At 57.2% G+C, this 68,035-nt stretch overlaps 2 protein-coding genes across 2 annotated transcripts; one reads left to right on the plus strand and one right to left on the minus strand.

Moving 5' to 3' along the window:
* Positions 1 to 7,070: 7,070 nt before the first annotated feature.
* Positions 7,071 to 19,696, plus strand: LOC137458490 (zinc finger protein 850-like; the record flags this gene model as incomplete). The annotated part of the gene is made up of 4 exons (XM_068169971.1): positions 7,071 to 7,380; positions 7,633 to 7,947; positions 17,355 to 17,398; positions 18,462 to 19,696. Coding segments are annotated over 4 exons (1,807 nt in total), but the record flags the coding sequence as incomplete, so codon positions are not given.
* Positions 19,697 to 30,094: 10,398 nt separating this feature from the next.
* On the minus strand, positions 30,095 to 59,942 carry LOC137458487 (hydrocephalus-inducing protein-like). The gene is made up of 23 exons (XM_068169968.1): positions 59,823 to 59,942; positions 56,910 to 57,026; positions 55,327 to 55,461; positions 54,118 to 54,317; positions 52,633 to 52,757; positions 51,747 to 51,948; positions 50,254 to 50,413; positions 48,715 to 48,814; positions 46,855 to 46,973; positions 45,983 to 46,206; positions 45,789 to 45,856; positions 44,434 to 44,669; positions 43,721 to 43,821; positions 42,843 to 42,978; positions 41,938 to 42,102; positions 41,114 to 41,266; positions 39,538 to 39,776; positions 38,030 to 38,285; positions 37,271 to 37,414; positions 36,238 to 36,381; positions 35,018 to 35,242; positions 31,694 to 31,879; positions 30,095 to 30,358 (listed from the first exon to the last, which is right to left on the minus strand). Exons 1-23 carry the CDS (start codon positions 59,940 to 59,942, stop codon positions 30,095 to 30,097), a joined length of 3,819 nt encoding a protein of 1,272 aa, XP_068026069.1.
* Between the last annotated feature and the right edge of the window lie 8,093 nt (positions 59,943 to 68,035).

Genomic DNA, 68,035 nt, shown 5'->3' on the forward strand with positions numbered 1-68,035 from the left:
TTGGAGCTGTCTGATCTTTGGGGTCCCTACCAGCCCAAAGCATTCTCTGGCTGCTTGAATTTGGACACTTAGCAGAAGTGCAATGAAGGGAACTTGAAATAAGCAAAGTTGTGAAACTGGCTCTGATCCTGGGGGCTGGGTGTGAGCTTGGAAAGGGATTCTGACCTTAGTTGCTGGCTCTGGGCTTGGGGTGTGGTTCTTGACCTCAGGGCCTGTCTCTGAGGTCAGGGGTTGGTTCTTGAGCTTGGGAAGTGGTGCTGACCTTGCTTGCTTGCTCTTGAGCTTGTGGGGGCTGGCTCTGGAGCTTGCTTCTGACCTTTGTTGTTGGTACTGGAGCTTGGGGGCTGGTTCCTGAGGTTGGAAAGTGGTTCTGACCTTAATTGCTGGCTTGGGAGCTGTTTCTTGAGCTTGCAGAGTCCCCTTTTGCAGAGGGACCTCGACAGACTGGACAGATGGGCAGAGTCCAATGGGATGGCATTCAACAAGTCCAAGTGCCGAGTGCTGCACTTTGGTTACGGCAATCCCATGCAGAGCTACAGGCTGGGGTTGGAGTGGCTGAGAGCTGCCAAACAGAGAGAGACCTGGGTGTGCTGGTCGATAGCCACCTGAATATGAGGCAGCAGTGTGCCCAGGTGGCCAAGAGGGCCAATAGCATCCTGGCCTGCATTAGGAATAGTGTGGCCAGCAGGAGCAGGGAAGTCATTGTGCCCCTGTACTCTGCTTTGGTTAGGCCACACCTTGAGTCCTGTGTCCAGTTCTGGGCCCCTCAGTTTAAGAAGGACATTGAGACACTTGAACATGTCCAGAGAAGGGCAACAAGGCTGGGGAGAGGCCTTGAACACAAGCCCTATGAGGAGAGGCTGAGGGAGCTGGGAGTGTTTAGCCTGGAGAAGAGGAGGCTCAGGGGTGACCTCATTGCCCTCTACAACTACCTGAAGGGTGGTTGTGGCCGGGAAGGGGTTGGTCTCTTCTCCCAGGCAAGCAGCACCAGAACAAGGGGACACAGTCTCAAGCTGTGCCAGAGGAGGTTTAGACTCGAGGTGAGGAGGAAGTTCTTCACCGAGCGAGTCATTCATCATTGGAAAGTGCTGCCCAGGGAGGTGGTTGAGTCACCGTCCCTGGAGGCGTTCAAGGGGAGATTGGACGTGGCACTTGGTGCCATGGTCTAGTCATGGGTCTGTGTTGATAGGTTGGACTCGATGATCCTCGAGGTCCTTTCCAACCTAAGTTCTACTGTGATACTGTGATTGGGGGTCTGGGTGTGAGCTTAGGAAGTGGTTCTGATGTTAGTTGCTGGTTCTGGAGCTTGGGGGTTGGTTCTTGAACCTGGGGGCTGGCTGTGAGCTTGGGAAGTGGTGCTGATTTTATTTTCTGGCTCTTGAGCTTGGGGTCTGGTTGTGAGCTTGGAAAGGGGTTTTGAGCTTAGTTGTTGGCTCTGGGCTTGGGGTGTGGTTCTTGACCTCAGGGCCTGTCTCTGAGGTCAGGGACTGGTTCTTGAGCTTGGGGGCTGGTTGTGAGCTTAGGGGCTGGCTCTGAGCTTGGGAAGTGGTTCTGATCTTAGCTGCTGCTTCTTGAGCTTGGAAAGTGGTTCTGACCTTACTGGCTGACTCTTGAGCTTGTGGGGGCTGGCTCTGGAGCTTGGCTCTGACTTTTGTTGCTGGTACTGGAGCTTGGGGGCTAGTTCCTGAGGTTGGAAAGTGGTTCTGACCTTAATTGCTGGCTTGGGAGCTGTTTCTTGAGCTTGGGGTCTGGGTGTGAGCTTGGAAAGGGGTTCTGACCTTAGTTGCTGGCTCTGGGCTTGGGGTGTGGTTCCTGACCTCAGGGCCTGTCTCTGAGGTCAGGGACTGGTTCTTGAGCTTGGTAAGTGATTCTGACCTTAGTTGCTGGCTTGGGAGTCGAGTCTGCACTTTTGATCTAGGTTCTGGACCTTAGTGGCTGTCTCTTGAGCTTGGGGGCTGGCTCTTGAGCTTGGAATGTGGTTCTGTCCTTATTTGCTTATTATTGTGGTTATTATTGTGGTTCTGACCTTATTTGGAGACTTGATGAGGTACTTGGTGCCATGGGTTAGTTGTTTGGGTGGGTTGGATTGGTTGATGGGTTGGACGTGATGATCTTGAAGGTCTCTTCCAACCTGGTTTGGTTTGGTTTGCTGGCTTGTGAGCTTGGGGCCTGGGTGTGAGCTCTGGAGGTGGCTCTCAGCTTGGGAAGTGGTTCTGATCTTAGCTGCTGGTTCTTGAGCTTGGGGCCTGGATGTGAACTTAGGAGCTGGCTCTGAGCCTGGGGGCTGGTTTTGCATTTCTGATCTGGATTGTTGTGCTTGGGAGCTGACTCTGACCTTAGTTGCTGGTTCTTGAGCTTAGGGGCTGGGTGTGAGCTTGGCCCCTGCCTTGAATTTAAAATGTGAGAGTTCAGGCAGTTGGAAGTTGAAGCTGAGCTGCTTTGCACTGCAGTGCTTCAGAGTTTGTGGTGCTCCAAAGGCAGATCTCAAAGAGCTGCTGCAAGAGTTGAGCTGAAGTGGCACAGTGCCCTGCAGAGGCAAAAGCTTTTCCCTGCCAGTCAGCCATTGGAATCCTCTCCCCAGGGCAGTGGTGGATTGCCCTGCAGGGCAGAGTTGGAAGGCTCAGCTTGGCAGGGGGCTGGGCCAGCTCCTTTCCAGGCCAGTGTCAGCTGGCAAGGTTGGAGCAGCTGAGCCTTGGGATCCCTTGCAGCCTGGCATTGTGTGGCAGCAGAGCTGTGCTGCTGGTTTTGAGGGCACTTGGAAAGCTTCTGGAGCATTTGTGCCGAGTGTGCAAGACATCCCTGAGCCTAGCAACTCCCTCAGCTCTCTTCAGAATGAACTCTGCAGAGCTGGAAGAGCTTTCCAGGAATTTGGCAGAGGTTTGGAGGAGTTGGGAAGGGATTTTGGTTCTCCTCCTCCTTGTCCTCTTCCTTGTCCTCCTCTGCCTCATCTTTTTCCTGCTCTCCCTGGAGGCTGCCCTTAGCCTCCTAGAATCCTAGAGTGGTTTGGGTTGGCAGGGAGCAGCAAAGGTGATGCAGTCCAAGCCCCTCTGCAGTCATCAGGGACATCCTGCACTAGCTCAGGTTGCCCAGAGCCCTGTCCAGCCTGACCTTGAACCTCTGCAGGGCTGGGACCTCAAGCCCCTCCCTGGGCAACCTGTTGCAGTGTTCCAGCAGCCTCCTGGTGCAGAACTTGTTCCTCACCTCCAATCTCAATCTGCTCTGCTCTAGTTTGCAAAGCCTGCAGGGACAGGACCAGAGGCAATGGCTTCAAAGAGTCCCTCTGCAGCCTTCTTGTAGTCCCCTTCAGGTACCAGAAGGTCACTCTTAGGTCTCCATAGAGTCTTCTCCTCTCCAGGCTGATCACCCCCAGCTCCCTCAGCCTGTCCTGGTAGCAGAGCTGCTCCAAGCCCCTGATCATTTTTGTGTCCCTCCTCTGGACCCTCTCCATCAGGTCCATGTCCTTCCTGTGTTGAGGGCTCCAGAGCTGGCTGCAGTGCTGCAGGTGAAGTCTCAGCAGGGCAGAGCCAAGTGCCAGGATGGCCTCTGTCCATCTGTGGCCCTGCTGCTTTTGGTGCAGCCCAGGCTGCCCTTGGCCTTGTGGGCTGCAGGCTCCCCCTGTCTGTTCCTGTCCAGCTTCTTGTCCAGCAGCACCCCCCAGTGGTTTTCTGCAGGGCTGCTTCCTATCCCCTCCTCCCCCAGCCTGTCCTGATTGTGAGGATTGTGCCAGGCCCGGGGCAGGACCCTGCCCTTGCTCTTGTTGAAGCTCAGGAGGTTGCCCTGGGCCCCCTCTGCAGCTTGTCCCCTTGAGCTCCTCCACCTTGTTCTGCAGGGTATTGCCTTAGGTTTCAGGAGGCAGAGAGGCTCTCTCTGAGCCTTGTGAAAGGAGTTGATGCGAAGCTGTGGCCAGAGGGTTGGATAGAATTGGGCAGTTTCCATGGCTGTGCTGTTCAGAGCTGCATCCTACAGTGCAAAGCATCCAATCCACAACAATCCATAGTGTGCCTGGGCCACGGGACTCAAGGAACCTCCCTAGGCCAAAGCTTCCTCCAGAGCTCCACCAAAGCAGGCCAGAACCCCAGGCCCCAAATGCCTTCCCCCTCCCCCATGCCTCTCTGCCCCTCCTGCCCCCATACCCAAGAGATGCAGTTACAGCTTCTGGTAGGCAGCTCCCAGGTGAGCCAGGCCTCTGCAGGCCGCAGTTGGCAGCATTGCCAAGGCCTCAAAGCTCCTCTGCAGAGAGAGATGCCAGAAGATGTTCCTGGGAGCAGAGAGGAAGGGCAAAGGAGGTTGGAGATCCTGTGCTGTTCCTTTGTAGAGAGTGGGTGCAGGCCTTGTGGGGATGAAATGAGATAGATGACACTTTGTGGTGTCCCTCTGGACTCTGCTGTCCCTTCTGGAGGTCTCTACTGTCTGGTGTAAGACATCCCAGTGCCTTCCACCCACCACAGGTATTCTCCTCCATGTTCTCATCCAGGGACTTCTGTTGGAACCTACTGGCTGTAAAGATCAGCCCTGGTGATGTTGTGGGACCCTTGGGACTCTGAGGGGGCAGCAAGTGAGCGGAGCTGGAGCACTGGATGGAGAGATGGAGGGTGAAGGCTGCAGGGGGTGGGAGGGCTTAGTTCAGCAGCTGTGTGGCTCTGCCTGGCTCCTACCTCCAATGGTGCTGGCAGCAGCTGACCCCAGAAGCTGAAAGGCCCTAACCCTTCCTGGCTGAGGACAGTCCCCTGACCCCTCCTGACATCCAGCACAGCCCAAGCAGGCACTCAGGGCTCCTAGCCACACAGCCCAGCCATAGCCCATGGCAGGAGTCACCTGAGGTCTCACTTCCTCTCTGTCCCCCTTCCTCTCCTCACATCCTGCCTGAGGTGTCTGCAGGGTCCCTCCCCAGCCCTCATCTGTAACCCCCCCTTGGCTTGGTGCTGTTCTTTCAGCCCTCCAGCTGATCCCAGCCTTTAGTCTCAGGCCCCTTCCATTCTTGTGCTGCTGCTTCCAGCCCAGTTCCTTAGATTCTTCCTCAGCCACAGCATTTCCCACTCCACCCTTCCAGCTGCAGTGGCAGTGGAGGTGGGGGACACAGGGCCATGGGACAGCCAAGGCAGTAGGGACATGGATGGGCTGGGAATGAGGGAAGGGCCTGGGTGTGTTCAGGCAGGAATTAGGCCTTGTCCCCCCAAAAAGGGGAGAGGATCCAGGGCCCAGGTGGCAAATGTGTGTGCAGGGAATGGCAGAATCTGGCAGCATTTGAGGAGGTGAAAGGAGTGAATTGTGCTGCAGCTCTGGCTGTGTCAGCTGGGAGATGAACAGCAGCCCATGAGCACTGTGCCCTCCCATCCAACCTCATTTTCTCTTGGGGATGTGGAGTGGCAGCTCCAGGGAACTGCAAAGAGCAAGCTGAGAGAAATGGTCAGGGAGAGAAGGAAGCCAAACCCTTTCCAGTGAGTCTCTTCAGGCTGCAGGCGTGTGAAGGGTGCTGGAGGTGTGAGGTTTGGGCAGGAGCCAGAGACTCCTCCAGCATCCCAGTGAGGGCTGAAGAGGTTTAGCAAGAAGCTGCCCAAGTCCCTTCCCCCTTTGCTGTACCTCCAGAGATCATGAAGGTCCCTTTGTGTGTGTCCTGAGGGCTGCTGTGATCTGCTCTTGGGGAGTGGCCAGCAGAGAGGTGTGTGCAGGGCAGAGCTGAGCACAGAGTGGGGGTGTTGGGGGCAGGGCCAGGGACAAGAGCTGTGGCCAGAGCATGATCTGCTGTCAAATGCAGCTGCAGGCAGCAGAGGCCTGGGCAGCCAATGGGAGAAAGCTTTAGGCAAGGCCTGGGAGAGGCTGTGTGGAGGCAGCTGTGTTGTGGTGCTGGCCTGCAGCTGTGTGCTGGGGGCTGTGTGCTGGGCAAGGAGCTGAGTCTGCACTTGTTGAGGCCTCCCATCTTGAGCAGCCCTGGCTGTGTGCTGTGGCTGTGCTGCTGGTCTTGGGAGCTGCCCCCAGCAAGGCTGAGCTGTGCTGCCTGGTCCTGGGCAGTGCTGAGCCATCCATTGCAGGTCAGTCCTCTCTGAGCCCTTTGCTTCTCTGTGGCAGGAGTTGTGTCCCTCTCTCTCCATCATCCCTGCCTCTGTGTGGTGTGGAAAAGCAGAGTTTGCAGATCTGCCCCTTGGAGCAGCCCAAGAGGTAAGAAACCCAGAGTGGGGCAACAGCAGGACCCCAGCCCCCAGAATCCTAGAGTCCCGGGGCACCTCCCAGCCTCTTCCGCCTCCTCCTGCCCACCACATTTCACCCCTCCAGGGGTTCTGAGGCACATCAGGTGTTGGAATTTGGAAACTCCCCAGGCTTGTGGGGGTCAGTTGTGTGGCAGGAGGTGATGGGGGTTCGGATGTGGTGGGTGGTGGGAGAAGGTTGAAGGTGGTTTGGTCTTCATTGGTCAATGCTGCTGCCTCCATTGCCTGAGCCAGGAGAGATTGGGCCAGGATCCCCCCTGCCAATGCCACCAGGCTCGAGGAGAGTGGGACCACTTGTAAGCCCCAGGGAACCTCAGGGCACTGATCACAGGAACCTGGGGTCTCAGTACAGGTATTAAAGGTCTGAACCCACACTGTGGCAGAAACTGAAGGTTTGAGGTCCCCTCTGCATTCTCTCCTCTAGCTGGGTGTTGGGAGTCAGGGAGTGTCATGACCCAGGCAGGATCTGAGGGTTTGAGGTCCTGGGCTCAGGTGCTTCCATCTTCCCTATTGCAGAGCTGTGACCCCTTCCTGCCACAGCATGGCCTCACAGAAGGACCCAGACAAGAGCTGGGAGGAGAAGCAGCACCCAGAGATCAAGTTAGAGAAGCCAATGTGCAGTCCCAAGGTAGAGGAGGATGAGGAGGAAAAAGAGGACAAGATGGAGGATGATGCTGAGAATGACAGCTATGAAGAGGAGGATAATGAGGATGATGAAGGTGACCAGGATGAGGGGGAGGAATGTATGGAGGAGGATGAAGCCAGAGCAGGTCCCTCAGTGTCACCCAAAGAGCTGAATCAGTGCCCTGAGTGTGGGCAGAGCTTCCCAGGTGGCTCAGAGCTAGTGAAGCACCACTGCCCGCAGCCTGGCACCCGGCCCTTCGTTTGTGGTGACTGTGGCAAGAGGTTCCGCTGGAACTCCGAGCTCATCCAGCACCGCCGCACCCACAGTGGAGAGAAACCTTTCACCTGTGCTGACTGCGGACAGAGCTTCACCCAGCGCGGCAATCTCACTCGGCACCGCCGCACCCACACTGGAGAGAAACCGTTCGTCTGTGTGGCCTGTGGTCAGAGCTTCACCCAGAGCAGTCATCTCACCCATCGCCGCCACACCCACACTGGAGAGAAACCGTTCACCTGTGCTGACTGTGGTCAGCGCTTCACCCAGCGCTATAGTCTCACCCAGCACTGCCTCACCCACACTGGAGAGAAGCCCTTCGCTTGTGTCGACTGTGGCAAGCGCTTCAGGCAGATCTCTCATCTTATGCAACACTACCTCACCCACAGCAGTGAGAAGGCCTTTACCTGCAGGGACTGTGGCAAGAACTTCAAACGCAGCTCCACTCTCACCATCCATCGCCGCATCCACACTGGAGAGCATCTCTTCCCCTGTGCTGAGTGCAGCTAGAGCTTTACCACGAGTACTGCATTAATCCAGCACCAACTCATCCATAATGGTGAGAAACCTTACAGCTGTACCGACTGCAGCAAGAGCTTCACCCAGAACGTACACCTCACAGAGCACCGTCGTGTGCACACTGGCGAAAAGTCTTTCAGCTGTGCTGAGTGCGGCCAGGCCTTCAGCCGTAGGAGCTCTCTCATTTACCACCACCGCACCCACACTGGTGAGAAACCTTTCACCTGTGCTGACTGCGGCAAGAGCTTCACCGAGAAGCGATCCCTCAGCAAGCACCGCTGCACCCACACCAGAGAGCAGCCTGCACTGGAGAGGAGGCATAAATCCACCTAGAATCTGTTGGGTAATTGCGGCCCCTCTGAGAGGGCCTGTCGAGCACCAAAATCATCCCTTTTTCTTTTGCACTTCTCAGGGACTGGGGACACCAGCAGCAACCAACACCTCCTGCCCTTCGGAACACCAATTATTGCTAATGAGAACAATTACAGTGCTGAGTCAGCACAGCTGGAGCTCCCAGTGGAGGTGGGCAGGGCTTTGCCAGGGTCTGTCTGGTTCTTCCCCAATGCTTTGTGTCTCCCTGGGGTAAAAAATCCTATGTCCATTGACCAATTGTCTCAATAAAACCCAAAAGTTACCCAAATCCTGTCTGTTTGCTTTTATTTCAGATATCCCTGCCTCAATGCCTGAATATTGGGGGCATTTGCTCCCAAGGGATGGGGTGGAGCTGTGTGCCCAGTTCAGGGAGGGGACAATGAGGCTCTCAGAGGAGTCTTGAGGGGCATCTCAGAGACATTCTTCAGGGGTTTTCAGGTGATCTTAGGTGTTTGGGATTTGGATGGTCCTAGGAGTGACTTTTGGAATCTTTGGAAGGTGTGGGGGAAGCTGATGGAGATCTTTGGAAGAACTCAGAAAGCTTCTGTTGGCTTTTCACTCTGGGGCTGGAACAGGTTGAAGAGCTGAGAAGAGGTTAAGCTGTCTGTTCCCTCCCAAAACAGAAGTGAGGGAAAAATACACACATGAATCAAAAAACCCTCTGGGCTGGGATAAGGACTTGTGATAAGCTCAAAAGAGTTGAATCCAAATGAGATCCCATAATGCACACTGACCTGAGGCTGTTTGCAGAAAGAAACACAGCAGTAAGCAGCAGCAGCCAGGAGTTAAACCCCTTCAGCCCTCCCCCTCAGCAAAGAGCCAGCACCTGAGAGCCAGAACCCAACAGCAGCAACCAGAACAGGAAGTCTCCCATGTTGCCATCTGAACTTCAAGCCCTGTAGTACTTTGCTCCAGCCAGCACTGTCCCTGTGAAGGTGGCATGAGGCAGGATGGTGTGGAGTAATGGCAGCAAATTTTCAAGTTAACCTTTGACATTCCCAAGCCCTCATTCTGTGCCACCTGCACCATGCCCAGCAGCAATCAGCAGCACACCTCAGGCACTGTCCATTCTCACTCCACAGGAGGTCTCTTTGCAGTACCCAGAGGGCTGCTCACTGCAGGTGCTTTGCAGCTCCACTCTGTTCCAGCACTGTCTGGATCAGTCCATGCCCAGTCCAAATGCTGCAAATGCTGGGGCTGTGTTTCCACCCCTGGGGCAATCGAGTCCAGTGACTCCTTCCATGCCTCCAAGTGAAAGCAAACTGTGGCTTGCATCCCAGTACTCAGCTTCCAACACATCCAGGTGTGGGGATCCTCCTGCCACACCAGAAACACAGGAGGGTTCCACCCCTTGTGGTTTGATGGTGTCAGAGCACTCTGGGCACCTGTATCTACTAAAGCTTTATCCTCTCATGGCTTCAACTTGCCAGGCCATTGGTTCTGTGTGATCCAACAAACCAATTTGTCTCTCCCCTCCATGTGGTTGGAGGCAGAGCCCCTATAAGTGCTGGGTGCTGCTCTTTGGCCACAACAACCCCATGCAGTGCTACAGGCTGGGGTCAGAGTGGCTGGAGATCAGCCAGACAGAAAGCTACCTTGATGGTACTGGTTGATAGTAGGCTGAACATGAGCCAGCAGTGTGCCCACGTGGCCAAGCAGGCAAATGGCATCTTGGCCTGTATCAGGAACAGTGTGGCCAGCAGGAGCAGGGAGGTCATTCTGCTCCAGCACACATGTTAAAATATAGTTTTGTTATTTTGACCTCTTCTTTGCCTTAATGACACACATGCCAGTAGAGAATGACCAGTTGAGATGTGACACATGTGCCTGCTGATAGACTGGAGAACTTTACTGCACTTTGGCCACAGCAACCCCATGCAGAGCTACAGGCTGGGGTCAGAGTGGCTGGAGAGCTCCAAAACAGAGAGGGACCTGAGGGTGCTGATTGACAGCTGCCTGAACATGAGCCAGCAGTGTGCCCAGGTGGCCAGGAGGGCCAATGGCATCCTGGCCTGCATCGGGAATAGTGTGGCCAGCAGGAGCAGGGAAGTCATTGTGCCCTTGTACTCAGCACTGGTTAGGCCACACCGTGAGTCCTGTGTCCAGTTCTGGGCCCCTCAGTTTAAGAAAGATGTTGATATGCTGGAAGGTGTCCAGAGAAGGGCAACAAAGCTGGGGAGGGATTTGGAGTACAAGCCCTATGAGGAGAGGCTGAGGGAGCTGGGATTGCTTAGCCTGGAGAAGAGGAGGCTCAGGGGAGACCTCATCGCTGTCTACAACTACCAGAAGGGAGGTGGTAGATAGGTGGGGGCTGGTCTCTTCTCCCAGGCAACCATAACCAGAACAAGAGGACACAGTCTCAAGCTGCACCAGGGGAGCTTTAGACTGGATGTTAGGAAGAAGTTCTTCATAGAGAGATGCAGAGTTATCCAAACAGTCCTACGTGACTGCCTTGGTGGTCTGTTTTGGTTTGTTCTGTTTTGGAATGGCCTCCTTGGGGGATGTCTGTTCCTCACAGATGAAACTTGTATCCACCTGGGGGAAGAATTGGAATTATCTCTCTGTGCCAATTGGGATAGGGAATCCTTCAGATCCTTCATGCAACTCTCAGTTTTTCCAGAGTCTCAATGGCTGAAACCAAAGAACCACGTGTCATGCTCTCCTCCAGTTGTCTCATTTGATCACTGAATTGGCCAACCGTAGGAGGAGCTCCACCATAATTCCCTGACACAATTCTGCTTGCCAGAATGTTTGCATAATTAGAAGGAGCAAGCTTGATGAGCTTTTTAGCAAGACCAGTACCCACAGGAATGTCATCAGGATTCAGAGTTTCATGTTCACCATAGAGTAGCTCTCTAACAGCAAATTCTCTCAGACACTTAATTCCCTCATCTATGGAAGTCCAGGGTTTAGGATTCCATGGGAGATCATCTCGGGAAGGGTATCTCAGGGCAACTGCCATTAAAAGGCGTATCCACAGATTAACCTTACCAAGAGCCTTGCCCAGATGTCTATCTATGCCATTATCCCTCGAGAGAGTTCCTAGCTGAACTGCTGATTTTTTGGGGGTAAAAAGAGCCAATTTGGTGCCAAAATGGCCTCAAGTTGGCCTTTATTGTCCAAAAAAGGACAATTTGTGGCTAAAAAGGGACAATAAAGGCCAGCTTGCGGCCAGAAAAGACCAATTTTGGTCAAAAAAGGACGAATAAGGGCAAATTTGTGTCCCAAAGGGGCCAATTTATGGCCAAAAAGAGCCAACAGGGGGCTAAAAAGGGACAATAAAGGCCAATTTGGGACCAAAAAAGGGCAATAAAGGCCAACTTGGGGCCAAAAAGAGCCAATTTGGGGCCCAAAAGGGACAATAAAGGCCACAATAAAGGGACACTTTTGGGGGCCTAGGGGACACTCTGGGGCCTGTTAGAGGTGGATGAGAGCCACTGGAGGTGTTTGGGGCATGGGGAAGGCCAACTCGGGTGGTCGCCCTCTGGTGGCCACTCCTGGTGGTGGCCATGAAGGAGGGGTTGGGGATGGGGAGGCAGAAGTGAGGGGGGGCAGAGGTGGAGGGGAGGCGGGGGGGGGGGCAGCAGATGTGGGAGGGGCTGAAGTGCAGGGGGCATAGGTGAGGGGGGAGAGAGGTTAGGAGGGGGGGCAAAGGTGGGGGGGCAGAGGTGAGGAGGGGGAAAGGTGAAGGGGGAGGGCAGAGGTGACAGGAGAGATGGGGAAGGTAGGGGGTGGGGTGGGGGCTCGGGAGGGCTGAGGGCACACACCTGCAGGGGGTGTTGGGGTTGCTGGGGTCCCAGGCCCCGCTCTGGGCTGGGGTTCTGCTGCCGTTGTGCAGCAGAGTCTGGGAGTCTGGGAGCTGCAGTGCAGAGTATGGCTGCCTGTGAACACACACCATGGGCACCTCGTGGGCACCTCAGAGGCAACCAAGGGGCATCCAAGGGCTACCAACCCCCCCCCCCCCCGAGATCCACCGAAGCCCTGAGATGTCTCCAAGCCCCTTTAGAGACCTCCAGCCCCCCCGAGATGCCTCCAACCCCCCCAAGATGGCTCCAGCCCCCCCCCCAACACTTGTCCAAGCCTCAAGAGAAGCCTCCAAAGGACCAAGTCTGGACTCCCAACCCCCCCAGCCCCGCAGGGCCGCACCGAGTGGGGGCTGTCGATGACCTTGTTGATGCTCTGGACGTGGATGTTGTTCTGCACCAAGTCGAGGGCCATGGCAAAGCAGTTGTCCTTCTTCCTGCTCACAGCCTGGTGTCTCACTGCCACCACCTTCCCATACATGTTCAGCACCTGCAGGGGGCGCCACAGCCCCTGCTGAGCGCCAGGATCATGATCCTGGGGGGAGCAGGGAGGGGGAAGGGAGAGGGTTGGTGACAGCCAAAAGGGTTGGGGGGAGGAGGAGGAAGAGGTTGGGGGGAGGAGGAGAAAGAGGTTGGGGGGAGGAGGAGAAAGAGGTTGGGGACATGGGGAAGGCCAACTCGGGTGGTAGGACCCCATGGAGACGTCGCCTTGAGGGGCTCTGGGGCCACCCCTGACTTGATCTGCAGGGCCTGGGGGGGCAGGAGGGGACCTTGGGGACCCTTGGAGACCTCGTGACCGTGTCAGTGAACTGGTAGCTGATGGACTTCCACATCAGGGCAATGGCTGTGGCTCGCTCCTCCCCCATCTGGGGACACAGAGGGACAGGGTGGGGACAGGAAGGGGACAGGAAGGGACCTTGGGGGACAGAAATGGCAATTTATGGCCAAAAAGAGGCAATTTGGGGGTAGGAAGGGGCAAGGAAGGGACATCTGGGGAGAGAAATGGCAATTTAGAGTCCAAAACCGGTGATCTGGGGTCAAAAGGGACAAATTTGCTGCCAAAAAAGGCCAATTTGGGGCCAGAAAGGGCCAATAAAAAGCAAATTGGGGCCAAAAAGGGACAACAAAAGCCAATTTGGGGGCAGAAAAGACAAATTTGGGGCAAAAAAGGGACAATAAAGGCATATTTCAGGCCCAAAAGAGCCAATTTGGGGTAAAACAAGAGCCAATAAAGGCCAATGTGGGGCCAAAAAGAGCAAATTGGGGGCTCCAAAGGGAAAATAAAGGCCAGCTTGGGGCCAGAAAAGACCAATAAGGGCAAATTTGGGTCCCAAAGGGGCCAATTTAGGGCCAAAAGGAGCCAACAGGAGGCTAAAAAGGGACAATAAAGGCCAATTTGGGGCCAAAAAGGGACAATAAAGGCCAATTTGGGCCAGAAAAGGCCAATTTGGGGCCAAAAACGGACAATAAAGGCCAATTTGGGGCCAGAAAAGGCCAATTTATGGCCAAAAAGAGGCAATTTGGGGCCAAAAAGGGATTGTATTTTCGGGCTCTTGAGCTTGGGGTCTGGATGTGAACTTGGAAAGGGGTTCTGACCTTAGTTGCTCACTCTGGGCTTGGGGTGTAGTTCTTGATCTCAGGGCCTGTCTGTGAGGTCAGGGGCTGGTTCCTGAGCTTGGGAAGTGATTCTGACTTAAGTTGCTGGCTTGGGAGCTGAGTCTGCACTTTTGATCTAGGTTCTGGACCTTAGTGGCTGGCTCTTGAGCTTGGAATGTGTTTCTGACCTTATTTACTGGCTTGTGAGCTTGGGGCCTGGGTGTGAGCTCTGGAGGTGGCTCTGAGCTTGGGAAGTGTTCTGACCTTAATTGCTGGTTCTTGAGCTCAGGGGCTGGCTCTGAGCTTGGGAAGTGGTTCTGATCTTAGCTGCTGGTGCTGGGCTTGGGGCCTGGATGTGAACTTAGGAGCTGGCTCTGAGCCTGGGGGCTGGTTCTGCATTTCTGATCTGGATTCTTGTGCTTGGGAGCTGACTCTGACCTTAGTTGCTGGTTCTTGAGCTTGGGGGCTGGGTGTGAGCTTGGCCCCTGTCTTGAATTTAAAATGTGAGAGTTCAGGCAGTTGGAAGTTGAAGCTGAGCTGCTTTGCACTGCAGTGCTTCAGAGTTTGTGGTGCTCCAAAGGCAGATCTCAAAGAGCTGCTGCAAGAGTTGAGCTGAAGTGGCACAGTGCCCTGCAGAGGCAAAAGCTTTTCCCTGCCAGTCAGCCATTGGAATCCTCTCCCCAGGGCAGTGGTGGATTGCCCTGCAGGGCAGAGTTGGAAGGCTCAGCTTGGCAGGGGGCTGGGCCAGCTCCTTTCCAGGCCAGTGTCAGCTGGCAAGGTTGGAGCAGCTGAGCCTTGGGGTCCCTTGCAGCCTGGCATTGTGTGGCAGCAGAGCTGTGCTGCTGGTTTTGAGGGCACTTGGAAAGCTTCTGGAGCATTTGTGCCGAGTGTGCAAGACATCCCTGAGCCTAGCAACTCCCTCAGCTCTCTTCAGAATGAACTCTGCAGAGCTGGAAGAGCTTTCCAGGAATTTGGCAGAGGTTTGGAGGAATTTGGAAGGGATTTTGGTTCTCCTCCTCCTTGTCCTCTTCCTTGTCCTCCTCTGCCTCATCTTCTTCCTGCTCTCCCTGGATGCTGCACTTAGACTCCTAGAATCCTGGAGTGGTTTGGGTTGTCAGGGAGCTGCAAAGGTGCTGCAGTCCAAGCCCCTCTGCAGTCAGCAGGGACATCCTGCACTAGCTCAGGTTGCCCAGAGCCCTGTCCAGCCTGACCTCGAACCTCTGCAGGACTGGGACCTCAAGCCCCTCCCAGGGCAACCTGTTGCAGTGTTCCAGCAGGCTCCTGGTGCAGAACTTGTTCCTCACCTCCAATCTCAATCTGCTCTGCTCTAGTTTGAAGCCATTGCTTCTGGTGCTGTCCCTGCAGGCTTTGCAAAGAGTCCCTCTGCAGCCTTCATGTAGTCCCCTTCAGGTACCAGAAGTTCACTCTTAGGTCTCCCCAGAGTCTTCTTTTCTCCTCTCCAGGCTGATCACCTCCAGCTCCCTCAGCCTGTCCTGGTAGCAGAGCTGCTCCAAGCCCCTGATCATTTTTGTGTCCCTCCTCTGGACCCTCTCCATCAGGTCCATGTCCTTCCTGTGTTGAGGGCTCCAGAGCTGGCTGCAGTACTACAGGTTAAGTCTCAGCAGAGCAGAGCCAAGTGCCTGGATGGCCTCTGTCCATCTGTGGCCCTGCTGCTTTTGGTGCAGCCCAGGCTGCCCTTGGCCTTGTGGGCTGCAGGCTCCCCCTGTCTGTTCCTGTCCAGCTTCTTGTCCAGCAGCACCCCCCAGTGGTTTTCTGCAGGGCTGCTTCCTATCCCCTCCTCCCCCAGCCTGTCCTGATTGTGAGGATTGTGCCAGGCCCGGGGCAGGACCCTGCCCTTGCTCTTGTTGAAGCTCAGGAGGTTGCCCTGGGCCCCCTCTGCAGCTTGTCCCCTTGAGCTCCTCCAACTTGTTCTGCAGGGTATTGCCTTAGGTTTCAGGAGGCAGAGAGGCTCTCTTTGAGCCTTGTGAAAGGAGTTGATGCCAAGCTGTGGCCAGAGGGTTGGATAGAATTGGGCAGTTTCCATGGCTGTGCTGTTCAGAGCTGCATCCTACAGTGCAAAGCATCCAATCCACAACAATCCATAGTGCGCCTGGGCCACGGGACTCAAGCAACCTCCCTAGGCCAAAGCTTCCTCCAGAGCTCCACCAAAGCAGGCCAGAACCCCAGGCCCCAAATACCTTCCCCCTCCCCCATGCCTCTCTGCCCCTCCTCCCCCATACCCAAGAGCTGCAGTTACAGATTCTGGTAGGCAGCTCCCAGGTGAGCCAGGCTGCTGCAGGCCGCAGTTGGCAGCACTGCCAAGGCCTCAAAGCTCCTCTGCAGAGAGAGATCCCAGAAGCTGTTCCTGGGAGCAGAGAGGAAGGGCAAAGGAGACTGGAGAGCCTGTGCTGTTCCTTTGTAGAGAGTGAGTGCAGGCCTTGTGGGAATGAACTAAGCTAGATGACACTTTGTGGTGTCCCTCTGGACTCTGCTGTCCCTGCTGGAGGTCTCTACTCTCTGGTGTAAGACATCCCAGTGCCTTCCACCCACCACAGGGATTCTCCTCCATGCTGTCATCCAGGGGCTTCTCTTGGGTCTTACTGGCTGTGTAGATCAGCCCAGGTGATGTTGTAGGACCCTGGGGACTCTCAGAGGGCAGCAAGTGAGTGGAGCTGGAGCACTGGATGGAGAGATGGAGGGTGAAGGCTGCAGGGGGTGGGAGGGCTTAGTTCAGCAGCTGTGTGGCTCTGCCTGGCTCCTACCTCCAATGGTGCTGGCAGCAGCTGACCCCAGAAGCTCAAAGCCCCAAATCCTGCCTGGCTCAGGACAGTCCCCTGTCCCCTCCTGACATCCAGCACAGCCCAAGCAGGCACTCAGGGCTCCTAGCCACACAGCCCAGCCATCCCCCATGGCAGGAGTCACCTGAGGTCTCACTCCCTCTCTGTCCCCCTTGCTCTCATCAGCTGCTGCCTGAGGTGTCTGCAGGGTCCCTCCCCAGCCCTCATCTGTAACCCCCCCTTGGCTTGGTGCTGTTTTTTCAGCCCTCCAGCTGATCCTAGCCTTTAGTTTCAGGCCACTTCCATTATTGTGCTGCTGCATCCAGCCCAGTTCCTTAGATGCTTCCTCAGCCACAGCATTTCCCACTCCACCCTTCCAGCTGCAGTGGCAGTGGAGGTGGGGGATACAGGACCATGGTACAGCCAAGGCAGTAGGGCCATGGATGTGCTGGGAATGAGGGAAAGGCCTGAGAATGCTCAGGCAGGAATTAGGCCTTGTCCCCCCAAAAAGGGGAGAGGATCCAGGGCCCAGATGGCAAATGTGTGTGCAGGAAATGGCAGAATCTGGCAGCATTTGAGGAGGTGAAAGGAGTGAATTGTGCTGCAGCTCTGCCTGTGTCAGCTGGGAGATGAACAGCAGCCCATGGGCACTGTGCCATCCCATCCAACCTCATTTTTCTCTTGGGGATATGGAGTGGCAGCTCCAGGGAACTGCAAAGAGCAAGCTGAGAGAAATGGTCAGGGAGAGAAGGAAGCCAAACCCTTTCCAGTGAGTCTCTTTGGGCTGCAGGTGTGTGAAGGGTGCTGGATGTGTGAGGTTTGGGCAGGAGCCAGAGACTCCTCCAGCATCCCAGTGAGGGCTGAAGATGTTTAGCAAGAAGCTGCCCAAGTCCCTTCCCCCTTTGCTGCATCTGCAGAGATCATGAAGCTCCCTTTGTGTGTGTCCTGAGGGCTGCTGTGATCTTCTGTTGGGGAGTGGGCAGCAGAGAGGTGTGTGCAGGGCAGAGCTGAGCACAGAGTGTGTGGGGTGGGGGCAGGGCCAGGGAGGAGTGCTGTGGCTAGAGCTCTCCCTGCTGGCAAAGGCAGGTGCAGGCAGCAGAGGCCTGGGCAGGCAGTGGGAGGAAACTTTAGGCAAGGGCTGGGAGAGGCTGTGTGGAGGCAGCTGTGTTATGGTGCTGGCCTGCAGCTGCGTGCTGGGGGCTGTGTGCCGGGCAAGGAGCTGAGTCCGCAGTTAGTCTCATAGTATCATAGTATCAGTCAGGGTTGGAAGGGTCAACAAGGATCATCTAACTCCAACCCCCTGCCATCGGCAGGGACACCCCACACTAGATCAGCCTGGCCAGAGCCTCATCCAGCCTGGGCTTAAACACCTCCAGGAACGGGGCCTCAACCACCTCCCTGGACAACTCATTCCAGGGCTTCACCACTCTCATGGTGAAGAACTTCCTCCTCACATCCGGCCTCAACCTTGTTGAGGTCTCCCATCTTGATCTGCCCTGGGAGTGTGCTGTGGCTGTGCTGCTGGGCTTGGGAGCTGCCCCCAGTAAGGCTGAGCTGTGCTGCCTGGTCCTGGGCAGTGCTGAGTCATCCCTTGCAGATCAGCGCTCTTCTCTGAGCCCTTTAATTCTCTCTGCCAGGGGCTGAGTCCTCTCTCCATCATCCCTGCCCCTGTGTGCTGGGGAAGAGCAGAGTTTGCAGATCTGTCCCTTGGAGCAGCCCAACAGGTAAGAAACCCAGAGTGGGGAAACAGCAGGACCCCAGCCCCCAGGGCAGCTCCCAACCTCCTCCACCTCCTCCTGCCCAGCATATTTCACCTCTCCAGGAGCTTGAGGCACATCAGGTGTTGTGGGAGTTGAGGAATGCTCCAGGCTCCTGGGGTGAGTTGTGAGCAGGAGGTGATGTTTGGGGGTTGGGATTTGGAAGGTGGTGGGAGAAGGTTGGAGGTGGTTTGGTGTTCCTTGTTCAGTGCTGCTGCCTCCATTGTCTGAGCCAGGGGAGATCAAAGGACAGGGCTGGGCCAGGAACCACCCTGCCAATGCCACCAGGCTCGAGGAGAGTGGGACAAGACCACTTGTAAGCCCCAGGGTACCTCAGGGCACTGATCACAGGAACCTGGGGTCTCAGCAGAGGTATTGGAGGTCTGTGCCCATACTGTGGCAAAAACTGAAGGTTTGAGGTCCCCTCTGCCTTCTCTTCTCCAGCTGGGTGTTGGGAGTCAGGGAGTGTCATGACCCAGGCAGGATCTGAGGGTTTGAGGTCCTGGGCTCAGGTGCTTCCATCTTCCCTATTGCAGAGCTGTGACCCCTCCCTCCCGCAGTATGGCCTCACAGAAGGACCCAGGCAAGAAGCAACACCCAGAGATCAAGTTAGAGAAGCCAATGTGCAGTCCCAAGGTAGAGGAGGATGAGGAGGAAAAAGAGGACAAGATGGAGGATGATGCTGAGAATGACAACTATGATGAGGAGGATTATGATGATGATGAAGGTGACCAGGATGAGAGGGAGGAATGTATGGAGGAGGATGAATCCAGAGCAGGTCCCTCAGTGTCACCCAAAGAGCTGAATCAGTGCCCTGAGTGTGGGCAGAGCTTCCCAGATAGCTCAGAGCTTGTGAAGCACCTCTGCCTACAACCTGGCACTTGTCCCTTCATTTGTGGTGACTGTGGCAAGAGGTTCCGCTGGAACTCTCATCTCACCCAGCACCGCCGCACCCACACTGGAGAGAGGCCCTTCCCTTGTGACAGCTGTGGCAAACGGTTCAGGCAGATCTCTACTCTTAGGCGACACCACATCATCCACACCAGGGAGAAGGCCTTCACCTGCTGGGACTGTGGCAAGAACTTCAAACGCATCTCCACTCTTACCATCCATCGCCGCATCCACACCGGAGAGCATCTGTTCCCCTGTGCTGAGTGCAGCAAATGCTTTACCACGAGTACTAAATATATCCGGCACCAACTCATCCACAGCGGGGAGCAACCGTATAGCTGCGCCGACTGCGGTAAGGGCTTCACTAAGAAGGGAGACCTCACAGAGCACCGTGGTGTGCACACTGGCGAGAAGTCTTTCAGCTGTGCTCAGTGTGGCCAGGCCTTCAGACATAGGAGCACTCTCATTGCACACCACCGCACCCACACCGGTGAGGAACCTTACACTTGTGCTGACTGTGGCAAGAGCTTCGGCCACAGGAAGACTGTCATTGCTCACCGCCGCACCCACACTGGTGAGATGCCCTACACTTGTGCTGCCTGTGGGAAGAGCTTCAGCCAGAGGCAACATCTCAGTCGCCACCGCCGCACTCACACTGGTGAGAAGGCTTTCACCTGTGCTGATTGTGGTAAGAGCTTCACCCGGATGGAGTACTTCAACAAGCACCGCTACATCCACACCAGAGAGCAGCCTGTACTGGAGGGGAGGCATAAATCCACCTAGAATCTGTGGGGTAATCATGACCCTTCTGAGAGGGCCTTTCCAGCACCAAAATCATCCCTTTTTACTTTGCAGTTCTCAGGGACTGGGGACACCAGCATCAACAAACACCTCCTGCCCATCTGAACACCAATTATTGCTGATGAGAACAATTACAGTGCTGAGTTGGCACAGCTGGAGCTCCCAGTGGAGCTAGGCAGGGCTTTGCCAGGGTCTGTCTGGTTCTTCCCCAGTGCTTTGTGTCTCCCTGGGGTAAGAAATCCTCTGTCCATTGACCAATAAAACCCAAATAATAAAACCCCAAAGTTACCCAAATCCTGTCTGTTTGCTTTTATTTCAGATATCCCTGCCTCAATGCCCGAATTTTGGGGGCATTTGCTCCCAAGGGATGGGGTGGAGCTGTGTGCCCAGTTCAAGGAGGGGAAAATGAGGCTCTCAGAGGAGTCTTGAGGGGCATCTCAGAGGCATTCTTCAGGGGCTTTCAGGTGATCTTAGGTGTTTGGCATTTGGATGGTCCTAGGACTGACTTTTGGGATCTTTGGAGAGTGTAGGGGGAAGCTGATGGAGATCTTTGGAAGAACTCAGAAAGCTTCTGTTGGCTTTTCACTCTGGGGCTGGAACAGGTTGAAGAGCTGAGAAGAGGTTAAGCTGCCTGTCTCCCCAAAACAGAAGTGAGGGAAAAATAACACACACAGGAACCAAAAAACCCTCTGGGTTGAGATAAGGACTTGAGATAAGAACAAAAGAGTTGAATCCAAAGGAGATCCCATAATGCACACTGACCTGAGGCTCTTTGCAGAAAGAAGCACAGCAGTCAGCAGCAGCAGCCAGGAGTTAAACCCCTGCAGCCCCCCCCCCCCCCCTCAGCAAAGAGCCAGCACCTGAGAGCCAGAACCCAACAGCAGCAACCAGAACAGGAAGCCTCCCATGTTGCCATCTGAACTTCAAGCCCTGTAGTACTTTGCTCCAGCCAGCACTGTCCCTGTGAAGGTGGCATGAGGCAGGATGGTGTGGAGTAATGGCAGCAAACTTTGAACTTAACCTTTGACATTCCCAAGCCCTCATTCTGTGCCACCTGCACCATGCCCTGCAGCAATCAGCAGCACACCCCAGGCACTGTCCATTCTCACTCCACAGGAGGTTGCTTTGCAGTACCCAGAGGGCTGCTCACTGCAGGTGCTCTGCAGCTCCACTCTGTTCCAGCACAGTCTGGATCAGTCCATGCCCAGTCCAAATGCTGCAAATGCTGGGGCTGTGTTTCCACCCCTGGGGCAATCGAGTCCAGTGACTCCTTCAATGCCTCCAAGTGAAAGCAAACTGTGGCTTGCATCCCAATACTCAGCTTCCAACACATCCAGGTGTGGGGATCCTCCTGCCACACCAGAAACACAGGAGGGTTCCACCCCTTGTGGTTTGATGGTGTCAGAGCACTCTGGGCACCTGTATCTACTAAAGCTTTATCCTCTCATGGCTTCAACTTGCCAGGCCATTGGTTCTGTGTGGTCCAACAAACCAATTTGTCTCTCCCTTCCATCTGGTTGGAGGCAGAGCCCCTCTAATTCTGTCTTGGTTCCCTTGCATCTCGTGAAGATGCTTTGGGAGTCCCTTCAGGAGGACCAGAAGCAGTTTCAGCTTCCCTGCTCTTCTTCGGCCATTTCCCAGTGGACACTGAGGCAGCATCTCTGGGGGGACAATTCCCCTGTAAGTCACAGACTCCTGCAGCCAGGACTGGATTGGATTTTCCTTTCCACTTCCTCATGTCCTCCCCATGGTCACACAAGTAAAGCAGAGGGTGTGCTGTGCTGTGTGCCTCCCTAATTCTCTCCCTTGGACAGGGGAGCAGCTGCTTCTCATGGCTGAAACACAGGACTGTACAGGTGGGGAATAAAAGCTTCTTCTGGAGCTGATGGAACTCCTGGGACAGTTCCTTCACAGCTGAGACACAGGCCTGGACAGAGAAGCAGAGATTTCCTTTGCCTTGCTGGGGCCTGCTGCTTGTTTCATCCACTGTTTGTCCTTGGCCATCTTCCAAAGCCAGAGATAAGAACCAAGCCAGCAGCCCAGGCTCTTTCTCTTGTTCCCATGGGAACCCTGATCCCTCCTGGTCCTTTGCAGGATCAGCTGCTTTCCTTGTAGGCTTCTTTTTCCCTACAGGAGTGTTGTAGATGTGCACTTGGGAATGAGCAGCAAGGATATCAATTAATAGATATATTGGTAGTCTACTGATATGCAAACTATGCAGCAGGGGATTTAGTTTCTATTCACAGGCAGCAGTATTGGGTTGGTGGAACCACCTCTGCAGAACGTTTGTGCCTGGGCACTTCAGATGAACCAAATGAGTTATAGAATTTAGAGTTGAAACTGATTGGAAAAGCAGTGGGGGAGGGGTTTGTCCGTGACCGGCAAACCCTCAACCCAGGACAGTTTCAGCACTACCTGAACCCAAATTCTATAAAGCAAAGGTTTGGCTTCCTCACGAGCTGAGAACCTCATGAAATCTTTCCTTGGTGATGTGTTTAGAGTCCTGACAGCGTGGCACAGCTGTGCCCTCATGAGGAACTAGAGAACGGCGCCGACCGTGTGGCTGTGCCGCGGGGTTGCTGCTTCTCCCAGAGCACAAAGGTCCTGGAGCCTCCCAGGGGAAGCTTCAGAGGCTTTTGCCGCTGGCTCCACGAAGCGCAGCACCTGGCAAAGGTTCCCCGCTCTGGGGGCTGTAGCGCTTCAGGACCGGTGGTGCACAGGGGCTGCCATGGTTTCCTCCCGTGGTGATGGCTCATGCGGCACTTGACCCCACGCTCCATGGCACTGCCCCCAGCTGGGCAACAGTGGCCATGTGCAGCGAGGCCTTCTGGAGATGCTTCAAGTCCCGGGTGAGGCAGACCGTAGCGGCACAGAGACGCACGCAGGCATAGGCACGGACACCAGCGTGGGGGGCACTTGTTTACCAAACAACTCCTATTTACCATTTGCCCCAAAGAATACTGCTCCAGTCAGCATCCACTGCTAACACAATAATTAACCAATCAACCGATACTTTGCCAAATGAGCATAAGTACACGCTGTAAACAGGGCAAACAAACATGTAGCCTGGGCCTTGTTTGCCACAGAGGTGGAAACATGCCCAGGCAGATTGTTGACCTGGACTCAGTGGGGCCAAGGTCCACCCCCACTAACTCTAGAAGGGAGGGGGGACCAAGGGGGTCTGAGTCACACACACAGAAGCATGTTCTGGTAATATTTGGGGCACAATCCTGGTCATAAGCACCATTCACTACGAGGGGCAGCTGATCCTGTCACAGGCTGATTCTGACACAGCTGCCATGCCTGTGGCACTGTCTGTAGGTCCAGAGACCTTCTCTTGCCCCTGAGCCCTCTGCACAGAGATGAGAATGCATCGAGAAACATGGGCCAGGCATTGAGAAGCATGGGCTAGGCCCAAGCACATTGCAGTGATTTCTGTCTCTCAGGAACTCCCAGGCTGACAACAGACTTTTCCCAAACCTTTCCCCAGCTGGGGAGGATTTTGCACTTGCTCAGGGGTGAAATTCCAAAGCACCAGAGGTGACCAGCAGCCTAAGAATTTGCCCCTTCTCTCCCCCCAACCCCTGCCACTCCTCAGTATCCAGCATCTGGGCAGATCTCACAGTGGTTTCCTTGGGAGTGTCCGGTATTGCACTGGATGAAATCAGAGTAAGCTGCCCGGCAGTGGGGAGCACATCTCTGAGTCATTGCCCTAAGCTAACACTGAGCACCATCAGCAGCACAAACAGGACTACAGCTCGTCAGACCCCGAAAGCCAATCCATCAACATAGTGAACACACTACAGGTAAGAAAACTTCTGTCAAACTCTGTTGACAAGCCTCAAGCCTTAACTGAATCATCTTCTTATCTCTTTTTGTTACCACAATCCTTTTGTCTCCTGCCAAAATCTGTCCTCATTAAGGCAGCTGCTTTCCTGCCACACATTGGGCTCCAGAAAAGGAATGTACTGGGTTCAGCTGAACCAGCAGCCTAACCTCTCTGCCTCCCCCAACACAGAACTGAGGGGAAAAGAACACCACACAAAACCTCTTTGTGTGGATACAGAAACAAATGAGAGAAGAGTGTCCTGAGCAAATCAGATCATCAGAATACAAAAGTACAGTGACCTCAGCCTGTGTGCAGAAAAGGCACAGTGGAAAGCAGCAGCAAGCAGCAGCAAGCAAGGCAAAAGCCCAAACCAGGGAGCTGCTCCCCTACCCCTCCCTGTCCCACTGCCATCCCAGCACAGCTGCCAACACCCAAAAAATCCCAGAACCCAGAAGCAGCAACTGGAACAGGGAGCTTCCCATGCTGCAACCTGAACTTCAAGCCCCACAATCCTTTGCTCCAGCCAGCACTTTCATTTCTGAGGCTGGCATGGCTGCAGCATGGTCTGGATAACAGCAGCAGAGTCAACTCAACCCATGACAATCAGGAGCCCCTCTAAGTGAAACGGAAAGAGCCTCTCAGCTTCTGTGAACAACTTACACTGCTTTGAAGGCAGCTGGACTTGCCCCATGGATGCATTAGCTGAGAACCCAGAAGAGCCCAAAGGGGCAGTGGAAGGTGACTTCAGAAGGATCCTTGAAGATGAAGCTCAAACAGACTTCATGATTTGTAGCTGGAACCTTGGTATTTCCTACTGGGATCTCGTTTGGATTCAGAGACCTGTGACAATTCACAGAGTCACAGGTGACAGGATGTTAGGGGTTGGGAGGGACCTCTGGAGATCTCTGAGTCCCTCTGCCAGAGCAGGACCATAGAATCCAGTGCAGGTCTCACAGGAACACATCCAGACAGGGCTGGCAAGTCTCCAGAGAAGGAGACACCACAGCCTCTGTGGGCAGCCTGTTCCTGGGCTCTGTCACCCTTACAGTCAAGAAGTTCTTCCTCCTGTTGAAGTGGAACTTCCTGTGCTGCAGTTTCCATCCATTGCCCCTTGTCCTATCCCAGGGCACAAGTGAGCAGAGGCTGTCCCTGCCTCTTGCTTCCTGACCCCCAGCCCTCAGATATTGATAGACATTGATCAGATGCCCTCTCAGCCTTTTCCTCTCCAGACCAAACAGCCCCAGGCCTCTCAGCCTCTCCTCATCAGGCAGTGCTGCAGTCCCTTCAGCATCCTCACAGCCTCTGTAGCAGAACCCTGTCCCTCTTGAACTGGGGAGCCCAGAGCTGGATGCAATATTCCAGGTGGGGCCTCCCCAGGGCAGAGTAGAGGGGGAGGAGAACCTCCCTGGATCTGCTGGCCATACTCTTCCAAATGCACCCCAGCATCCCATTGGCCTTCTTGGCCACCAGGGCACATTGCTGTCCCATGCAAAACTTGCTGTCCACCAGAACTCCCAGGTCCTCCATGGGGCTGCTCTCTAACTATTTGTTCCCTTGAGTGCTGTGGGGTTCACATTTCTCTGGACATTGCATGGTGCAGATCACCTCCAGTGAATCTGAGGCTCCCCAGAAATTGCCAGTGGGTTCCTCTTAATCACATGGATCCTGTCCCAGCAGGCACTAGTGCCGGAGCCGGAACAGCAGACTGAAGAGAAGGAGAAAGGGAACTGAAAATCTCATCACCTGAATCTAGAAAGAAAGCCCTTGGTAGCAAATGTCCATTCTGGATTGATACAGAACACAACACAGAGAGCTGATGAGAGCAACTGCTGGGGGTGCCCTGAGAACCCTAAGGAAGGGCTGGAGGGGGGAGGGCATTCACTGGAATTCCAATACCTGACAATACCTCTGGACATACTGAGAATCACAGAATTGTCAGGGTTGGAAGGGACCTCAAGGATCATCCAGCTCCAAGCCCCCTGCCATGGGCAGGGACACCTCACACCAGAGCAGGTTGCTCACAGCAATATCCAGCCTGGCCTTCAAAGCCTCCAGGGATGAGACTTCCACCACCTCCCTGAGCAACCTGTTCCAGAGTCTCTCCACCCTCATGGGGAAGAATTTCTTCCTAACATCCAATCTGAATCTCCCCACTTCTAGTTTTGCTCCATTCTCCCCCAGTCCTATCCCTACCCAACACCCTAAAAAGTCCCTCCCCAGTTTTCTTGTAGCGTCCTTCAGATATTGGAAGGCCACAAGAAGGATTCCTTGGAGCTTTCTCTTCTCCAGACTGAACAACCCCAACTCTCTCAGTCTGTCCATTAGCAGAGCAGCTCCAGCCCTATGCTTATCCTCATGGCCCTTCTCTGAACACCTTCCAGCACTTCCAGATCCTTCTTGTAATAGATGTCCAGAACTGGACACAGAGCTCCAGGTGGGGAGTGGGAGAATCACCTCCCTGGCCCTGCTGGCCACATTTCTCTTGTTACAGCCCAGGATACAATTGGCTCTCTGGGCTGCAAGTGCACACTGGTGGCTCCTGTTGAGCTTGTGGATGAACACTTCCCTGAAGGATAATCCAGAATTAGAAACACAGGATGGGGATGGAAGAGACTCCTGATCCAAAGAAGAGATATTCCAAATGTGTCCAGAGATGCAACCTAACTGATTAGCAAACGTTGACTGCCTGAAGTCAAGGCACCTCTGTGGGAAAAACACTCAGGCTGTGCATCCATCCAGGCTGTCGCCATCCCGTAATAAGGAACAAACACACAGGGTGGGCAGCACCAGGAGGAAAGGGAAAGTATTGGAGATGTGGCAGTAAAGGCAGGAAAAGATTACCCCTCAGCTGGTCAGGAATCTGTGTCCCTGGGGCAGTGCTCCCAAATACAACTGTGACTGATCTGTGAGAGGCTCAAAGTTGGGTCCAAGGAGATGTGAAATCACAGTATCACAGTATCACAGTATCACTTAGGTTGGAAAGGACCTCGAGGATCATCGAGTCCAACCTGACACCGCAGACCCCATGACTAGACCATGGCACCAAGTGCCACGTCCAATCTCCCCTTGAACGCCTCCAGGGTCGATGACTCAACCACCTCCCTGGGCAACCCATTCCAATGCCGAATGACTCGCTCGGTGAAGAACTTCCTCCTCACCTCGAGTCTGAACCTCCCCTGGCGCAGCTTGAGACTGTGTCCCCTTGTTCTGGTGCTGGTTGCCTGGGAGAAGAGGCCAACTCCCTCCTGGCTACAACCACCCCTCAGGTAGTTGTAGAGGGCAATGAGGTCACCCCTGAGCCTCCTCTTCTCCAGGCTAAACAATCCCAGCTCCCTCAGCCTCTCCTCATAGGGCTTGTGTTCAAGGCCTCTCACCAGCCTTGTTGCCCTTCTCTGGACACGCTCAAGTGTCTCAATGTCCTTCTTAAACTGAGGAGCCCAGAACTGGACACAGTACTCAAGGTGCGGCCTAACCAGAGCAGAGTACAGGGGCACTATGACCTCCCTGCTCCTGCTGGCCACACTATTCCTAATGCAGGCCAGAATGCTATTGGCCCTCCTGGCCACCTGAGCACACTGCTGGCTCATATTCAGGTGGCTGTCGATCAGCACACCCAGGTCCCTCTCTGTCTGGGAGCTCTCCAGCCACTCCGACCCCAGCCTATAGCTCTGCATGGGATTGCCGTAGCCAAAGTGCAGCACTCGGCACTTGGACTTGTTGAATGCCATCCCATTGGACTCTGCCCATCTGACCAGTCGGTTGAGGTCCCTCTGCAGAGCCTTTCTACCCTCTAACTGACTAACATCTGCCCCTAACTTGGTGTCATCTGCAAACTTGCTGATGACTGACTCTACCCCTTCATCCAGATCATCGATGAATATGTTGAAGAGGACAGGGCCCAGCACTGATCCCTGGGGGACACCACTAGTGACTGGCTGCCAGCTGGATGTGGCACCGCTCACTACCACTCTCTGGGCCCGGCCCTCCAGCCAGTTCCTAACCCAGCACAGAGTGTAATGGTCCAATCCACGGGCTGACAGCTTGGCCAGCAGTTTGCTGTGGGGGACGGTGTCAAAGACCTTGCTGAAGTCCAGGTAGACCACATCCACAGGCCTCTCCACATCCACCAGACGGGTCACCTGATCATAGAAAGAGATCAGATTGGAGAGGCAGGATCTGCCCTTCCTGAATCCATGTTGGCTGGACCTGAGCCCTTGGCCATCCTTCAGGTGCGCAGTTATTGCCGCCAGGATAATCTGCTCCATCACTTTCCCTGGCACTGAGGTCAGGCTGACCAGCCTGGAGTTTTCAGGTTCCTCCATCTGACCCTTCTTGTGGATGGGGACCACGTTGGCCAGTTTCCAGTCATCTGGGACCTCACCAGTGAGCCAGGACTGGAGGAAAATGATGGAGAGTGGCCTAGCTAGCACATCCACCAGCTCTCTCAGCACCCTAGGATGGATCCCATCTGGTCCCATGGACTTGTGAATATCCAAGTGGCTCAGCAGGTCCCAAACCAATTCCTCATGGATTTCCGGGGCATTACACTGCTCCCCGACCCCATCGCCCAGCTCCGGAGGCCACTCGTCCTGAACTCCTGCCTTGCTGTTAAACATTGAGGCAAAGAAGGTGTTCAGGACCTCAGCCTTCTCCTCGTCTTCAGTCACCGTGTTCCCCTCCAGGTCCACTAGGGAGTTCAGGTTCTTCCTGCCCTTCTTCTTATTGTTAATATATTAATAAAAATGCTTTTTATTGTCTTTGACTGTGGTGGCCAGCTTCAGTTCCAGCTGGGCCTTTGCCTCCCTAATTTTATTCCTACATAATCTAACAGCTTCCTTGAACATACCTCGAGAAGCCTTCCCCTCCTTCCAAAGGTGATACAGCCTCTTCTTCCCCCTTAAATCCTCCAGGAGCTGCTTGCTCATCCAGGCCGGTCGCCTTCCCTGCCGCCTTGCCTTCCGGCACGTGGGAACCGCCAGTTCCTGTGCCTTCAAGAGCTGCTGTTTGAAGTAGGTCCAACCCCCCTGAACCCCTTGGGGGAATGTAATTTTTATAGGACAGTAATCAAAGTGATCACAATTTATTAGTTAGGAAGAAGGAAATATGGGGAGCCATGATCAGACCAGAAAGAAAGAACACATACCTTAAGGACTGATACCTATTGGGTCAGGATGGTATTGGATATGTGGTAAAAATGCTTATAAGGTATTACCCTTAGGCGGCTAAGGAAGATGTGCTATAGGACTGGCCTATCCTCATATCTTTATAGTAAATCAGCCACAGGAATTACTCAGGAGCTTTGCAAGAAGAACCAAGAGGGGAGCAAATCCACTACTGTGAGAGTCTAATAAGTTTGTCTCTCTCTATGTGAGTCAACAAAGATAAAGTGATAGCAGAGCCACTGGAAAGAAGGTGGAAAGAATCCTGTCCACCAATCCTGGATGCAAATCAGCTTGTGATTGCATCGTGATAACACGGGACTACAACAATGGACCCAAAGACCCAGCCATCACGCTTTCTGGGCAGGGTGGTTTCCGCCCATCAAGTACCTTGGGCAGGGTGATACAATGGTTTTCACCACCTGTGTAAAGGAATGTGGGAGGACTTGTCTGGATGGAGATGGGGTAGACGGAGATTCCCCCCTCCTCCAGCCAGGGTCTTGCCCAAACACACAGATTTCCTGCCACTGGAATTCCTGAGGGACAATATTTGACTACATACCTAAGGACTAAAAAACTGTATAAAAGACTTGAGCAACTACTGGTTTGTAGAGAGAAACAGAAGAGAGAAACAGAGGAGAGAAAGAGAGGAGAAAAACGGGGAGAAAAACGGAGATGAAGGAAAACACAGGAGACGGGCCAGGCCGCTGAGAAGCCGGGACAATGCTGCTCCGGAGAACAGAAGCTGCCCGGAGGACCACAGCTCCAGCCAAGCCTCAGCATCCTTTCTCTACAGACCCAGGCTGCCCAGAGGAGCCTCAGCACTGTTCCTGTATCAACCCAACATCTCCCCAGAGGACCACAGCTGTTCTCCAGCAAAAGCCTCACCACGGTTTCTCTACAAACCAAACATCTCCTGCAGCACCTTTCCTCCACAGACTTTATCTTGGGGGGGATGAGGGGTGTGGTAATATAATTCCTTTCCTCTTCTATCTCTCGTCCCTCTCTCTCTCTCTCTCTCTTTTCTCCCCTTCCCTTCTTATGTCCACTTTCTCTATTTTCTCCCTCTCCCTTTCGTATTTATGTAATAAATAGTCTAGCTGTTGATACTTTGGCCTCGTTTGTGCCTTTAATTTCACAACACGGGAATATTTAAAAGAACTGTGTCTCCGGACCGAGACATCTAATGTCTCCGAACCGTGACACTCAGCCAGTCCATCCTGCCCCCAGGCAGCAGGGACCTCCAGAGCTCAGCCAGTCCATCCTGCCCCCAGGCAGCAGGGACCTCCAGAGCTCAGCCAGTCCATCCTGCCCCCAGGCAGCAGGGACCTCCCCTGCCAGGGCGGCCGCGCCCGGGGACCTCCCCGCTCAGACTTCCCAGCTCGGGTGGGGTGGGGATGGCCATTCCAGAGCAGCTTGGAAGCAGAATGCATCACTCCAAGGTGGTGCTTCCAAGGCCTGGAGCCAGCACAGCAGCTAGCCCTAGGGCTCAGTGGGCAGCCCCCAGCAGAGAGGGCTCCAGACAAGGAGAAGCCTGCGCTACCTCCAGCCCAAAGTCCAGCTCCGTGGTGTCCAGGTGGTAGCTGAGGAGCGAGGCCTCCCCACGCAGCCTGAGCTTGTAGCTGGGGCCTCCCTGCACCCTGCAGAGGGCCCTGGCACAGGCCACAACGTTGGGGTGGCCAAAGAAGCTGAAGGTGACCTGCTGGCTCTGGCCTGGCTGCAGCAGCCCGTAGAGTGGCAGCACATCAAACACCTGGGGAGGAGAGGGGGAGAGGCTGAGCAGGGGAGGGGCTGAGTGGGGGCAGAGGCTGAGCAGGGGAGGGGCTGAGTGGGGGCAGAGGCTGAGCAGGGGAGGGGCTGAGTGGGGGCAGAGGCTGAGCAGGGGAGGGGCTGAGTGGGGGGAGAGGCTGAGCAGGGGAGGGGCTGAGTGGGGGGAGAGGCTGAGCAGGGGAGGGGCTGAGTGGGGGCAGAGGCTGAGCAGGGGAGGGGCTGAGTGGGGGCAGAGGCTGAGCAGGGGAGAGGCTGAGCACTTGGATTGGGAAGAACTTAATCAATGCACCACACTAAAGTCATCTGGGAGGAATCCTGGCAGCAAGAAATTCTCTCTGCTGCACAACTTGGCTTTCCAACCTTCCTCACTGGCTGGAGGATCACACCAGGTGCTAAGCTGAGAGGCCTTGCAGCCAGGGGGGCCTCCAGCCCAGCTCCCCTGACTCCTGCTGCTCCTCACTCTCTGATCTGCACTCTGCTGTCTCTCCAGATGCTACAGCAGAAGCCACTGGCAAATGTCCTCTCCAGCACTTGCTTAGTGACAAGGTGAAGAAGATGTGCAGCTTGTGGCCAGCAGGCCAGGGGACATTCTCCTGCCCCTCTCCCCTGTCCTGGGGAGGCTACCTCTGGAGTCCTGGCTCCAGTGCTGGGCTCCCCACTTCCAGAGAGACAGGGAACTGCTGGAGAGTGTCCAGTGGAGGTTGCAGAGCTGCTGAGGGGCCTGGAGCAGCTCTGGGGGAGCCCTGGGGCTGTTGAGCCTGGAGAAGAGCAGCCCCAGAGGGGAGCTGAGCAATGCTCAGCAAGAGACAAAGGAGCTGTGGGGGGCAAGAGGCTGGGGCCAGGCTCTGCTCAGTGGTGCCCTGGGACAGGACAAGGGGCAGTGGGCACAAAGTGCCAGGAGGTTCCATGTGAAGAGGAGGAGAAAGTTGTTTGGTGTGAGGGTGCTGGAGGCCTGGAGCAGGCTGCCCAGAGAGGTTGTGGAGTCTGCTGGTGTGGAGAGCTTCCAACCCCCCCTGGGCACTGTGCTGCTGGGCAAGCTGCTGTGGGTGCCCTGCTGGAGCAGGGGCTTGGACTGATGATGCCCAGAGGTCCCTTCCAACCCCTCCATGCTGGGGTGCTGTGAATGCCCCCAGAGCTGCTGCACAAGGAGTGTTTTGGCTCAGCCCTACACCATGTCCTGCATGGCCTCTCCATGCCCAGCTGCCTGGAGGGATGTGAGGCCACTCTGTGAGCAGCGCTGAGGGCCAGCAGTGGCAGTCCCAGCTGTGGAACTGCTTCTCCCACTGCAAAGCTGGAAGCCAGGCAGCTTCCCACTTGCCTCCTCCAATCCCAGCCTGTGGGGCTCTGTCTCCTTCAGCTTCATCAGCTGCCTCATCCCAGCTGGGCTGGGAGCTCCCACAGCACCTTCCAGGGCCCCCTCCTGCTGCACAGCACCTTCCAGGGCCCCCTCCTGCTGCACAGCACCTTCCAGGGCCCCCTCCTGCTCCGTGGCACCGGACAGCAGCTGCAAAGCAAGCACCAAGGGCTGCAGTGAGCAAGTGGCTGCTCTGGGTGAGAGCACTCTGCTGCAGGCTCCAGCACCTCATCAAGCCAGGGGCAGCTGAGATGGCAGCTGGGAGCAAATCAAGTCTGGCTATGGCCATGGCATCTGCTGAGTGTGGCTCCAAGGCCAGCCCCAGGTCAGGCCTGGGCTCCATCCTCACCTCCTACACACAAGCTTGCAGGAGCCTGGCAGAGAGCCCAAGGGGGCAGCTGGCACCCTGGTGCCAGTCCAGCTCTGCTCCCTCCTGCCCAAAGAACATGTTGAGAAGCTCCTGCCTGGACAGCTTAGGTTCTCCAGGACCAAAGCAGGGACACAGCTGCCCCTGAGGCTCCCCAGCACAGGCAAAGGAGGACTGAGGGAGGGCTTGGCCCAGCTCTCCAGTTTCAGATGGTGCTTTGGTTTCATTCCATGCCCTGATGGCTGCTGGAGAGCTGAGGAGCTCCACCAGGTCATTATTCTCCAGACACCCTCCTGAAGAAGGCAGCTGAGATGTTTTCCTGCCCTGCAGCAGCTGGCAGCTTGTCTTTAACCTCAGAGGTGCCAGCTTGCAAAGGGAGCCTTGGCTCTGGCCTTCTGAGCCCTGTTTCTGAGAGAGGCTTCTGGGCTTGCTCCTCCAGCTCCAGAGGCTCTGCTGCTTCAGGAAGCTGAGAAGTGCTTTGTGCTGGGGCCTGGCCACCAGCAGGCTCTGCAGGAACGCTGCTGGGGCATCCTTGGGCCTAAGCAGAGCTACATCTCCCTGGCAGACAAAGCACTGGGCAGGGCTGAGTCTCCCCTTGGGTCAGGTCCCTTCCTGAGCCCTGACAGCTCTGGGGCTGTCTCTGCCATCCCAGCCCTTGGCTAAGGCCAGGATGTGCCAATGGCTGGGGCTGTCTCTGCCATCCCAGCCCTTGGCTAAGGCCAGGATGTGCCAATGGCTGGGGCTGAGCAGGTGGCCCCTGGGGATCGGTGCTGGGCTTGGCACAGAAGGAAGCTCAAAGCCTTCCCAGCAGCATGCAGGTAAAAGCCTCATTTGACACTGGGAAACAACCCAGCCCAAACTCTCCAGAGGCCAGGAGGAGCTGAGGGAGGCCTCCCCCAGCCAGACTGTCCTGTTTGTCCCTCCCCAGCAGCCCTGTGTCCAGCTGCTGGCCCTGCTGCCCTTCCTGCTCTCAGGTGGCCGCGGGGCCATGAGAAGGGAGGTTGGCAGCAGCAGGGCTCTGGGGGCAAACTGGGAGGTGTCCCAGGAAAGCTACCTCTGCTTCCAGGCAGTCCTGGGCATCTGCTGGCTCCTGGGCAGGGTCCCCCACTGCCCCCAGGGCTTGGGCTGGCTCCTCCACACCCCCATGCCCGGAGCTGCTCCCTGCAGAGGCCGAGCGCTGCCCGCAGGCTCTCTCCTCCTGCGCTGCTGGGGCCGGGAGGCTGCACCTGGAACAGAAGCTCCCTGTGAGCAGGGACTGCAGGGGCAGGCAGGGGAGACTGCCCCAGCAGCTCCTCGCTGGCCACTGCTGCTCTGAGCTCAGCACTGGCTCTGGCCCAGCAGCTCCAGCCCAGGATGGAGCAGGGCCAGGCTCTGGGCTGCCCAGCTTGGCACAGGGGCAGTGCAGGCACCTGGCTGCTGGCAGACAGGGCAGAGGCCAGGGCTGGGGGCCAGGAAGGGCACCAGGAAGGGCAACCAGACACACACTGTGCAAAAAGGGAGACTGAGAAGCAAAGGGGCAGAGCCCAGCAGAGACCTTCTGGTGGCCTTGCAGCACTCCCAGTGCCCTACAAGGAAGCTGGGGACAGCCTTGGGAGCAGGGCTTGGTGTGCCAGGCCCAGGGTGGGGGGAGGCTTGAGCTCAGAGATTCAGAGCAGACACAAGGCAGACATTTGGGATGCTGAGGAGAGGGAGACACTGGCCCAGGGTGCCTGAGGAGGGGGGAGATGCCCCATCCCTGGCACCACTCCAGGGCAGGTGAAGGTGGAAGGAAAAGAAGCTACCAGCCAGGTTGCAGCCAGGAAGCGATGGAGCCCTCAGCCTCTGTCCTGTCCCTGCAGCAGCCCCAGGAGCTGAGGCTTTGTCTCTAAAGAGACAAGGTGAGAGCAGGGGCTGAGGGCCCTGGGGCTGTGCAGCCTGCAGAAGAGCAAGCCCAGAAGGGATCTTCTGAGTGCTGGGCAAGAGCTCAAGGGCAGGGGGCAAGAGGATGCCTGTGGTTTGGCAGCAGCAGAGCAGCTGTGCTTGGGGGGACAGAGGAGTGGCCTCTGCTTGCCTGAAGGTGGAGGCTCTTGGAGCAGGGGCTGGGTGCCAGGCAGGCTTCACCTCTGAGCAGCCAATCCAGCCCCCACACAGCCAAAGTTTCTCCTCCTGCTCAGATGGAAGCCCCAGGGGGCAGCAGGCTCCGTGCCCTGGCACTGGGCACCAGGCACTGGCCCCAGCCTCCTGCCCCCATCCTTCAGCTCCTGCTGAGCATTGCTCAGCTGCCCTCTGGGGCTGCTCTTCTCCAGGCTCAACAGCCCCAGGGCTCTCAGCCTGTGCTCCTCCCAGAGCTGCTCCAGGCCCCTCAGCAGCTTTGCAGCCTCCCTGGGACTCTCTCCAGGAGGTCCCTGGCTCTCCCGAGCTGGGGAGCCAGCACTGGACAGCGTCCCGGGGGCAGTTCCTGTGTCGGTTCTTAGGACTGGAATGAGAAGAGGTGGGGCTGGCAGGGAAGGCAGAGAGCTCCCAGTTTGTATCTGCTTGTCCCAGGGCCCAAGCAGGGCTTTGGAGCTCCAGAGACAAAGCAGGACTGGGGGGCATGGGCTCCAGGAGAAGTGCTGCCAGCGTCTCAGAGGCTGCCTTGCAGAGCAGTGTCTCCTGCCCAGCATCACAGTGCTGCAGGACTCCTGTGCCCTGAGCAGCCAGCCTGAGCTCAGCTGGAGGGCTTGTTCCTGTTCCCACCAGGGCAAGGGGAAAGCAATTGGTCAGAGCCCAGGGAAACCACCTTGGTCTCTGCAAAGCACAAGCAGGACAGCAGGAAGGGGAAGAGCTGCAAGGAGAGGGCAGAGGTGGCCATACCTCAGCTGGCTGCCCTGGCTGTCTGGCAGCAGCTGCCAGCAGTAGGAGACAGGCAGCTGGCTGCAGTTGGTCATCTCCAGGCTCTGCACAGCTCCAGTGCCATTGAGGATGCAGCCAAAGTCCACAGCCATGCTCTGGAAGTGCAGGTTGGGGCAGCAGACTTCTCCCCGCAGCAGGACCTGCTCCTGGTGAGGGTGCTCCAGGAACTGGATCCTCAGAGCCTGCTCCACTTGCCAGGAGTGCAAACCCTCTTCATGAGCAGGGTTAAAGCTGATGCAGAGCTGCAGCTCCTGCCCTGCCTCCAGCTTCATGGGCTGCAAGGAGAGGAAGAGCATCCAGCAGCCGTGGGATGCCGTCCCCAGGGCTCAGGGCATGAACCATGGCAGTGCCCAAGTGTGGCTCCAGCAGGGCCTGCCTGTGCCAGCCCCACCCCACTGCTGGCCCAGCCCCCCTCAGGCTTCAGCAGAGGCACCAAAGCCCCCCCCAGAGCAGCACCCTGGCACCAAGGCTGTTTGCCCTGCTCCTCCCAGCACTGCAGCCTGGCCCTGGCAGGGCTGGCACCGGCAGGGCACAGGAGTGGTGCCCATGCCCACATCACCACCTGTCTGGCAGGGCCTGTGCCCAACCCCTGCCACTGACACAGGGGGCAGGCAGGGGCTGGAGGAGCATCCTCAGCCCTCTCAGAGGCAGGGCTGCCCTTGAAGGGAGCAAGCTGCTCCTGAGGAGCAGGCAGACAGCTGAGGCTGGCTGCTGGGATGGCTGCCAGGAGGCAGCTTGACTCGCTGGCTTGCCCAGAAGGGGCTGGAGCCCTTCCCTGCGTCTCTTAGAGCCAGGACTCTGAAAGGAAGCTGCAGCAAGGAGCCAAGCAAGCCACAGGGCAAGAGGAAAGGGCCTCAAGTCGCACCAGGGGAGCTTCAGTTCGGCCATGAGGAACAAGTTCTTCCTCAAAGGCTGTCAAGGCCCGGCCCAGGCTGCCCAGGGCAGTGGTGGAGTCCCCATCCCATGGCAGAGTCCTGGGGATCTGGTGCTGAGGGCCATGCTTTAGTGGTGAGCTGGCAGTGAGGAGTTCCCAGTTGGCCTTCTTGAGCTGAAAGGTCTCTTCCCACCCAAAGCATCCCATGGCTCTCTTCCCCATTCAGAGGGTATCTTCTTCCCTCCAGCAGCTCATTTCCAACCTGATTTAGCTCAGGCCAGCCCTCTGCTGACTCCACAGCAGCCAAGTCTCTCCTGGAGGCCCTCCCAAGAGCAGCACAGCAGCACAGCCCTCCCTCTTCCCACTCCAGCAGCAGCAAGGCCCAGGGCTGCTCACCTGAGCATCTGCAGGCAGGGGCTGCTGCTCCACGTCGCAGATGGAGAAGGGCTGCCCTAAGGCCAGGACCATGCTGAGTGGCAGGGGGCAGATGTTCTTCAGAGCAAGAGGCTGGGCCAGGGGAGTTAGGACATCCCCTGCTTGCTGCAGCCACAGGAGAGAAGCATCAACCAACCTCAAGTGCCCAGGCACCTCCTTCCCCTTCTGATGCCTTTCCAAGCCTTCAGCCCCCACAGCTCAGCACAGCTCCTCTGGACTCTTTGGGTTTGTTTCTGCCCTTCTGGAAGGGCTTTCTCTAAGCACAGCACAGCTGCTGCTGGCTGCAAACCACAGCACTGCCCAGGGGCCAGGGGCACAGCCTCATGGGCCAGGCAGGGAAGGGGACCCCGAGAGGAGGCAGCTGCTGCCAAAAGATCAAGCCCAGAGTGTGAGCCCAGAGCATCTGACTCCAGTGGTGTGTCCTCTCTTGGGGACAGCAGCACAAGAGGAGTTCCAGTCACCTAGCTTGCACCCCTTGCAACCTTTCCAGCTCCAGGAGCCTCCTCAAAGCAGGGCTGCAGGGCAGGAGGCAGGGGAGGGCCTGCAGCAGCCTAAGGTTGGCTTTGACCAGGCACAGCCAGCCAGCACCCTCCAGGCACCTGCTGCCCCTGCTACAAGATGCTGAGGGGCATCTGCCTGAGGAGCAAAGGCTGAGAGGCCTGGGGCTGCTGAGCCTGGAGAAGAGCAGCCCCAGAGGGCATCTGAGCAATGCTCAGCAGGAGCCAACGGGACCAGGGGGTGGGGCCAGACTCTTCTCAGTGGTGCTACACCAAGGAGGGCAGAGTCGAGCTGCTGAGGCTGTTCCCAGCCCCAGGGGAGCCAGGAAGGACCTCAGTGCTAATGGCCAAAGCTTGGTCCTGCTGCAGTCATCAGCCAAAGCCCTGGGGACTGGGAGCAGCTCTGTCCCCTCCTGCTTGCAAGCCCAGCACAGGCAGCCCACAGCTTCCAGCCAGCAGCCAGGGCTTCAGTGCCAGGATGCCAGCCAGAGGCTCACCTTCTCCACGTGGAAAGAGATTGCTGTGGAGGACATCTGCAGGGCAGGAGCAACGAACTGGCAGCTGAGCTCCACCTGCAGGATCTGTCTCCTCCTGGCCTCGCCGCCCACCGCGGCCTGGCACAGCAGCTGCTCCCTCACCGCCTGCAGGGAGAAGCCACAGGGCACAGGGGGGCTGCCAGCAGGGGGCCAGGAGACAGCCTGCAGCTGCCAGCCACGGCCCTGCCACTGCCCTCAAGTGACACTCCCTGCTCCCTCTTTGCCCCTGCCCTCCACAGCCTCTGCTGCAGCCCAGTTCTGCTGAGCTCCAGAGGCCATCCTGCTGCAGCCAACAGCCACACAAAGCTCTGGGCAGGTCTGTGCTGCCTGGGACAAGCCCTGCCCCAAAGGATTCTGCCTTGGCTGTGCACAGCGCTGCAGAAAGCTGGAGGAGCTGCTGGGATGGAACTGGAGCTAGTCTCAAGCTGTGCCAGGGGAGGGTCAGGCTGGCTGGTAGGAAGAAGTTCTTCCCAGAGAGAGAATTGGCCTCTGGAATGTGCTGCCCGGGGAGGTGGTGGAGTCACCGCCCCTGGAGGTCTCCAGGGAAAGCCTGGAGGAGGCACTCAGTGCCAGGCTCTGGTGGATTGGACAGGGCTGGGTGATAGGTTGGACTGGGTGATCCTGGGGGTCTCTGCCAGGTTGGTTGATGCTGTGACTGCAGGACAAGTCCCAGGGGAGGTGATCTGATGGGGAAGGCTCAGCCCTCGGGAGGGAGCTCACCTGGGGAGTGCTGGAGAAGGCTTCCAGCATCACCTCCATCGTCTGGCCTGGCCTCAGCTCCATAACCTTGGGCCGGAGCTGAAACACAGGGCAGGCAGCTGCGAGGCTCTGGGGGGGAGCTCTGGCCTTGGTGCTGCTGAGGGCAGGGAGCTGTCCGCGCTGGGCAGGCAGGGAGCAGCCTCCTAGGCTCCAGTAGAGGCGCTGGGAGCGGCGGCCTCGGTTGGTGACCTGGAAGCTGTAGCAGCAGGGAGCCAGGCTGCAAGAGGAGCAGAGATGGACAAGGTCAGCAGAGCTGCTGCTGCCCAGCGCTCCCCCAGCTGGTGCCGCTGCCGTCTGACCACACAGCTGGCAGTGCAACCGCCTCGGAAAGGCTGAGCCGGCTCAAAGCTTCAGCAGGAGCCAGCCCTTGCCTGGCCCCGAGCTTCTCCCCTCCCAGCAGCTGCCCTGTTTGCAGCCAGCCAGGAAGAGCTTCCTGCAGAGCTGTCCCGACGGGGCACAGCCGAGCCCAGCCCCGGCTGCCCCAGAGCCCTTCCTCCTTGCCGCAGGCCCGGAGCGGCAGCGGCAGGGAGAGGACAGAGGCTCCGCACGGAGCTGGCTCCGGCCTCGCCGGCGGCACCAAGGCAGCAGCAGAGCTGCTGGGCAGGGCCCTGGCCGCTCCCCGCTGTGCTGCTGCTGCTGCTGCTGCTGCTCAGGAGCTCCTCGGCTCCGTCTCAGCTCGCTGCTCTGCCGCTGCTCCGCTTTGTTTCCAGCGGCAGTTCCAGAGAGGGGGGGTGGGAAACCCTTCCCTTTCCCCCCTTGCTTCTGCCCGGTGCCGGCCGGCTGGGGGAGTGCTGCTGGAGCCTCCCCTCCGCCGCTGCCCAGCGGCTCCACTTTCCCTCTCGCTGCGGACAAGGGGGAAGCTTAGCTCCTGCTTTCGCTTTGCCTCTGCCATTGCACCCAGAGCGCGGCTTGGGCTCAGGACATTGCCTGCCTGCAGCTCCCGGCACAGCCTCTTGCCCTGAGCAGAAGTTCCCCACCTGAACATCGCTGTGTGAGGAACCTGCCTCTGGAGCTCAGGCAAAGCCTCCGGAGTTTGGGGTTCCCCCCCGCCCCCCCTTTGCTCTGCCTTTGCTGCAGGCAGCAGCTCAAGGCAGTCCATCTTGTGACCGAAGCAGAAACTGCAGCTCCTGGGCTCTGGCTCTGGAGGGGAGCTCAGGTTTAGAGTTGTCTTTTCCCTTCCTCTGCCCAAATCGTTCAGCTGCTGCTGAAGGTGCCTGGGATGGGGATCCTTCCCAGCCGGGCCCAGGAGCCTGGACAAGCTGTACCAAAGTTGTGCTGGCCTTCCCTGGGGGCCTTTTGGCTGAGCCAAGTCATCAATAGCATTCTTCACGGTCCTGCCCCTGAGGAAGGCTCCCAACCCTCCCCAGCACATCCTCTCAGCTGCTGCGGGCAGGGCAGCATCCCTTGGGCACTGCAGAGAGCTGCCCTGGCTGAGCCCCTGGCAGCAGCAGGAGCTGAGGGACACCTACCTGAAGCGAGTGCCCAGGCTGAGCTGCGGAGCCAAGGGCCTGTCCAGGACGATGGTGCTGCCGACGCCGAGGGCCCGCACGGGGATGCCGTAGCCACGGCTGTGCTCCACCAGCAGCTGCACCTCGGCCTGGAACTGCCCTGTGTCGTCCAGCTGGGCTGTGACAGACACAGACACCTGGCCCTCGGCGGGGATCACTCCTTGGCTGGGCTCGACCCTCCAGCAGCAGCCTCTGCCAGCCTGCAAGACAAGGCAGAGCCCAGCTGAGGCTGGAAACCGGGGCCCTCGGGGCGAGGAGCTGAGGGGAACAAAGCAGAAAGGCTTCACCTGCCTGCAGCTGAGCCAGGGGGGCTGCAAATAGCACCTCTGCAGGAGCTTACACCCCACTGTGCCACCCTCCTCTCACAGACTCTCCTCAGTGCCCCCCATGGCACAGTATCACCAAGGCTGGAAGAGACCTCAGGGATCATCCAGTCCAGCCTGTCACCACAGACCTCATGACTAGAGCATGGCACCAAGTGCCACCTCCAATCCCCTCCTGAACACCTCCAGGCATGGGGACTCCACCACCTCCCTGGGCAGCACATTCCCATGAGCAATGACTCTCTCAGTGAAGCTTTCTCCTCACCTCGAGTCTAAACTTCCCCAGCCCAAAGGACACCCGGCCTCAAGAGAAGGTTGGTTCCTCCTCCAGTCTCCTTGGAGGCCTTTTGCTCAGAGGCCTCTTGAAGTACTGAGGGGCTGCAAGAAGTTGACTTTTCTCCAGCCAGTCCCAGGGAGAAGATCAGAGAATCACAGAATGGTTTGGGGTGGAAGGCACCTGCAGGATCTTCTAGTTCCAAGCCCCTGCCCTGGGCAGGGACGTCTCCAAGTCGAGCAGCTTGCTCAAAACCCCATCCTCAGTTCAAAGCTGAGACCCAGGCTTGTTCAGCCTGGAGAGAAGGAGGCTGAGGGGAGACCTTCTGGCTCCCTGCACCTCCCTGAGAGGAGGCTGGAGCCAGGGGGGGTTCAGCATCTCCTCCCAGGCAATAGGACAAGAGGAAATGGCCTCAAGTTGCATCAGAGGAGCTTTAGGTTGGGCTTGAGGAACAATTCCTTCCCTTGAGGGCTCTCAGGGCCTGGCCCAGGCTGCCCAAGGCAGGGGTGGAGTCCCCATCCCTGGAGGCATTTCAAAGCCTTGGAGCTGTGGTGCTGAGGGCCACGGTTCAGTGCTGAGCTGGCAGTGCTGGGTTCAGGCTTGGCCTGGAGGATCTGAAAGGTCTTTTCCAACCCAAGGCATTCTGTGATCCCAGAGCTCCAAAACCATGACTCCCACAGCCAGGGAGCTTCCACAAAGGAAAGGGAGAGCTTGGAAACAGGCTCCAGGCTCACTGCTGCTCCAAGATCTCCTCAAGCTCTGTTCTCCTGAGGGCTGCCCCAGCTGAACCTGCCCCCAGGGCCAGGCTCCTCTGGCCACCTGGGGATGGAACATCTTGCTTGCTCTCTCAGGCAGCCAGCTGGGAAAGCTGCAGATGCAAACCAAGCCCCAGGTGGCCACAGAGCAGCCATTTCCCTTGGAAGCCTCTCCAGATACTCACCACCTCTGCCTGGAAGGCTGCAGGGATGGGGCTCTGATTGCAGAGCTGCAGACTGCGGGAGACGTCCTGCAGAACTGGGATGCTGCCAAAGTTGATCTCTTGGGGCTGCACAGAGACAACTGGGCCCTGCCCAATGCTCACCAGGTGGATTTCCTGCTCCAGCAAGCAGGGAGGGGGGAGAGAGAGAAAAAAAACACACTCTAGGGAAAGCTGGCAAGGATCAGACAGCTCTGAGGCTGCTCCTGGACAGGAGAGAGCTCTGCCTGCTGGAAGTTGGCAGTGTTGGAAGCCTGACCCAGGAGGCCTGCAGCAAGGGTGGGCTCTGGAGGGACCCCAGCTGAAAGCCACAAGCTGCTGTTGTCAGGGGGAAAGAAACCAGCCTGCCCAGCCTGCTGTGCCAGCAGCAGCTCTCCTGCCTGTGCCCTGTGCCTGCTTCCAGCCCTGCTGCTGCTCAGGCTTGCCCCAAGCCATCCCTTTGCTGCAGAGCCTTCTCAGCTCATTCCCAAGGCAGCCTTTGCCTCAGCAGCACTCTGGGCTGTCCCTGGGTGCTCCTCCCCAGGAGCCCCACGGGAGCAGCAGCTGCTGCTGCTCTCCTCACAGCAGAGGAGGAGAGCCAGGGAGGCTGCTGGCTCATGAGCCCATCTGCCCTGTCCCCAGTGCCCTGCTGTGGCACACGCTGGTCACCAGCCCAGAGGGCACCACCCTGCCTCTCCTCTCGCCGCCACCCGCTGCCAGGGATCCCTCTGGCACAAGTTCCCTCGGCCCTGCCAGCAGCCCTCTACCCTTCAGGCCCCAGCAAGCCCTGGGGCACAGAGCAGACTCACCAGGGGGTGTCCTGCACAGCCAAAGACAGCCACAGAGGCAGGAGTGTCCTGGCTCCCTAGTGCCTGGGCCACCAGGGTCAGGGGCATCTCCACGGAGCTGTGAGGCTGAATGATGCCACAGGGCACAGGGCTGGAGTACAGCACAGCAGCCTCCTCCTGCTGCTCCTGGAAGGGGGAGGAGCACAGCATGGCATGGGCTGGAAGGGACCTTTCAAGCTCCTCCACTCCAAGCCCCTGCACTGAGCAGGGACATCTGCACCTAGAGCAGGCAGCTCAGAGCCCCCCACAGCCCAGCCTGGCAGGGCCCCAGGCAGCTCAGAGCCCCCCACAGCCCGGCCTGGCAGGGCCCCAGGCAGCTCAGAGCCCCCCACAGCCCGGCCTGGCAGGGCCCCAGGCAGCTCAGAGCCCCCCACAGCCCGGCCTGGCAGGGCCCCAGGCAGCTCAGAGCCCCCCACAGCCCGGCCTGGCAGGGCCCCAGGCAGCTCAGAGCCCCCCACAGCCCGGCCTGGCAGGGCCCCAGGCAGCTCAGAGCCCCCCACAGCCCGGCCTGGCAGGAAGGCACAAAACAAGCAGGGAGCCTTGGACAGTCTCAGCATCCTCAGGGGCTCCCAAAGCTGCTGTACTCCCCAGCAGCCACGTTTGGGCTGGCAGAGCAGCTTTTTCCCACCCTCTGAGCTCTCCTGCATGACAGCAGCCCAGAGCCCAGAGCACAAAGTGCTTCCCAAAGGGCTGCCCAAGGTTGCTCTGCAGGAGGGTTCCCATTGCCCTGCTCCCTAAGGTCCCATTCGGGTTGGGTCCTGTTCTCAGCGCACTGGAAAGCATCAAGGTCTCTCTCTCCCAAAGGCCTTTTCTCCCCAGCACAGCCTGGCTGAGCCCTGGGGGCAGGAGGTGGGGGTGATGCCAACCTGAGGCAGCAGTGCATAGCAGCCTGGCAGGTCGCTGTCGTTCACCAGGGTCAGCAGCTGCTGGGCAGGGAGCTGCAGGTAGCAGCGGCCGAAGGTCACCACGGGCTTGGGCACTCGCAGAGCAGGAGCCACACACCTGGGCAGAGAGAGGGCCAGAGGCAATGGAGACACTGGCAGAGGAGAGGCTTCCTGACTCCTGAGACGGCCTGGCAGGGAGCAGAACACAGCTGCCTGGGGCAGAGAGGCTGCAAAGTGCCCCCAGCAGCCTGGCCTGGACCTGCGGTGCTGTGGCCAGCAGGAGCGGGGCAGGGATTGGCCCCCTGGGCTCAGCACTGCTGAGGCCACACCTCACATCCTGGCAGCAGCTCTGGGCTCCTCACTCCAAGAAGGGCACTGAGGGGCTGCAGTGGGGCCAGAGAAGGGCAACAGAGCTGGGGAAGGGGCTGGAGGACAGGGCTGGGGAGGAGCAGCTGAGGGAGCTGGGGGGGTTTGGCCTAGAGAGGAGGAGGCAGAGCAGAGCCCTCCTGGCTCTCCACAAGTCCCTGAAAGGAGGCTGGAGCCAGCTGGGGCTTGGGCTCTGCTCCCAAGGAAGAAGGGAGAGGACAAGAGAAATGGCTCCAGGCTGTGCCAGGGGAGGGGCAGTGCCAATCATTCACAGGATTGCTGTGCCCTTTAGGCAAGGGCTCAGGGCCAGGCCTGTCCATTCTGGGCAGATGCTCCTCAAGGTGGCTGCTGTCAAAGCCTGCTCTTCCCATCTCTGGCTGCCCAGAAGCAGCTCCTGGAGCCAGCCTTCTCCTGTGCAGCTGGAGCCAGCAGACCCCATGGCAGGGGCTGGGTGCACCAGGAGAGCCAAAGGGCTGCAAGGAAAGTGCTGGTACCTGGCTGTGAGGGGCAGTGAGAGCAGCTCCTGGCCCACACCATCCACATCCACCACCAGTGCCAGCTTGTAGGTGCCCAGGGTGTTGGAGTACAGGGTGACCTGGGGGGAGAGCAAAGCACCAAACACTTCCCACAGCTGCTCTCCTGCCATTGCCATGCCCTGGGAAGCAAAGGGAGGGCTTTGCCCTAGGTCTGCTGCTCCATGTGCAGAGCACAGGCTCTGGCAGCACCACAAGGCTGCTGGCAAGAGCTGCTTGGAGAAATGTCCTTGGCAGCTGCCAGGCCCTGTGTGAGAGGAATGCAGGCACCAGCAGAGCCATCTTGTGCTCAGCACTGCCTGGCAGCTAAGGGCCCAGGCTCTGCTCTTCACTGAGCAGCACAAGTGCAGGGCAGAGCTGCTGACTCCAGCAGAAGCACTCCAGCTGTGCAGTGGGAAGCTGCTGCAGAAGCTTGGCCCAGCAGAAGCTGCTCAGCTGCCAGAGCTTTTGCAGTGCCACTGAGATGACTGCAGGCAATCCAAGTGTGGGGCAGGAGCTGCAGCTTCTGCCTGCAGAATCCAAAGGCTGCTCCTTCAGGAAGGTCCCAGAGGCCAGCCCTGCTGCAGGGCTCTGCCTGGCCTCACCCTCCCAGCCAGCAGCACTGAAGCCCTCTCCCAGAGCAGGGAAGCCTCAGCCCCAGCTGCCGAAGCCCCTCTGGCCCCACCGCTCCCTACCTGGATGTCCACGAAGCTCTTGGCACAGATGGTGCCTCTGCAAGGGCTGATGGTGAACTCACAGGGCCTGAGGAGCCCCGTGGCTGCCCTCCTCCAGGAGGGGAGAGAGTTGTCCAGCAGCTGGGCAGCGCTGGGCACGCTGGGCTCTGCTGTGCCATCCCCGGGCAGGCGGAGGGCGAAGGCCAGGGGCAGCGGGGAGGCGTTGGTGAGGCGACAGGACAGGCTGTGAGGGAAGCCTAGGGGAGAGGACACAGCTCTGCACCTCTGCACACAGCTCCTCTGCCTCCTGCTGCCCAGAGCCTGGCATGCTCAGACTGCACTGGGGCTTGGGCTCTCCTCACTCTGAGCTACAGCTGCTGGGGAAGCCAAGCAGCTCTGTGCTGGCACTGCTGGGGGACAACTCATTCCCCATCAGGCAGCCAGCTGCCCTCCTGGCCAGGAAGGCCAAAGCTCTCCTGGGCTGCATTCAGGAGAGTGTGGCCAGCAGGGCATGGGGGAAGCCTTCAGCTGCCAAGGCCTCAGCCATGCCAGCAGCTAATGAGGACACTTCTCCTCTTGGCTCCCCTGGTTCTGCCTGCTGGCATTCCTCTTGCTTTGGCTCTTCACAAGGAAACCAAGAGGCAGAGCAGGGATGGAGGGAGGGGAGGATGCAGCTCAGCAAAGGCCAGCAGTTCTCTCACAAGTCCAGCAGCAGGAGGAAAACAGAGAGGGATCCTGGCCAGGCTGCTCCTGGCTCTTCAAGCAGCCCAGAACTGGCTTCCCATGCACACCTGAGACCCCCTCAGGACAAAGCCTTCTGTCAGACTCAACTGCAGCACCAGAATCTGCATCTCAGGCAGCAGAGCTGGGCTTCTGCTGGGCAAGGAGAAGGAGCCCAGGGCTCTGAGCACACCAGGGCCTGAGGCAGAGCTATTCCTTGGCCACATTGCCTGGCAGGGGAAACCCAGTGGCCCTCCCAGCCCCAATGAACATCTGACACTACAGCTCGGGGGGGTGGGGGTGGAAATGGTGTCCAGGCCTGACAACAACATTGAGCCACAGCAGGCACAGGCTAGTCCACAGCTTCAACTCCCTTCTCCTGCAATCCCAGCCCCTGGGCCCTCCTGGGACTGTCACAGCCATCCTGCTGCCAAGGACTGGCAGCCTGGGGCTGATGAGGGACACCACAAGACACCGGCTGCTAGTCCCTGGGGCCTCTTGGATCTCATGATGGCAAAACACTGCCTGAGCAACCTGCAGCCCTGCTTCAACATCCTGAAGGCTGCTCTGGAGGGCCACAGGTGCTGGAGGCTCTGAGGCTGCACTCTGGGGCTGCAGAGCCCTCAGGCTGTGCTCCAAGGCCAGGCCACACTCACCATAGGAGACGTCCCCGAAGCGCAGGCAAGGGACATCGAAGTGCAGAGAAGGGGCAGAGACACAGCCCCTGTGGGGACACAGCAGAGGAGGCCTTGGCTTGGCTGCAGAGCACTGCAGAGCCTGCAGCTTGCACTGCTGCTGGCATGCAGCAAAGCTGCTCTCACAGCACAGGGGGCTTCAAGCAGCCTCTCACCTGACAGTCAGGGTCACAGGCTCAGGGGATCCTTCCACACAGAAGCTGAACTCTTCTCTGAAGTGCCCCAGGCTGCTGGGACAGAAGCAGACCTGGACACCCTGGGACCCACCTGGCAAAACCAGGCCCTGACAGGGGGAGAAGCTGAAGCAGGAGCCCAGAGCTGTACTTGGAGGGACCAAGCTGAAGGAGGCATCGATGGCTCCTTTGTTGTGCAGAGTCACCTGCAAGACATCCAATGGGAACACCTGAGGAGCCTTCCTCCCTCCCTCCCTCCCTTCCCTCTCTCCCTCCTTCCCTCTCTCCCTCCCAGCAGGCTGATGTGTGTCCTGGTCAAACACCTCACAGCTGGAAGAGGCAGAAGCTGCTGCCTGCTGCTGCTTGGCAGAAACCAAAGGACAGTTCTGCCTGTGGGGGGTTCATGCAAAGCAGCCAGAACTGGAGAGAATGAATCCTAGAAGGGGTTGGGCTGGAAGGAACCTTCAAGCTCATCCAGTTCCAGCCCCCTGCCATGGGCAGGGACCCCTCCCACCAGCCCAGGCTGCTCAAGGCCTCATCCAGCCTGGCCTTGAACACCTCCAGGGAGGGGGCACCCATGACCTCCCTGGGCAACCTGTGCCAGTGCCTCCCCCCCAACACACTGCAAAGAATTTCTTCCTTCTCTCCAGGGCCAGGCTGCCCTCCTCCAGCTTCACCCCATTCCCTCTCACCCTGGCACTCCCAGCCCTTCTCCAAAGTCCCTCCCCAGCTACTGGCAGCTGCTCTAAGGTCTCCCTGGAGCCTTCTCTTCTCCAGGCTGAAGAGCCCCAACTCTCCCAGCCTGTGCCCACAGTGGGACTTCCCCCCAAGCCCTGCCAGCCCCTGCTGCTCACCACATAGCTGTTGGTGGAGCCAAGCAACACCTGCCCAAGGTCCAGCTGCTCCAGGCTGAAGCAGAGCCAGGGCCCTCGGCCTTCCCCTTGGATGTGCAGAGGCAGCCTGGCCTCCCGGCCTGGGGAGAGAGTTCCATTGGATGAGGCCTTGAGGGGGGCAGGGACCTTCCAAGGGCAGCCAGCCCAAGCCCCCTGCCCTCAGCAGGAGCAGCTGCAAGCAGAGCAGGTGGCTCTGAGCCCCAAACAACCTGAGCTGCAGTGGTTCCAGGCAGGGGAAACCTGCCCCCTCCCGGGGCACTTTGGGCCAGGCTCTCAGCACCCTCAGGGTCAAACATTCTAGGGGGATGAGGAGGGCAGCCAAGGGGCTTGGAGGAATCAAGGAGCAACAGGAACTGACTCCCCACTGAAACCTCCTGGGGCTCCTCTTTCAGGCACCTTGCCTCTGGGACAGACTCCAGCCTGAGAGCACAGGGGAGCAGCTGCTTTGCAATGCTCCTCTTGCACAGCCCCAGGAGAGGAAGGGCCAGCAGGGCCTGGCAGGAGCAGGCTCCTCTCTGCCAACACAGAGCATTTGCCCAGCTCTGCCTCCCAGAGCCCCAGAGCAGCTCAAGGGCTGTGTGCAAGCAGCTCTCCTACTGCTCTGCAATGCCAAACCTCTCCTGGAGATCCAGCCCTGCTGCCAGGGAGGGACATCTCCCTCAGCAGAGCAGAAGGCCCAGAGGCAGCAGCTCAGCCCTGGCAAGGTTTGCAAGCAAGCCTTCCCTTGCCCAGCTCTGACAAGTGCAGCTGGGGCAGGAAGCCATTTGGGGAACACAAGCCCTGGGCTGGCACTGGAGGTGGCACTGGCCAAGGGAAGCAGGCCCAAGTGCTGGGCAAGTCAAAAGCTGATCCCTGGCATGGGTGTCTGTTGGCTTGGGGCAGGAAGGAGAGCAACAAAGCAGCAGAGCAGGGTTGGTGCTTTCAGCACCCTCCAGGAATGGGAGCTGGGCTGCTGGACCTCCACGGGCTCTGGAGCTGAGGCAAAGCATCAGGCTCCCTGGAGGAAGCCTGCAGCAAGCTCCCACCCTTGAGACACAGCCTGAGCAGCACCCTGCAGAGGTGGAGAGGAAGGACAAGGAAGCCTGAACCTGGCTGCAAGCACTCCCTGCCCTGGGCCAGCACAGCAAAGCCACCACCTCTGGAAGGGCAGAGCTGGGGGCAGGGATGGCTGCTGCCACCCACAGCCTGAGCACACTGCAGGGAGACAGCAGCAGCACAGAGCTCAGCCAGCAGGCTGCTGGGGCTCAGCTTGCCAGGGAGAGCCTTCTCCTGCTGAGCAGAGCCAGCCCTGAGCAATGCCACCCAGGGGAAGCACAGCCTCAGAGCTGCCAGGGGACAATGCCCAGGCAGGGAGAAGCAGCTGCTGGCCAGAGATGCTCCTCGGGAGGGCACCCCGCACTCAGGGGGAGGAGATCCAGGGGCTGGGAGCACTCTGGAACTCAGCTCCTACCACCTCAGGAGCCCCAGGATGCCTGCAGGCAAGGAGGACTCCTCTGGGAGGGAAAGGGGCTGGAGGGGCTTACGGGCCACTGAAGCTGCTGAGGTCTGTAGCTCCTCAGCCTTCACAGCCTCCTCCCAGCAGGGCAAACCCAGGGCAGGAACCCTGAGCCCTTCCCTGCCTCCCGTGGGATCTGGGATCCAGAGGCAGTGTCCTGAGCCCTGGCCTTGGCCAGGAGAGCAGCTGGGAGCCACAGGGACAGCAGGCACGGGTCCTGTTGGCCACTGACCCTTCCTAGCAGCTAGAGCAGGAGCCAGGGGGCTGGAAGGTTGCTGGGGCCTGGCCTGCAGCCTGGGGCAGAGAGCAGCAGGAAGAAGCTGTACCTGAGATGGCACAGTAGAGCCTTGCTTCATAGACTCTGGCTGCCTGGGGCCTGAAGGTCACCTGGATCTCAGCTGAGGAGTTTGGCCACACCTCTCCCTCCTGGAAGAGAAGATGGCAGCAAACCATTGATCTCCAAAGCTTCCAGCTCAGGTTTGCAGCCACAGCCCTGCAGCCTCCCTTCAGAGCAGCAAGGCAGAGCGAGGAGCAAACACCACATGTGCTGGGCTGGGGGAGGAGAGGCAGACACAGGCACAGCTCTGCATGGGAACCTGCTCCAGAAGGGAGGGAAGCCTGGGAAAGCAGGAGCCTGAGAAGGCTGGGCAAGGCAGAAGGGCAGAGAGCCATGGAGCAGCCCACTTCTAGCCAGCCCCAGAGCCCAGTGTGGAACATCCCCAGAGCCAGTGAGGAAAGATTTCCACTCCCAGGGCTTGAGGCCAGGCTACACTTGGTGTCCCTCCATCCTTACCTGGAGCCCCAGGAGCCTGCACTGGGGGCAGCCAGACTCCTGCCCCTCACCTGCCTGCCCCTCACCAGCTCAAGAGCAGGTTCAGCTGGTTGTGGAGAGGCAGTGCAGCTGCCACCAAGCAGGAGCCCTGGCACACACTCCCAAAGCAGCTCTGACACACCACAGGATGCTCCCAGTGCTGCTCAGCTCCCACTCTCTCCAGCAGCCCTACTGCTCTGCCACAACCTCCTGCTCCCATCCTGCTGCTGCCAGCTGCTGTGCTGGGACAGTGCAGTGGTGCTGCTGCTGCTGGCTCTCAGCCTTCCCTGGGCTCCAGGAGGAACCAGCAAGAGCAGCTGAGCCCTTCCTTCCCAGCAAACTCATTTCAGCTCTTTGGGAAGAAAGAAAGGAAGGAAGAGGTTGGGATGGCTGCAGGGTTTCCTGCCCGAGGAGAAGGGATCTTGCCCTGCTCAGGCAGCAGCATTCTCCACCTCAGAGCACACAAAGGCTGCCAGCAGGGCTGGGCTTGGGGCAAGGATCTTGGGCTTTGGCTGCCAGAGACAGAGCAGCAAACTGCTCTCTGGCCCCAGGGGCACCTCAGCTCCCAAAGCCCCTTGCAAGCTGCCAGCCTTGGGCCCAGGCTCAGAGGTGACCCTGGGAGGGAGGTTCCCAGCCGGTGCCATCCCAGGTTCCAGGAGGGGATTGCTCCTGCCACGACTCAGCTGAACTTTGCCTCCTCTCCTTCCCTTCTTCAGCTGGGTTGGGACCTGGCAGTGCTGTGACAGCCTCTGGGAAGCCCCAGAGCCCACAGGGAGGGGATGGCCTTGCAGCTGAGCCTGCAGAGCCCTCTGAAGGCTGGCAGGACGCTGAGGCAGTGCCCTTCTGTTGGAGCCCTGGCAGCAGAGCTCAGCTGCCAGCAGGCTCTCGCCCTCTGCCGGGAGCCTGCAGCTCCCAAAGGCTTTGGGCACCGCGCTGCGCCCCCGGGGCTCCAGCCCTGAGCTCTTCTCTCTGGGCACAGCGAGCCGGGGGCAGGCTCTGCCAAGGGACCTCCCCCAGGCAGGAGGAGGAATGGGGGCTCTGGGCTGGGGCTTACCAGCGGCTCGATGGTGAAGATCTGGGAGCGCAGCAGGGCCTCTGCTTGCGCCTTCGCCCTCTGCTGCTGGCAGATGTGGGAGAGCCGGGAACGGCGTCCTTGGAGAGCAGGCTGCTTCCTGGGCTCCTCGGGGGGATGTGGCTTGAACTGCCCCTGCAGCCTGCAGCCCAGAGCCAAAGCCCAGCAGCCCATCAGGCAAGGGCAGCGGCAGCAGCCCTGCAGAGGCTCTGCCAGAAGGCCTCGGGGAGGCACAGCAGCGGCACAGCAAGGGGCTGCCCCCGAGCCCCCGGCTCCCAGCCCCAGCCCAGCACCCCTGCCTCTTCCCTGCCCACTTGCACTCCATGCTTGCAAGCTCTGAAGAGCTCTGTGCAAGCCAGCAGCCCCCCCAGAGCCTTCCTGCCTCACAGCCACTGCCACAGCTGATGGAGGCTCCAGCAGCAGCAGCCTCCAGTGGCTTTTCCTCCCCTAGAGCTGCCCAGGGCTGCTCTTGGCACAGCCTGAGCTTGCACAGCAGCCACACACTGGGCAAGGCAAACCAGAGAGCAGGGGGAACCCGGGGCTGGCCCAGCCCCACTGAAGCTGCCTTGCTCAGAAGCCCCTGAAGAGCCCTCCAGCTGAAGGCACTTTCCTCCCCAGCTGTGGCTTCAGACTAACTGCAGCTCCCTCCATGCCCCCGGGGCTGGAAGGACACCCAAGGCTTCCCCAGCTCCCCCAGGCTTTGCAGTGTGCTTCCCAGCTCAGCCCCTGGGCTCCAGGTGTTCCTCTGCTGCCTGATGTGGCAATTTCCCAGCTTCCCCACAGCCAGCCTTTGGAGAGCCTGCCCCATCTCCCACCACCACAAAGACACAGGTGCTGGAAGCCAAGGGGGCTTCCAAGGGCTGCCTTGCTCCACCCTCCCTGCAGAGCCCTCCACCTCCCAACTCTGCTCAGCCTCTAAGGAAGGCTGGAAATAGCTCCTGGTGCTGGAAACTGGGACAGCAGGAGGCAGTTAATGGCCTGCAGCAGGATGGCCTCAACCTTCCGGGCCCCTGATGGACTCTGCCCTGCACAGGGCTGGGAAAGGAGCCTGCCAGCTTGTGACAGCTGCAGCAGGAGAAGCTGCAGTGAGTAGCAGCAGAGTTGTGCTGCCTGCAGCTGTGCTCAGTGCTGCTACTCAGTGCAGCCCAGCACTGAGCCTTGCCTCAGCCTCGTGGACCCTCTGGAGCCCAGAGATCTCTGCACCTCAGTGCTTTGTGCCCCCACAAAGGCAATTTGCTCTCTGGGGAAATCCAGGCCCTGCAGTTCCTCCCCAAGACACCATCCTCAGCTGGAGTGTGGATGCAGCTGGGAAGGGAAGTGCTGAGCTCCAGTACCCCAAAGCCCAGGGGTCCAGGCCTTGGTGCTGTGGGGGCTTTCCTGGCCTCCACCACTGCAAAGCACCCAGAGCCCTGGAGGCCAGCCTTGAGTGTCACCCTTGGAGAGGGATCTGCCTGCAGTGCAGCTTTCCAACCCACCTCTGCTGCTGCTGCTCCTCCTCCTCCTGACTAGCAGCAGCCTTCCACTGGAAGTGAGCTCTCACATCACTGCCATTGTGGATGAGCAGGGTGCTGCGGGTGCTCAGCGACAGGTAGGTCTTCTGCATGGCCAAGGAGCTCCTGTCCAGCCTGATGTTCACATCCACAGCTGTGCCACTGAGGCTGCTGTGAATGTCTTCTCCTGGAAGAAAGCAGAGGGGAGTCTCTGCTCGTCTCACTTGCAAGCTACAGGAGCATTTGGATCCTTTCTACCAGCCCCAGACAGCTCCAGTGCTCGCTGCAGGGCTGCAGCACCACAGCAGCACCCAGGGAGCACAGCAGGCTGCCCAGGAGCCAAGGGCAGCAACAGGCACAAAGCAAAGCTCTGCTGCAGGCAGAGGAAACACACCCCCAGGGCATCTGTGAGCAAGGCTCTGCTTCTGCATCAGCTCTGCTGAGCCAAGGCTGTGGGCAGCATTTGGAGGTCACACCTTGGCTCCCCACTTACTCCTCAAGGGCCTGGGGAGGCTGACACTTCTCCTGGGGCCTGAGCTGGGCTTCTGCTACCCCAGGATAAATCTGACAGCTCTCCAAGGAGGCAGGGAGCACTTCCTGCCCAAGCCCAAGAGCCTTTTAGTGCTGAAGCTGTGAGGTGTGGGATGGAGATGGGGAGAGGAGAGTGCAGCAAAAGGGTCTGAGGCCAGCCCAGGGAGAAGCAGAGCAGGGGACAGAGGAGTGCCAGAGGCCCTGGGCACCACAGAGTCTGGCTGAGCCCTGCCCTCCTCCTGTCACCCCTCAGGCCCAGCACTGGCTGGGAACCAAAGCTGAGCCTCTGCAGGGGGCAGCCAAGGACACAGAGTGCAGGCAGGCAGTGCCCAGCACTGACCTGAGTCACAGTGCAGGCTCAGGACCCCGCGGTGCTCCCCGCTCCGCAGCGGCAGGAACTCCACAGCCACCTGCACGGCGTCCCCGACCCCCAGAGCTCCCACACAGGGCTCAGCAGAGAATGGGCTGCAAGAGAGAGACAGCAGGGCTGCTGCAGGGAGCCTGCAAGAGACCTTTCAGCTCCAGTCCAACCATGCTCCCATTGCTAGGTCACCACCAAACCCTGGCCCTCAGCACCGCACCAATCCCCCAGGGATGGGGACTCCACCACTGCCCTGGGCAGCCTGGGCCAGGCCTTGACAACCCCCAAGGGGCAGAAATGGTTCCTCATGGCCCAGCCCAAACCTGCCCTGGCACAACTGAGGTCATTTCCTCGTGGCCTATCACTTGTTCCTTGGGAGCAGAGCCCAAGGCCTGCCTGGCTCCAGCCTCCTGTCAGGGAGCTGAAGGATCCCAGAAGATCTGCCCTCAGCCTGCTCCAGGCTAAATCAACCCCAGATCCCTCAGCTGCTCCTCACAAGACTTTTGCTCTAGAGCCTTCCCCAGCTCTGTTGTCCTTCCTGGAGCCAGCCCAGCACCTCAATGTCCTCCCTGTAGTGAGGGGGCCAAAAGTCCTTGCAGTACTCAGGCTGTGAATCCAGTACCCAGTGCAGGGGTACACTGCCCTGCTCCTGTTGGCCACACCACGGCTGACCCAGGCCAGGATGCTGTTGGCCTGCTCAGCCACCTGGGCACAGGCTGGCTCAGCTTCAGCCTCTGTTGAGCAGCACCCCAGGTCTTTGCTGGGCATCTTTCCAGCCACTCTTCCCCCAGACTGGAGTGTGGCAGGGGGTTGCTGTGAGCCAGCTACTGGACCTGCCACTTGGCCTTGATGAACCTCATGCCATTGGCTTGGCCTTTGACCCAGCCTGGCCAGGTGCCTCTGTAGGTTAACAAGCAGCTCAGCACTGCTGCCCAGCTTGGGCCTGTCTGCAAACTGACTGAGGCAGCCTCAATGTCCTCACCCAGGGCATTGAGAGAATGTCCAGGAGAACTGGCCCCAGCACTGAGCCTTGGGGAACACCACTGGGGAGCAGACACCCAGTGGAGTTAGCTCCCTTCACTGCAGACAGCAGAAGGAAAAGCAACCCCCCGGGATCAGAAAGAGAGCTCCTGGCTCAGTGCTGAGGAGATTCAGCCCTCAGAAGGGCCTAGAGGAGAAAATGACATCAGGTCCCCCCCACACCACACTGCACCCAGCTCCCTGCAGTGAGGCTGCAGAGCCCAGCTGCTGGCAATGCCACCAGAGCAGGGCTGCTGGAGAGCACAGGGCTGGAAGAGCTGCTGGCACTCAGAGCTTCCCCCTGGCTTCCTGCCAGCCAGAAACCTGGCCTGCAGAGCTGCAAAGGGCAAGGCAGCTCCTGGCCCAGGAGATCCCAGCCTAGGAAGCAGCCAGGGCCGGGCCAAGCCTGGCCTGCAGAGCAGAGCAGGATGCTGAGCTCCTCACCTCTGAGTGCTGAGGCTGTAGTGAGCCTCCCGCTGGCCCAGGTTGCGCAGCAGCAGAGTCCTCTGGGTGCTGTGCCTGACCGGGCAGAGGGAGAAGTGCAGCTGCTGGGGGAAGTCCAGCACAGCCTGGGCACCTACAGCCCGGATGGGCACAGGGAACTCCTCCCTCTGGGTGACACACAGCAGCTGGTGGCAGTAGTCCTGCAGGGAAAGGAAGAGCCTCAGCAGGCTGCAGGCAGTGCCGGCCCCGGGGCAGAAGGGAAGCTGCTGGGCTCTGCCTCGCTGCCAGCTGTGGCATCTTCAAGAGCTCTGCCAACCAAACCAAAGCAATTCCATGCTTCTAGAAGCACCCCATGCTCTGTGCTGAGCCTTGTGAGAGCACCCCCTGCCCCCATTTTGCAGGGGAACACGGGCATGGCTTGGAGCAGCTACAGGAACAAGGAGCTCTGTGTGCCCAGCACCCACAGCATGGCTGGGAGGGTGCTGGAGCACTGGGCCAAGCTGCCCAGAGAGCTGCCCAGAGCCACAGACCAGTGGGGCTTGGAAGGCTCCTCTGGAGAGCATCCAGTCCACCCCCCCCTGCTAATGAGGCTGTGCCTCTGTTGTGGAGTCTCCTCCTCTGGAGAGCTTCCTAACCCTCCTGGACATTGCCATCCTGGGCAAGCTGCTGTGGGTGTCCCTGCTCCAGCAGGGGGGTTGGGCTGGGTGAGCTGCAGAGCTGCCTCCCAGCCCCCACCATTCCATGGCTCTGAGAAGCAGCAGGCCAGCAGGACAGCCAGGAGGTGAAAGCAGTTTGCCAAGGTGCTGCTCCACACTCTGCTCAGGCCCACTTTGCTTCCTCCAAGCCACAGGTCACTCTTGAACAGACTTTTGGATTCAGCCAGGCAGTAAAGCCATGAGGAGGCAGCAGTGGACACAGCCTAGAAAGCAGCACCTTGAGAGGCTGCCCCCAAGCCTCACCCTGAAGCCAAGGAAGGTCACCCGAGGAGCCCCAGCAAGGAGAAAGAGCCCTGCAGCACCCAAGTGCCTCCTGCCCAGGAGAGCAGCATCTCCAGCATGGGAAAGGCTTTCTCCCGGTCTGAGAGCCAGTGCAAGCCTCCTGAAAGCAGGAGAGCTCCTCAAAGGCCAGCCCAGCTGCCCTGCTCTGCAGCCAGCCCTGCAGCTGCACCTTCCACTGAAGGCAGCAACCTCTTGAGACCTGCAGCCTCACCTTGTGCTCCTCGGGGGTGAAAAGGATGCGGTAAGTAGAGGCCATGCCAGGTGCTACCTTCTGCCTCACACCCATGGGGCCAAGCAACTTGAAGTAAGGAGAGGTCTCCATGATGACCTTCACCCACTGAGGAACCTGCAGGGAAGACACAACTGGGATTTTGCCACCTGTGGCACTGTGAGAAGAAACCTGGCCATGGCCAGCTGCATCCTTCCTTCCCAAGGCACTTCCAGCACAGAGCACCAGGCTGGAGCCAAGTGCCTGCTGCCTGGGCAAAGGAGCTCTAGGACATGGGCTGCAGGCCCAAGCCCTGCTGTGAAGCAGAGCCAGAGGAAAGGAGAAACTGAGGCCCATTTTAATGAGGAAAGGGGAAAGAGCAGCACAGTGTCTGGGGTCAGTGTGGAGCACACCAGTGTCCCAGGGGCCTCTTGCCAACACTCCCAAGCTGGGCACCAGAGCAGGAGTGGCTCTGTTCTCCCCAGCAGTAACTGAGAGGGACCACACTTTGCAGCCTTCCTTGCCAAAGGGCCTTCTCTTTCCAGCCACAGCCCTGGCAAAGCCTCTTCTCTCAGGACACACTTGGCCTGCTCTTGCTCTTCCCCCACAGCTTTTGTTCTCCCTTTGTTTCCCCCAAGAGGCAGGTGTGGGGAGGAGCTCCTTCCCCTGCTCTCATGCAGGCTGCTTCTGCCTTCCCAGCTGCCCTCCTCTGCCCTTCCCATCTTGCTCTCCATTGCAGAGCAGCAGCTTCCAGGAGGCTTTGCTGTTGCTGAGCCCTCTCTGCCTCCAGCACCCTGCCTGCTGCCTGGCAAGAGAACCCCCTGTGTGCACAGGCTTCTCTCCTGGAGCCCTTTTGCACCCAGCTCCTCTCCTCCCTCCTGCCTCTTCCCACCAGCTTGCCCTGGGCACCTGCCCCACTCCAGCAAATGTTTCCCCAGCTGAAATCCAGAGAGTCTCAAACGTTCCCCTTGCCACAGGAACAAAACTGCTGGCATTTGGCAGCATTTCCCTGCTCCACTTCTTTGGGGAATCTCCTCAGCACCACCAATTCTTTCCAAGCACAGGTGGAGACCTTCAGGAGGAGATGGCTCTGGATGTGCTGTGGTGCTCCAAAGGGAAAGCAGAGCTCCAGAAAAGCCCCAGCAGGGCTGAATGAAGCTCAGCAGGACCCCAAGTGGCAGCTCAAGGCCTCCCCTTGCTGCTGCTCCATCAGCCTGTTCCACTGCTCTTTCCAAACACCTCTCCTGGAGCCCCTCCCTAGGCCTTATCCCAGCATCAAGTGGAGAAGACAGCCCCTGAGCTCTGCCAGTGAATTGCAGAAGCAGCTAAGCAGGCTGTGAGAGGTGGAGAGGCCCTCCCCAAAGCCAAGACTAACCAAGGAGCCCTCAGGCTGTGGTGCACACTTGAGCTCCAGCACGAGAAGAGAGAACAACTGGAGAGCCCCCCACATTCTCAGCGAGCCAGGGCTTTCAGAGGCAAGGCTGCTCTCTAGGCAAGCTCCTCTGGGCTAGATCCCAGCAGCACATGGCAGTGTCAGAGACAGCATGCCCAGAGAGGGCAGGTTCCTCCCACCCCCCAGCACTTACCCTGCCCTTGTTGCGCAGCACCAGCGTCGCTTCGTAGACCTGGTGGGGGAGGTAGTTCTGGAAGAGCACCTCTGCTGGGAGAGGCTCAAAGCAGCTCTGCTGCAGGGCAGCTGGCAGCTGGGGGTGCACAGAGAGCAGGCAGAGGTTCAGCTGCTGGCAGCAGGACTCCTGAGCAAGAAGCCTACACTGCTCTCCAGCCCAGCCCAGTCTCCTGGCGAGTCCCTCTGCCCAGCTCAGCCTGGGCAAGCAGAAGCTCTCCCACCTGGCTCCTGGGTGGCTCAAGAGGAGCTGGGCTGTGCTGAGCAGGCTCAGGCTAAGCAGCTCCTGGGCTGCCTCTCCAGGTTCCCTCTCCCAAACACGGGGCACAGCCCTGTGCTGCTGTGGTCACACAGCACCAGAGCACTCCCTGACAGTGCTGGCAGCACTCATGGAGCAGCTGAGGGCCAGCAATGGACAGGAGGCTCCAGGGGAAACACTCTGGGGATGATCTTTGCTCTGAGGCAGGGAGGCCGAGGCCCACACAGCCCCAAAGAGCTTTGCCAGTGTAAAGCCTGGGAGCTGCTAAGGAGAGAACAGCAGCAGAGGAGGGAAGGCAGGACAAGGAGAGCTGAGTGCTGGCAAGGGTCAGCTCCCTTCTCTGCAGCACTGGGCAGCTGGAGGAGGACTGGACTTGGCAGCTCCTTCTGCCAGGAGCTTTCAGTGGCTCTTTGGTCCTGCTCTGGTGCTGCTGCTTTTGTTCCACTCCACTGCAGCAGCAGCCTGGCAATGCACACAAGCAGCAAATGCTGGCAGAGCAGAGGCACTGCTAGGAGAAAGTTCCTCCCTGCTTTGCCTCCCCTCTCCCAGCTGTGCTGCTGCCACTCACCAGACCCAGGCAGCTCTCCTGCTGCTCCACACAAGCCATGGCCAGGCTGAAGCCAGCAGCTGCAGCATGCTGCCAGCCCTCTGTGTGCCCAGCTGAGGGCTTCCCAACCTCCTGGGCTGGCCAGGGCAACCCTCAAGCAGTATGTCACAGGTGTGCTGCTGGCCATTGCTGCTCAGCAGCCTCCCTCCCTGCTCTGCCCTCGGGGCTGTGTGCTCTGGCCAGCAGCTCTGGCAGCAAAGCAGCTTGAGGCACAGCTGCAGCAAACACTGAGCCAGACAAGGCACAGCCAGGGGCTGAGGCCCCTCTGCAGCTGGCAGGAGCCTGCAGCCTGCAAAGCCAGCCCCCTGGGAGGGCCCCACCCTGCTGCTCCACCCCAAAGCACCACTGCAGCTGAGTGTGCTCAGTCCTGAGCAGCTCCTGCAGGCCTTCAGCCCCCCAAGGCCAAGGCTGCCAGCAGCGAAGGAGTCCCAGCCCCAGGCCCTTGGCAGCGACCACCCCAAGCAGCAGCTGCCTGTGGCAGCAGGAGGATGGCAAATGGCAAGCTCCTGCCCTTGTGTCCTGCCCCAGCCTGCCCCCTGCATGGGGCTTGAGTGCCAGGGGCTCAGCTCCAGGAACCCCCCCCAGCTGCAGCAGAGCTTCTGCAGCACAGCTCAGGACTTGAACAGCTCAGCAGGGAGCAATGGCTGAGCTTTCTGCTGGCAGGAGGAACTCAGCACTGCCAGCAGCTGCACAGCACAACAGGCCCTGGCCAGCCAGCTCTAGAGAGAAGCTGGAGGCAGGCCTGCCACCAGCAGGCTCCTCTCCAAATGCCTCAGCCAACAGCAAGGAGCAGGGCAGGAAAAGTTTACCTTTGGACAGGAGGCCTCACTGGAGTCTGCAGGCTGGGGAATCAGGGGCAGGGTCCTGGCCTCAGGCTTGCCCCTCCTGGGAACAGGGGGCAGCTTCCCCTCCTGGCTGCTGCCCCTCTGGGTGGAGATTGGGGGCAGCTTCCCCTCCTGGCTGCTGCCCCTCTGGGTGGAGACTGGGGGCAGCTTCCCCTCCTGGCTGCTGCCCCTCTGGGTGGAGACTGGGGGCAGCCACATCTTCTGAATGTTGCCCAGCCTCTGCTTGAGCTGGGGCAGCCTCCTCTCCTCAGCCTTGCCACCCCTCTGGATGATCTGGGGCAGACTCCTCTCCTGAGTGCCACCCAGGCTCTGCTCCATGAGCTCAGGCATCTCCTGCAGGAAGGAGGAGGGAGTCAGCTGAAACACACACCACCAGCACAAGCCACAGCAAGCCCTCTGCTCCTCTTGTCCAAGTGTCACTGAGGAGTAATCTGTGGTCAGAGCTGCCAGGCCAGTCCTGGAAGCCTCCTGAGGGGCCTGCTGCAGTGTTTCACCCCAGAGCATTCCTGAGCCAGAGCAGAAGGGACAAGCTCCAAGCAAGGGGCTCTGTCCCATGAGCTGCTGCCTGCTTTGCTGGGGCACTCCTGGGGCTTGCTGCTCTCTGGGCATTTGTTCCCTCTGTAGTGCTGCTGGCTAGAGGCAGGGAGCTCTGAAGAGAGCAGGGCAAGAGTGCTCAGAGCTGCCCCAGCTCTGCCCTTGGCCCAGGCTCCCCAGCCTGCCCTGGGGAGATGGCACTGCTGGGGGAGGCAGAGGAGGGCAGAAAAGCAGCCCTGTGCCAGGGCTGAGGTGCAGAGGAATGCCTCCAAGTCTGAGTTCTCCTTCATTCTCTCTGCCCTGGCCTCACAGAGCCCTCCACAGAGACATCTCCTTGAGAGACCCTCAGCAGCAGGGCAGCTCCAGTCAGCAAAGGGGACATGGATGGAGAGGAAGGAAGAATTGCCCTGACTCCACTGTTTGCAGGGCTGGATCTGTGCTCCATGGAGGCTATCCCAGCAGGGTGGGGGTTGGAAGGCACCTCTGGGGCTCAGCCAGTCCAACCCTCTTGCAAACACAGGGTCAGCCAGAGCAGCTTGCCCAGGATCACATCTGGGTGGGTTTGGAATGTCTGGGACCTCTCTGGGCAGCCTGCCCCAGGGCTCCTCCTTGACCACAGCAGCTACTTACAGTTCCAGGCTGCTTTGCCTCTCTGGCTGGCTTCAGGTGGCCAGGTGCTGCCACTGTGCCCTGGAGCCCCTCAGGCATTTTGGAGGGCCTCCTGGAGCGCTGGTTCTGCTCAGTGGCCATGGCTCAGCTCACCTGCAAGGAGCAGCAGCAGACCTTTGAAAAGCCAGAAGCCCACTCCCAGCAAAGCCAAAGGCTCCACAGTGTCTCCAGGCTGGGGCATCCTTCCCCAGGGGAGAGCACCTGGGCTGCCCTGCTGCTGTTTCTGACTCGGGGAGCACAGAGCTCCACTCCCTGGGCAAGAAGCAGAGCTGCTCAGCTGAGCTGCTCAGGGCTGCTCTGCTTGGCTTCAGGGACAGAAATGAGCCAACAAAGATGACTCCTTCCAGACACACAACTACCACAGTGCCCAGGAGCATTTCTCCATGGAGAATGAGGGCCCTGCTCTTCACTCCCTGACACCCAAACTCAAGGCTCCCCACAGGCACTCCAGAGGCTGCAACAGCAGAAAGAAAAGCAGGAAACCACTCGAGGAAGCAGCTCAGCAAGAAATGCTGCAGGGGTGAGAGCAGGGCCACTTAAGGCTTCATCCTAACAGCAGCAGAGGCTCTCCAGCCTCCTTAGCCTACAAGTAGCATGGCTTAACAGGTCCCCCTGAGTGAAGCAGGTCCAGGTTAACTTCTTCCACTCAGCAGCATGGCCACCACCTCTCTTCATCAACCAAAAGCTATCAACAGTGAGCTCCACTCTGCTGAGGGGCACCAGTGATCCACAGCCAAGCTGGCACAAGAGGCACTGCCAGCAGCCCTAAGCAACATCCTCTCCCCCTTGCTGAGCCAGCTGCAGATTCTGCAGCAGCACTTCCCAGTGTCCAGCACAGGCTGTTGATGGTCACATCCTGAGCAGCTGCCTTCCTGGAGCCTCCCTGAGAGATCTGAAACGCTCAGGAAACCTCAGTCCCAACCAAGCTGCTTTCATCTCAATCCTCCAAACCTTCTTGGGCAAATAATTCTCAGTGTGCCTGCCCCACCCCCACACTGGGGCCCAGCCTCTGGAAGAACAGAAACACTCAGCTCAGAGGCATCCAGCTGCAGAAGGGGAAGTGACCAAAAGCAGCAGCAGGAATGCAGCCTCCAGCCTGACCTTGGCAGGCTCAGCCTGGTGCCGGCTCCCCAGCACACACACACACTGCTGGCTGCCAGGACAGGGAACATTACCAGCGGCTGCCCTGCTGCAGCACTGCCTGGGACCCCGTGCTGGTGAAGCTTGGACTTCACTGAGTTGTTTCCCATCCCTCAGTTCAGAGGCAAGGTTGGACAACCTGTCCTGAGTTACCTGCAGCCTCCTGAAGCCGTCCAGCCTCTGGATTTTCAAGAGAGAGATGCAGGAATTGCTGCTTCTCAGGAAATCCCCTAGGGTTTTAAAATGCAAGGAAAGGAGAGTTGGGCTGGGGGAGCTTTGCAGTCTCTGCTACCTAGGCAGCTGCTGCATCTTTCATCCTCAGCCTGCACAGCGTTTGCTAGGCAGAGGAGAAATCCTCTCACCCCTCACTTGCAGATGGGGCAGCAGAGGTGAAAACTGAAGGCAAAGACATCCCAAAGCCCAGGTGCAAGGGAAGGAGGATCAGACTGGCAGCAGGGAGACAGGCAGCCTCTCTCCCCTCCGCGTTTAGTCCCAGCCTGGAGGCAGACACAGCAGCATCCCATGGCAACAAAGAAGACCCAGAGGGATTTTGTGTTTCAGGGAGCAGTTTGTCCAGCTGTGGGGGCAGGGAGAAGGGGCTCCAGCTCCTCCGGGGGTGCCCAGCATGGCAAGTGCTGCAGCTCCAGGGGGCTCTCCCCCAGCACAAGAACCTCCCCTTGGCTAAGGGGCAACCTCCTCCCTCCCATCCTGCCCCGAGCAGCAGCTGGGTGCCGGCAATGGCCTCAGCACTGCTGTGTGGGACAGCGGCGCTCAGGCTTCCACCCTCCCTGCCCGGCCCTGCTCCCAGCCCTCCCTCCTGAGCTCAGCAGCCAAAGTCCCCCCGGGCTGGGGCTGGGGAGGGGACACAGCCATCGTCACCTCGGCCCGGGGCCGGCACCAGTCTCCAATGGGATCCACCAGGATCCACCAGGACCCAGCAGCACCCACCAGCGATCCCACTGCCACACAGTCGCGGCCGGGCTGTGCCTGGTTGCCACAGCGACAGAGCCTGAGGCCACCCAGCGGCCCCCTGGCAACCGCGGCACAAAGAGAGGAGTGCCCAGTGCTGGGACCAGACGGCAGCCAGCGGGCACAGGGCTGCCCAGAGCCCACAGGGGAGCTGCCTGTGGAGCCCTGCTCCAGCTCCCCCAGGGCAGGCCCAGAAAGCCTCTCGGGCCCCAGGGCTGCCAAGCTGCTCCTGCGGGGAGCCCCCACACAGCTCCTGCTGCCCCAGGAGACTCAAACCGGCTGCCTGCCCCTCTGGCCCTGCTGCCTTGGCTGAGCCCAGGCTGCCACTGGCCTCCTGTGCTGCAAGTGCCCCTTGCTGCCTCCCCTCCAGTCTCTCACCCACCGGCACCCCGAGGCTGCAGGCTGCTCCCAGGCTTCCCAGGGAGGCTGTGGCTGCCTCTTCCCTGGGGGTGTCCAAGGCCAGCTGGGATGAGGCCTCCAGCAGCTGAGGCTAGCTGAGAGCTGTCCCTACCCAGGCTGGGAAGGTTGATCTCTGAGGCCTGTTGTTGGGGTTTGTTTTGAGCAAGAGGGGACATGGGTCCCAGGAACACCTGTGCAATTCAGGCCTTGAAGAATTCTCTGTTGATAATATAGTGGCGGAGTAGGAGATGTGAGAAAGTGCTGATTGCTTGGTATGCTGAAGTCCAGCTGCCCCTGAGAAGGGAGGCAAGCAAGATAAGGAGGAGGCGAGATCTGGGAAAGAGAGCAATTAGGCCGGATAGAAGAATTCCACAGAGTTGTGAAAACAATGATGTAACCTGTTAGAGAGCAACAAATAGTATGTTGCCAAGTGGGCATAATTATAGCAAACTGTATATAAGATGTGTCTGATGCTCAATAAAGTGGAATCCGCTGATCAAATTGGTCGAATAAGCGGCCCCCTTCTTGCAGTAAGTGGCGCTCGAACACGGGACCCTAATGAAGACAAACGTTAGGGTTTAAGAAGTTCTTCGGGACGTGGGAGATTCGCAGTAAGCCGGGAGGCAAGAAGAAGGCCGGCCCGGGATAGCAGTACCGGAGGCTGCAAGAAAAGGGAAGACAGCCTTGAAGCCAAAGACGCTGTAGAGCCGGAAACTGCTTAAACGAGGTCTGTGCGCACAGGTATTAACGTTTAAATACGGTTATGGATAGGCAGGCAGCGTATGATTTATTTATATGCTTTTTAGAAAAGCGACAGTGTAAGTTAAATTTTACAAAGGAGTTGGTGCCGCTGTTAAGCTATGCAGAAGAGTTAGGATATTTTAAGGATCCAAATGAGGTGTTTGAAAGATTGCAGTGGAAAAAGTTTGGACAAGACTTGTGGCTGCATGGCTTAGGTGATGAAAAACGAGCAAAGGAGTGTGGAAAATGGTGGAAGATGGTTATGATAGCATTGGATCAGCATCGTGCTGAGCAAATGGCAGCTTATCAAGCCAGGGTACGATTAGATTATACGGACCCAAATGGAGCAAGTGTTACACATGCTGGGTTGCCTTTGTCAGAAGAGGTTCAGGATTATTTAAGAAAGGAGAAGGCTGCGTGTGTAAAAGGACTAGGTGGCAGAGTTGAATTACAATCTGTAACACAGGACTCTGCTGAGGAGCCTTCCCCGTCTCTTTTAGCTGAGCAAATTGTACAGGAGAAGAAAGTAGGTGAGGGAGAGGAGACAAACAGGGCGGTAGATCCTGGAGGTGGTGTTAAAGATCATGCAAGAAAGCACACAGAGTATTGGCGAAAGGTTGCAGAACACTTAAATGCCGAAGGAGATCAGGAAGGGCTTAGCCGGCTGGCTGCTTCACATCAAGCTTTTCCAGTAATGTATACACAGGTCCCTGGGGAGCAGAATGTTGTTCAGGCTGATGTAACCCAATTGCCATGGAAATTGTTATCTCAATTAAGACAGACTGCGAGTCAGTTTGGGGTTCAATCTGAACCAGCTAGACAGATGATTGATTTTATTTACATGAACTATAATATGTTACCTAGAGATTCTTATAATGTTACGAAGCTGATCCTAACAGCATCTCAATTTATGACATTTTTGAATGAGTGGGAACACCTAGCTAGACAATCAGCTGGAGTACAAAGACAGCAAAACGATCCACTATTTGATGTAACAGTAGATCAGTTGTGTGGAACGGGACAGTATGAGAGACCAGAGTTACAGGCACTTTTACAGCCGCCTGTTTTGCAAGCATCAGCCCAGATAGTAAGGAGGGCTTTTGAAAAGCAGAAGGATGGAAATGCAAATCCTCACTATATGGGAATTAAGCAAGGTAGACAGGAACCTCTTGGTGAATTTGTAGATAAGTTGCTTGCCGCACTTAGAGCAGCAAGCGTAGGAGAAGGTATCCGAGAGGCAATTTTAAGGCAGTGTTTAATGCAGAATGGGAACCAGCAGACGCAGCAGCTTATTACATCAGCAGATCCTAGATGGACGGTAGCCGAATTGTTGCAGAGGGCTCAGGACTTGCCAAGCAATCCGATGGCCATGCTGACGGAGGTGATTGATAAGGGATTACAAAAACAGGCTGAGGTGTTGTCAATGACAATGACAAAACAGCTTGAGCATAGTCAACAGGTTATGGCAGCCTTAGTACCTTTGCGCACAAACTTGAAAGGACAAGGCCGACCCTATAAGCAGTCATCAGACGAAATACAGTGTCATCGAAAAGCGTAAGGCGGAGATATCGTCTAAAGTAATGCCTGGACTTTTGGCCCATAGATCCGCTGTAGGGCATTTCCCTAGCGGAGATAGTTATTTTGATGAAGCTTGTTGGAGAGAATACAGGAACAAGCTGTGGGACTTGGTTATAGATGGTGATAAAACTGCTATAAAGCTGCAAAAGTCGTGGCGAGAATGCATGAACTGTGTTAAAACCTACGAACTGAAACAGCGAATGGCTGCTGCAGTTAGAGCAACTTTGTCAGGACGAGATGCAGCGCCAGGTGTATCTGAGTTGCAGCTGAAAGATGTGTCTGAGAACTGTCGACCGATCGACCGGGGCCGCCCCCGATACATCTTGGGGCGACCACACCGCGTTTACCAGCCGTCACCACGGCCGTTTGCACACAGCGGGGAACCTTCCTCTGACATCGCCAGCGACGGCTCGGATTCGGAAGACAATACCGGCAGCGAGGAATTCAAACAGCGCCGACTTTGCTTTACGGCCCCTCTTAGAAAAAATGGAGCGCTTGGAGGCTCACGGTTACAGTGTTCCTGCCACCGCACTCCTCCCGCGAGCCCTGCCGGCCCCCGCGGATACCGACGGCTCCGACCAAGGAGGTACCGGCTGACGCACCACCGACACCAACAGCGCCGACAGTAGCAGCGGAGCAGCTGCCACGGCAGCAGCCCCCACCCCTTTCCCCCGCAGCGGCTTTAGCCGCACTACTCTGTTTTGATTTAAAGCAACAGTACTCATTTTGTCATTTCTGATTGTAACGTCTTTCAGAGATTTGTTATTTAGAGTTTTGTTAAGTTTTTCTCATAAGCATAATGAATAAGTAAGCATTTGGTATTTATAAGTACTTAGTACATAGTAATTGCAGTAAGGTGTATGCACTTAGTTAAGAGTTCAAATTGTAAGATTTTCTTTTGGTTCGAACCTTCTTAGTTGTCTGCCTAGGCATTTCAAAGGAGCTCCATGTAATATAGTTAAGGAATGTATAAACAGCTTTTAATTTTGGAAAGTGTTTTTTAGTTAATGTAACAATTTTATTTCTTTTTAGACACTGATTTGATGGCTTAATTTTAACATAGTTTTTTAAGGTTTTAAGGATTTTTTGGTATTAGCATAAGTTAAGGTTTGTAGTAAATAGGTATTAATTTTAACAACTATTCCTTCACTAATGTGCAGAAGAACCAAGACTGAGAGGAAACAGCATTTCCCATGAAGTCGAACATCGATCACAATAACTGTTATGATAATCTGGGGTCAAAAGTATGATCAAAATAATATTTTGTCCTGAATGCTGAATTTGAAAATAGGCAGTTTGGGCTGGTAAATACAGAAAACCTATTTTGTGGTGAGAAAAAGGATTTAAATCCCCATGGAAAATTATTGAAAGGGATTGGCATAAGTGGGAAATAAAGACTAGAGAAATTTTAGTTGGGAAATCTCAGGAATAATTAAAAGGATTAGTAAAAGGAAAAGTAAGAGACATAAGATTTTGAAGGAAGAGGAATTGAAATAACAAAAGCACAATGGGAAATGGTAAACGAACTAACCAAGGAAGTAGAGAAGAGACTCCAAATGGAATTTTGAAGTGGGTTAAGGAGTTAAAAAATCTGTAGGGCTCCTGAAGAATGTAACTGCTGCCAAGAAGAAAATACACCCGGCTGCTGGTTGCACCCCAGCAGGCCGAGGAGGCAGAGTTCACATATACTGCTGGAGCCTAATTTTGATCCTAACCCTATTTGTACATAAGTAGTCCAATCGAAATCAAAAACCACGTTCCCATGTGTGGAATCTTGATCAGACCGGAGAGAAAAGACTTGAACTTGAAAAAGCAATAGTAAATTTTTCTGCTACAGTTGAAATCATGATGAATGCAAGCATAGATGCAATAAAAGCGCAGCAAATTGAAATCAATAGTCTCTCGAAAATGTCTACTCCGAATAGATTAGCTTTGGATTTTTTATATGTTAAGGAAGGGGGTGTATGTGTAGTCATAAATGTAAGTTGTTGTAGTTATGTTAATCTAGATAAACGAGTGGAAACAGATTTACAGGCGATTGTAAACCACAATCAGATATTACATCAGATTTCCTTAGATGATACTTCTTGTGGATTTAAAGAAATATGGGATAAATTAACTTTCTGGTTACCAAATCTAAATTGGCTTAAACATTTGTTTGTAATATTGTTGGAATAATTGTAATATTGCTATGCATAATACTCTGCAATTGTTGTTACAAAATACTAAGACCTTTAAGTAAGATTGCTCATGTCAACGAGTTACAAGTAGAGAATTATGATCAGAATGTGATCAGAACAGATGAACTTAATTATGATCCAATTAAGAAGGTTCTGAAATATCTGGAAATTTTAACACAAATCAATGGTGACCAAAAAAAAAAAAAAAAAGGGGGGGGGAATTGTGATGAATATACTGGTGATTCGTGTTAAAATTGTAAGACTTAGAGTGCACTGGGATTAAGGGTCAGGATCTTGTGAGGCCTGTTTAGAGGGTAAAGAGAAAGAAACCTCTCTTGCAGACTTGCAAGGACACTGTCTGGTTAATTGGAGACATCACGGCTGAGAAGGAGCTGTCTTAAAGATAAACATTCAGAACTGGGAATTTGTTTTCTTCAAATAAGAAGCCTGCACAATTGAGCATGTGTGAAAGTGGATGCTTTGACCCTTACCACACTGAATGTAGGGAGAAGGGATTTATATGTTATCTCACCAGTTCGCTGTAATTTTACACACCTAGAGGGAAAATCAAAATTCATAACAACACAACATGCATTTTCATTTTCGATTGAAAACATCAACAAATGGTACCAATAAGAGATCAGTATTACTAGGATGAGCAAAAACGCATTATTATGGGTAATTTTATATTGGGCAAAGCAATGAAGCTCTTTTGCTCTTGCTGATTGCCTGCAAGTTTTCTGTCTGTGAAGCTAGAGCCTGGCCAGATCTACCTTTACAGATTAAAGAAATCTTGCTACCATTAAACAAATTATGATTTTTGACCATCCTAGAGAAAATAAAGGTGCAACATAACAGGTAATAATGAATTGATTGAACTTTTTCAGACATGTCTGATAGGGATACCCAGACTTAATGTAAATATGTTTGTTAATTATAGTAGTAAGTTTTAAGGTTCTTAGGTATCATTGTACTCATTTTGATTATTGTTAAACTTGTTTATAATTGTATTATGCAAAGTGTTCAGAGAATAACTTCCAAGGCCTTACTTGCACAAAAGAAAAATGGGGGAATTGTTGTTGGGGTTTGTTTTGAGCAAGAGGTGCCTTGGGTCGCAGGAACGCCTGTGCAATTCAGGCCTTGAAGAATTCTCTGTTGATAATATAG

The sequence above is a fragment of the Melanerpes formicivorus genome, unplaced genomic scaffold (genome assembly GCF_026170545.1).
Source record: "Melanerpes formicivorus ecotype bairdi unplaced genomic scaffold, bMelFor1.0.p_v2 SCAF_252, whole genome shotgun sequence".
Lineage (NCBI taxonomy): Eukaryota > Metazoa > Chordata > Aves > Piciformes > Picidae > Melanerpes > Melanerpes formicivorus.

Excerpts from the sequence above, each read along its gene's own strand:
- LOC137458487 (XM_068169968.1), bottom strand. The coding sequence starts at position 59,942 with ATGGCCACTGAGCAGAACCAGCGCTCCAGGAGGCCCTCCAAAATGCCT. Across the intron at positions 51,949-52,632 it reads GAGCCTGCACTGTGACTCAG|GAGAAGACATTCACAGCAGC; the intron begins GTCAGTGCTGGG and ends GCTTTCTTCCAG. Across the intron at positions 39,777-41,113 it reads CAGCCTTCCAGGCAGAGGTG|GCTGGCAGAGGCTGCTGCTG; the intron begins GTGAGTATCTGG and ends CTTGTCTTGCAG.